Source organism: Humulus lupulus, chromosome 3, assembly GCF_963169125.1.
Source record: "Humulus lupulus chromosome 3, drHumLupu1.1, whole genome shotgun sequence".
Classification (NCBI taxonomy): Eukaryota; Viridiplantae; Streptophyta; class Magnoliopsida; order Rosales; family Cannabaceae; genus Humulus; species Humulus lupulus.
Window position 1 is genome coordinate 271,162,766 of NC_084795.1, and position 72,089 is coordinate 271,234,854.

A 72,089-nucleotide genomic window follows, 5' to 3' on the forward strand; every position below is an offset into this window, starting at 1 on the left:
TAATTTATTAATCTTATGATTACTACACTATAAATATGAGACTGTACTATTGTAATTATAGACATTTCATTTACTGAGTACTTTATAACAATAAAGCGTCCATTGATATAATCATTACATACAAATTAACCCTCTAATAATGGTTCATAATTAATCGGGAATAAAATTATCGTTTTACCATTTTAATATATCTTGTTTCCTTGAGTACCATTGACTTTACTAGTGAAGGTTAATTCATAACTAAATTATGAATTTGAGCCCAATAACCTTTCAGTCCCAAAAGTCAACCCTTAAAAGAACCATTATTCAATCTCTTACGAGAAAGTATAGATTCTATATCTGTATACCATGTCCCCAACCATTACATTAATGAGTTCCCAAAACAAAAGTTTCTAGCCTGATCATTCTGACAAACCCTAACGAGTGAATCAAAGAACTCATATAACATAAACATGAGTTCATAGTAATTTCAGGATTAAGATCTATTTGTATATGATTATCAGTTGATATATTTAATTAACACTTCAAAACGGTATTTAACTAAGTATTAATAAACATATTTGATCCAGTTCTATATATTCTATAATATATAAAACACATCCACTAAAGTAATCTGGATCTAGTGTAACACCCTCACTTATTTTAGTTAAAAACCATATTTGAGGTGTTATGTTTTAAAACTATATCATAATTTATTTCTGCGGAAGTCTGGACATTTTTTTTTTTTTTTTTAAAACTTGAAAACTTATTTCACATTATTTACATTAAACATAAAGTGTGTCTCAAACATATTATACATAAGTATTAAATAACCCAATTTATTTTCAAAACATAACTTCACACTTTATTACAAACATCTCACTGATAACTGAAATAACCCACAAAAAGGTCGATGTGTTCATATGTACAAATCAGGGTCAGGACCATGCTTCAGTTCTCCTCATATCATTCACATATTTCTTTCTCTACCTGCAACACAAGACAACTGTGAGCCTAAAGCTCAGTAAGCAAAGTAATGCATGCAATGCTAATGATTACCCAATATCAATGGACATATACAACTTCTTTTTAAATTTTGGGCCCCTTAATATTGTGCACACTGTTTGAATTGGTCAATGCCTGCAGGGCTTGTTACACATATAATACAAAATCCCATGGGTTCTCCTCCGGCTAGCCTTCACCACAGTAGGGCACATTAAAAACCTTATTCCATCGTTGCCCCGTCAGGCTCAAGAGTTAAGGCGGCCACACACTGTGGTGTCAATACATATAACAATAACTCATATGGAGGAGAAATAAAAACGGAAATATGGCAAACAATATAATTGGTTCACTAAACCTAGCCCAAATTATTGGGCAGCCACTATAAGCCTACTATAGGCCTCCGTTTACACTTATTAACACTTTCATTTGCCTTTTCAAAACAGTGGCACTGAACTTAAACTTCTTATTACAACTTTCTTTTATGTTGCACAAAACTTGCAAAGGCATCATATAATTAATCATCATAATATCATGCATGGTCTTATATCATATAATAATTTACCATATCACTATTATGCCATGCATACAAATTTATGATGAAGTGTCACTGTATGTTAATACCACTTACTCACAAAATATTCATATAATGCATACTTTCACATAACACATAATTCTTGTGTTGCAGTTGAGTACTTTACTTACCTTTTGTCCACAATATATTTCACCGTGTAACAAGTGATGTCTTAGGTATTGATGTGCTTATCCTGACAATAGCATGGATTTCTCATCATAATGATGGCAGTAATACATTGAACTCTCATTTAAAAAATACCCATAAGACTTCATATCAAATTTCATACCCAAAACATGCCTAAAATGCCTTAAACCACCTAGATCGAGCATTAGATTTATCTTAGACATTTGGGGAAATTTTGACAGAGTTTCCCCTTAATTTTAGCTATCCTCAAATATCAAAATACACCAATAATCAACATCAATTAACCTGCCATAACCATATATCCCAAATACCAACATGATTCATCATAAAGTTATCATATACCGATTTTGATAAAATTCTTATCTCCTAGATCATCACCCAAATTAAATGAGTCTCCACATATATTCAAACATTTATAAACATATATACTCTCTTATAAACTCAATCAAATAACCAAAAATCATCTTGTACTCCAAGAACCCCAAAAACCTCATAAAACACAAAATTTCACTTACCGAGCAACTTTTCGGCGAAAACAATCTCTTCAAGCTTTTCTAAACCTCAAACCACTTGGAAACCCCAAGAAATATCTTAAAAAGGATAAAACACCATATATAAGTTCTCAGAAAAATTCAAAAACATAGTTTAACTTCCAAGTACAAGAACTTACCATAAAAAGGCTAGAACTAAGCTTAATCTACTTCTTTGGCTTTGCTTTCACTTGGATCTCCTTAGAATTTCTTCAAACCAGCCAAGAAATGGTTTTTGGTTTTCTTTTCTCTCTTTTTTTCAGAATAATGGTCGTGCAAAGTGATAAGGTTTGATGAAAATTCCTTATTTTCAATGATTTAGCCTTATTGTCAAAAGTTGACACCTTTCATCTCATCATTTCACCTTTTGACTTATGAAAACCTTATCACTTCAATAATTTCGACTTAATCATCTGCTAGGCCTATTATCCTTATGTGTAAAACACTCATACCAAACCTTAGGTCCATATGACTTCATACCCAATAGTTATGCTTACCCGATCGAGCGTAGCGCACTTATGCTAAGCTCGTTTTGACTTTGCATCAATACCACTGATTATGTATACCTCCCATCAAGAATTGATCTAATGGTTCTAAAACCATTTTTACATCATCAATGAGACCTTAATCATACCTCGATTACATTTGGTAAATCCATAAATACTCAATTTTACACCGAAATACTAGTAATCGACATTGTACTATTTTCCACTACTTAACCTATTTTGCCTTCTATATCTCACTTTCAACACTTAATTCCATGCCTTGTCCATATTTTTCATACTTTCTTATATCTTGAGCACATCAAACACCCATAAAAGACAACTCAAATGCCACAAGGTTAATAATATTGAGCATACATATAGACATCACATACACAACTTTTATACTTATACATGAAAACACTTATAAGAATATGCATATGCTCAAATTATACATATTGTATGATATGTAATGCAATGCAATCATGTGATTATTGGCTATATATATCAAAATAATGTGGGTGCTACAATCCTCTACACCTTATAAAAATTTCGTCCTCGAAATTTCTCTTACCCAAATAGCTCTGGGTATTTAGATCTCATTTCATCTTCCCGTTCCCATGTCATTTCCTCAATGTTTGAACTTCTCCACAAGACCTTAACCAGTGAAATCTTCTTATTTCTCAACTCTTTCTCTTTTCTGTCAAGAATTTTCACTGGTTTTTCTTCATATGTTAGGTCTTGTTCAACTTCTATTGGCTCGTAGTTTAGCACATGTGAAGGATCTGGCACGTATTTTCTCAATAATGAGACATGAAAAACATCGTGGACATTTGACAGTGATGGCGGTAATGCCAGTCTATAGGCTACCTTTCCCACCTTTTCCAATACTTCAAAAGGTCCAATAAATCTTGGGCTTAACTTCCCTTTCTTTCCAAACCTCATTGCTCCTTTCATAGGGGCAATTTTCAGAAATACCTTGTCCCCAATGTTGAACTCCACATCTCTTCGCTTTCGATCAGCGTAACTCTTTTGCCTACTCTGAGCAGTTAACATTCTTTTTCTTATCTTCTCCACTGCTTCAGTTGTCCTTCTGACCAGATCTGGACCAAGATACTTTCTTTCTCCCATTTCATCCCAATGAATTGGTGATCTGCATTTTCTGCCATATAACATTTCATACGGTGCTACACCAATCGTTGCATGAAAGCTATTGTTATAAGAAAACTCTATCAGACACAAATACTTCTCCCATGATCCTTGAAAATCTAGTACACAAGCTCGAAGCATATCTTCAAGAGTTTGAATGGTCCTTTCAGATTGTCCATCAGATTGGGGGTGATATGCCGTAGTAAACTTCAATTTTGTGCCCAATGCTCTCTGCAAACTTTCCCAAAACAATGAAGTAAATCGAGCATCCCGGTCTGAAATTATAGATACTGGCACTCCATGAAGTCTAACAACCTCTTGAACATATAATTCAGCCCACTGATCCATAGTATAAGTCATGCGTACCGGAAGAAAGTGTGCTGATTTGGTATATCGGTCTACTATAACCCAGATAGCATCATGTTGTTTAGAAGTCTTTGGCAATCCAACTACAAAATCCATAGTAATCTCTTCCCATTTCCACTCTGGTATCCGTATTGGTTGTAGTAAACCAGCAGGTTTCTGATGTTCAGCTTTCACTTGTTGACAGGTTAAACACTTGGCTACAAACTCGACCACATCCTTTCTCATGTTGGGCCACCAGTAGTGTCTTTTCAAGTCATTAAGCATCTTGGTCGTCCCCGGATGTACTGAATACAAGGTATTGTGAGCTTCGGTAAGGATTTCTCTCTTCAACTCCTCATTATTAGGGACACAAACTCTTTCCTTGAACTTTAGCATCCCATTACATGACACACTAAACTCATTGACCTTCCCACTTTCCAATTCACCTTTTTGTTCCACCAAGTAAGGATCCTCACATTGACCTTGTTTGATTCTCTCTAACAAGGTAGACTGAATAGTCATCACTGATAATCTTCCTGTGATCACCTCAATCTCCGCTCTGCACATGTCCTCCTGAAGTGGTCTTGTCAGTTTCCTCAAAAATGACACATTACCATGAGACTTTCTACTCAGTGCGTCTGCAACTACATTTGCTTTTCCAGGATGATAAAGTATTTGACAGTCATAATCCTTCACTAGCTCCAACCATCTCCTTTGTCTCATATTTAATTCCTTCTGAGTGAAGAAATACTTGAGACTTTTATGATCGGTATATATTTCGCACTTCTCACCATACAGATAATGTCTCCAAATCTTTAGTGCAAAAACAACTGCTGCCAACTCCAGATCATGTGTTGGATACTTCTGTTCATAGTCCTTCAATTGTCTAGAAGCATAAGCTATGACTTTGCCATTCTGCATCAACACACACCCTAAACCTTGCTTTGAAGCGTCACTATAAATCACAAGTCCTCCTGATCCAGATGGAATAGTAAGTACTGGAGCAGAAACCAATCTTTGCTTCAAATCTTGAAAACTTTTCTCACAAGCTTCAGTCCATTCAAACTTATGATTCTTCCTCGTGAGTTGTGTCAATGGCATTGCTATCTTGGAAAATCCTTCAACAAATCTTCGGTAATAGCCTGCTAATCCCAGAAAACTCCTTACTTCTGAAACATTTGTTGGTCTATTCCACTTACTAACAGCTTCAATCTTTGATGGATCCACCGCAATACCATCTTTTGAGACTATATGGCCCAAAAATGCCACCTTCTCTAGCCAAAATTCACATTTCTTAAATTTGGCATAGAGTTGTTTTTCTTTTAATTTCTCCAACGTCAACCTCAAATGTTCCTCATGTTTTTCTTGGGATCGAGAATACACCAAGATATCATCAATAAACACTATTACAAACTTATCAAGATAGTCCTTAAACACCCTGTTCATCAAGTCCATGAATGCAGCTGGAGCATTAGTTAATCCAAATGGCATCACAAGGAACTCATAATGGCCATACCGAGTTCGAAATGCGGTCTTTGGTACATCCTCTTCTCTAATCTTTAATTGATGATACCCAGATCTCAAATCAATCTTTGAAAACACTCCTCTTCCTTGTAATTGATCAAAAAGATCATCAATTCTAGGAAGTGGATACTTATTCTTGATTGTCAACTTGTTCAATTCTCTATAATCAATACACATTCGCATCGTCCCATCCTTTTTCTTCACAAATAGCACCGGAGCTCCCCATGGTGAAAAACTAGGCCTGATAAACTTTTTATCCAGGAGTTCTTGCAACTGTATCTTTACTTCCTTTAGTTCTGCTGGTGCCATTCTATAAGGTGCCTTGGACACAGGGGCTGTACCAGGAAGTAGCTCAATCACAAATTCAATTTCTCTGTCTGGAGGCAATCCCGGTAAATCTTCTGGAAATACTTCTAAGAAATCTCTAACTACCGGTACATCTTCCGGTTTTAACTTTTGCTCCTTATACGTGTCAACCACACTGGCGAGATAACCCACACATCCACTTTCCAACAGTCGCCTGGCCTTCATAGCAGAAATTAATGGAATGCAACTTTTTGATGTCGCTCCAGTAAACATAAACTCATCTTCCTCTGAAGGCTTAAATATCACTGTTTTCCTTCTACAATCAATAGTGGCATTATACTTTGAAAGCCAATCCATACCCAAAATCACCTCATAATCGGCCATCTCTAACATTATTAGATCAGCATATAATTCCCTACCATCAATGCAAATAGGAACCCCCCTCAACCAATGAGTAGAATACAGAATCTCTCCAGATGGTAACATTGTACTAAAAACTTCTGACAATTTTTCACACGATCTACCCAACCTTTTTACATATGTCAATGATGCAAATGAATGCGTGGCACCTGAATCTATTAATGCATGAGTGAGAATACCAGATGCAAAAATATCACCTGACACAACAGAGTTGTTGGTATCAGCATCAGCCTGAGTAATCGTGAACACCCTAGCATTTGTCCTCTGAGGTTCATCCTTCATTTGTTGGTTCTTCATCAATGGACAATCTTTGATAAAATGATCCCCCTTGCCACATTTGAAGCAGCTCTTAGTTAGAAGCCTGCACTCCCCGAAATGATTCTTTCCACAAGTTTGACATCGTGGCATTTGTTGGAATCCAGGTTGCCTGTTTTGCTGACCTCCTTTAAATTTCTTATTCTGTCCTTGTCTAAATTGGAAATTCTGGGCCCCTCTTTTGTTGTCATTGTGAAAGCGGCTTTGTTCTTTGTTGAATGGAGTGTCTCTACGAGGCATGCTAGTAGCAGCTTTAGCTTTTGTTATTTTTTCTTCTCTGTGTTCAGCTCTCAAAGCTTTCTCCACAGCCTGAGCATAAGAAAGAGGCCCTGTACGTCCCATATCTACATCTCTAGCCAATTCTGGTTGTAGACCCTCCAGGAAGCGATTCACTCTACTAGTTTCAGTGTTAACCAAGTCTGGTGCAAACTTGGCTAACCGGTCAAATGTCCTGGCGTACTCAGCCACTGATAGATTCCCCTGTTGCAATCTAGTGAACTCACTTACTTTGGCAGTCAACACAGCTTCATTATAAAACTTCTCATTGAAGACCAGTTCAAATTCTGCCCAAGTCATCTGATTCACTTCTCTAGTCTGCTTAACCACTTCCCACCAGATCTTAGCATCCTTTTTAAGTGTATGAGCAGCACAAGAAACTTTTTCCCTGTCACTTAGTTGCATGAACTCAAAGATGTCTTCTAAAGAACTCTTCCAGTCTTGTGCGTCAAGTGGGTCAGTGCTACCTTCAAATACTGGTGGGCGTTGTTTTCGGAACCGTTCATATAATGGTTCCATGGGGTGCACTGCAGGTGGAGCTTGTGGAGGTGGAGCTTGTGGAGGTGTTGGAGTTTCAGTAGGTGGTGTTGGTGCTTGCCTTTGTCGTTGTTCTGCTAACAACTTCTCAATTTGTTCAGCCTGTCTATTCACCACCGCTCGAAGTTGAGCCATTTCTTGTTCATATTTATTGCTGCAAGAGCCTTCAGTAGCCCCCATACCATGTTCATGATCCATCTGTGTTATTATATATCTTTTAAGACAAAATGTCCATAACTTATGTCATTTAGCCAATAAAGCACATGATGCATGCAACCAGCACATAATAAATGCACACATAAAACTTACAGATGAACTGAGCATTATCCTTTCCTCAATGTGTACATATGAACGGTCTACAAGAACATTTTAACCATGGCGCTCTGATACCAGCTTGTAACACCCTCACTTATTTTAGTTAAAAACCATATTTGAGGTGTTATGTTTTAAAACTATATCATAATTTATTTCTGCGGAAGTCTGGACATTTTTTTTTTTTTTTTTTAAAACTTGAAAACTTATTTCACATTATTTACATTAAACATAAAGTGTGTCTCAAACATATTATACATAAGTATTAAATAACCCAATTTATTTTCAAAACATAACTTCACACTTTATTACAAACATCTCACTGATAACTGAAATAACCCACAAAAAGGTCGATGTGTTCATATGTACAAATCAGGGTCAGGACCATGCTTCAGTTCTCCTCATATCATTCACATATTTCTTTCTCTACCTGCAACACAAGACAACTGTGAGCCTAAAGCTCAGTAAGCAAAGTAATGCATGCAATGCTAATGATTACCCAATATCAATGGACATATACAACTTCTTTTTAAATTTTGGGCCCCTTAATATTGTGCACACTGTTTGAATTGGTCAATGCCTGCAGGGCTTGTTACACATATAATACAAAATCCCATGGGTTCTCCTCCGGCTAGCCTTCACCACAGTAGGGCACATTAAAAACCTTATTCCATCGTTGCCCCGTCAGGCTCAAGAGTTAAGGCGGCCACACACTGTGGTGTCAATACATATAACAATAACTCATATGGAGGAGAAATAAAAACGGAAATATGGCAAACAATATAATTGGTTCACTAAACCTAGCCCAAATTATTGGGCAGCCACTATAAGCCTACTATAGGCCTCCGTTTACACTTATTAACACTTTCATTTGCCTTTTCAAAACAGTGGCACTGAACTTAAACTTCTTATTACAACTTTCTTTTATGTTGCACAAAACTTGCAAAGGCATCATATAATTAATCATCATAATATCATGCATGGTCTTATATCATATAATAATTTACCATATCACTATTATGCCATGCATACAAATTTATGATGAAGTGTCACTGTATGTTAATACCACTTACTCACAAAATATTCATATAATGCATACTTTCACATAACACATAATTCTTGTGTTGCAGTTGAGTACTTTACTTACCTTTTGTCCACAATATATTTCACCGTGTAACAAGTGATGTCTTAGGTATTGATGTGCTTATCCTGACAATAGCATGGATTTCTCATCATAATGATGGCAGTAATACATTGAACTCTCATTTAAAAAATACCCATAAGACTTCATATCAAATTTCATACCCAAAACATGCCTAAAATGCCTTAAACCACCTAGATCGAGCATTAGATTTATCTTAGACATTTGGGGAAATTTTGACAGAGTTTCCCCTTAATTTTAGCTATCCTCAAATATCAAAATACACCAATAATCAACATCAATTAACCTGCCATAACCATATATCCCAAATACCAACATGATTCATCATAAAGTTATCATATACCGATTTTGATAAAATTCTTATCTCCTAGATCATCACCCAAATTAAATGAGTCTCCACATATATTCAAACATTTATAAACATATATACTCTCTTATAAACTCAATCAAATAACCAAAAATCATCTTGTACTCCAAGAACCCCAAAAACCTCATAAAACACAAAATTTCACTTACCGAGCAACTTTTCGGCGAAAACAATCTCTTCAAGCTTTTCTAAACCTCAAACCACTTGGAAACCCCAAGAAATATCTTAAAAAGGATAAAACACCATATATAAGTTCTCAGAAAAATTCAAAAACATAGTTTAACTTCCAAGTACAAGAACTTACCATAAAAAGGCTAGAACTAAGCTTAATCTACTTCTTTGGCTTTGCTTTCACTTGGATCTCCTTAGAATTTCTTCAAACCAGCCAAGAAATGGTTTTTGGTTTTCTTTTCTCTCTTTTTTTCAGAATAATGGTCGTGCAAAGTGATAAGGTTTGATGAAAATTCCTTATTTTCAATGATTTAGCCTTATTGTCAAAAGTTGACACCTTTCATCTCATCATTTCACCTTTTGACTTATGAAAACCTTATCACTTCAATAATTTCGACTTAATCATCTGCTAGGCCTATTATCCTTATGTGTAAAACACTCATACCAAACCTTAGGTCCATATGACTTCATACCCAATAGTTATGCTTACCCGATCGAGCGTAGCGCACTTATGCTAAGCTCGTTTTGACTTTGCATCAATACCACTGATTATGTATACCTCCCATCAAGAATTGATCTAATGGTTCTAAAACCATTTTTACATCATCAATGAGACCTTAATCATACCTCGATTACATTTGGTAAATCCATAAATACTCAATTTTACACCGAAATACTAGTAATCGACATTGTACTATTTTCCACTACTTAACCTATTTTGCCTTCTATATCTCACTTTCAACACTTAATTCCATGCCTTGTCCATATTTTTCATACTTTCTTATATCTTGAGCACATCAAACACCCATAAAAGACAACTCAAATGCCACAAGGTTAATAATATTGAGCATACATATAGACATCACATACACAACTTTTATACTTATACATGAAAACACTTATAAGAATATGCATATGCTCAAATTATACATATTGTATGATATGTAATGCAATGCAATCATGTGATTATTGGCTATATATATCAAAATAATGTGGGTGCTACATCTAGATCACATGTATTCATAATGCTAGTGGATCGTGCTTGCAGTAATTAATCTAAAATTTTCATAACTTTATTTTACTGCGAACTATTCAAGTTCATTTATCTTAAACACAATCCTCCTGTACCAATACGTGATTGAGATTACATATATGTACTTAGGAATTTTTTTGATATTTACTCAATATTATCACAGAATAATATAATTCATAAAATATATGCATAACAAATTTAATTTATTTATTTATTTCTTAAAACAATTTCTACAGGGATACAACTCTGATGATTATTAATGGATTCTTCAAATTCAAAGTGTGGATGGATATAGGTGCATCGATCTGCCCTGGGTTCTCTCTGCTGATTGGAGATAAACAAAAACGGTTGCCTTTCAAATATGAATGACTACCATACATGTGTTTCCATTGTGGCAAAGCGGGTCATGATCAAAAGGGGTGTCAGGAGCCCATTCTGATAATCTTAGGACCAAAGGGGGCTAGAGCCAAGGCTTATGGGGTTTGGTTAATAGCAAATATCAACATTAGTGATGGGTTTGTCGAAGAATCAAGGGAGAGGATCAAATTGGAGGGTCAAGCATCCAGCTCTGAGAAGAGTGTTGAACATAAGACTATGGTGATAGAATAGGGATGCGAAGATAATTTTTTTGAAGAATCTGATTCCCTCCCTCACGAGAAGAGTATTGGGAGACACGAGGAGAGTCCTAACCAATATTCTTACATCAAGGAACCGAGTGAATCTACACAGAAAAAATAGTAGGGCCTATAGTCGCCACAAAAGAAGATAGTTGGAATGTTACAAGACAAAACTTTCAAGGACAAGCTTTGAAGATGAAGAAGACCGACTAGAAGATAAGAACACGAGGCTTCTATTCAAGATGTTCCACCAGGTTTTTCTTCTTTTCAAATGGGAATGACCAAAGAGGGTGAAGGGGGAAAGAATGGAGGTCGAAGAACAGTTTCAGTTAAGAAGAGGAACAAATTTATGGGAAGCAAGGAGACAGTAATTGAGACAAGGAAATTGGATTCTAAATTAGCAACCAAGGATGGCTTTTTCTAAAGTAGTGGATTCAAACTTTGACACAACCTAATAACCAATACAGTTAGGTTGGTTAGTTGTTGTAGCTCATGTTAGTTTCTAACTGATTTTTGTAATTCTGTTACCAACATTCTTGTTAGTTTTCTTGCTGTAACAACTTCATTCTTTGTAATTACTCCTCTATAAATAAATCACTTAATCTCATCTTGAGGTTAAGCTTTTCGTTCTAATATTCAGTTCAAGATTTGTTATACAATCTAGTTCAAAGTACAAAGCTCTTTATGGTATCAAAGCCTTCTGAATAATGTCCATGGATTCTTCTTCATCCGATCCTCAATCAGTTCCTACTGTCAATACGCCTCTGGCAAACTCTGATCCTCCGGCTGTTGCTCAAGCTCTTGCTTCTCCGGCCAGCACCTCTTCCATGACTTCTTTGCCATGGAATCCCTTCTCCAATTCTCTTACTTCTTCTTTAACTCTTAAACTTGATAGAGTTAACTTTCTTGCTTGGAAATCTCAGGTGGTACCCACTGTTATAGGACATGATCTTGATGAAATCCTCTTCAGCAATGTTTCTCCTCCAGAGAAGCTGGTCAATGGTGATGCAAATCCTGAATACCGCCAGTGGAAGAGACGTGACCAGTTACTTCTTTCTTGGCTCAGGTCTTCTATGTCTGAAGGTATTCTTGGAACCGTCGCAGCCTACTCCACCTCCTATGATGTTTGGCGTGCTCTGGAGCAAAAGTTTTTAGGCCAATCTAAAGCTCGCTTACTCCAATTGAAGGGTCAATTGTCCAATATTCAGAAAGGTAGTTTGTCCCTCTCTGACTATGTTGACAAAATCAAATCTCTCTGTGATAGTCTTGCCATTGCTGGGTGTACCATTAGTGATCAAGATCTTGAGCTCCAATTGCTCAATGGTCTTGGACCCGAATATGACCCTGTGGTTTCTGGAATTACTTCCACTAGTGAGACAAAGACTCTTGAAGAAATTCAGGCTCTTCTCATGGCTCATGAATGTCATCTTGAGCGTCATCACTCTGTTGCTGATCTCTCCTCCAAGATGGCTGCCAATCTTACATTTGGTACTTCCAGAAACATGTCTTCTCATGGTTACAGGCCTCCTTCTACCTTCACAAGGCCATCTGCTTGACCATTTCATCGGCCTCCTCAGCAACCTACACGGCCTGTTTGTCAACTTTGTCTCAAGATTGGTCACACTGCACCCGTCTGTCACTACAGATTTGATCGTGGATTCATCACTCCGAAAAACACTACTTCTCAGGCCAAAGCTTATCTCACTGAACGTGATGATGAAGGAGTTGATATAACTGATCCTGAAGCCTATGTCTCTACTTCAGTACCTGATTTTGGAGTTGATCAAATGTGGTATGCTGACACAGGGGCCACGAATCATGTTGCTTTCGGTATGGATACTCTTGAATCGGCTACCCCTTACAATGGTTCTGAAACACTTGCTGTAGGTAATGGTAAGAAATTGTTAATTTCTCACATAGGCAAGGCTACTCTTCTATCTACTTCTGCTTCATCTTTACACTTAAATTCCATTTTACATGTTCCATCTATTACAAAAAATCTTGTGAGTGTTTCTAAGCTTACCAAAGACAATAATGTCTTCCTTGAATTTCACAAAAACTGTTGTTTTGTTAAAGACAAGGACTCGGGGATTGTCTTACTCAAGGGAAGAGTTAGAAATGGTCTATACATGCTTGGGGATGATGTCACCAGCTCCTCTCTACCAGCACTTCAGTGTCATTTAGCTACTGTTTCTAATATTTGTCCCTCTCAGTTTTCTACAAATTTACACTCTACTCACTCATCTTCTAGTTCTTCTTGTGACTATGATTGTAAACATTCTGCTTGTACTTCAACTGATATCAATAAAACTTTTACTGCTTATGTTCCTGATCCTCAACCAACTGCCTTTATTTCTAATGCTTCTACTGATGTTAATTCTTGGCATATAAAATTAGGACATCCCTCTCCAAAAGTTTTGAGCAAGATTCTATCCCAAATTTCTCACTCCGGTTCATTAAAGACTTTAAATTTCTGTGATTATTATCAAATGGGTAAAAGCCATAAGCATCATTTTCCCCTCTCTTCTAGTCGAGCTACTCAACCCTTAGAATTGATTCACACTGATGTTTGGGGTCCTTCTCACACCACATCTAAAGATGGTTTTAGATACTACATTCATTTTATTGATGATTATAGCAGGTTCACATGGGTTTTTCCTTTAACTCTCAAATATCAAGCACTCAATATATTTGTTCAGTTTAAAAGCCTTGTTGAGAAACAACTTTCTTTACCAATTAAAAGTGTTCAGGCTGACTGGGGTGGTGAGTATCGAGTGTTTACAAGTTTTTTGCAGGATCAGGGAATTAAGTTTCAACATCCATGCCCTTACACGCATGAACAACATGGCAGGGTAGAGAGAAAACATCGCCATATCACAGAAACTGGACTCACTCTTTTGGCTAATTCTAGACTTAATTTTTCCTACTGGTGGCATGCATTTTCAGTGTGGTGTTTATTCCCTCAATCGGCTTCCTACCCCTGTTCTTGAAAATCAGAGTCCATATGAGTGTTTATTCAACAAGCAACCGGATTATCATTTCATGAAACCTTTTGGTTATACATGCTTTCCTCACCTCAGGCCCTATAACAATTACAAGCTCAGTTTTCGGTCTGAACCATGCTTGTTCTTAGGATACTCTCCACAACATAAAGGCTACATTTGTGAGAATTCTACTGGAAGAATCTTCATTGCTAGAAATGTAGTCTTTAATGAGACTCATTTCTTAGCCTTAACACCTACTGTATCTACTCAGGTACCTCCTTCCATACCTCACTCTTTTCCCACTGTTCAATTTTCAACTACACCAGTTCATGATACTTCTAATTTGTGCTCTGCTACTGTGCCACCTTCGCCTGTGATGTCTCCAACACTCTCTGACTCTACATCACCATCTACAACTGCGACAAGTGTCCCACCTGAAGTTCCTCCTCCTCCTCACACTGGCGTTACACCATCACTCTCCACTGGTGTACAACCTCCTCCTACTCAGGTTCAACATATAGCTGCTGCTTCATCTTCTCTCTCTGAAAGTGTGGAATTACCTCCTCCAACTGATGTCACTCGCACTCACTCCATGACAACCCGTTCTCAGCGAGGCATCTACAAGCCTAAATCTTTTTTGGCAACCAAATACCAGCTGCCTGAATCTCTCCTCCCTACAGAACCCTCATCAGTTAAAAGTGCTCTTAAGGATCCCCGATGGTATGCTTCTATGAAGGAAGAGTTTGATGCCCTCCAAAAGCAAGGTACATGGACCTTAGTTCCTCCTACACCTGATATGAATGTCCTCACCAACGAATGGGTCTTTAGAGTCAAATTAAAAGCTGATGGGACACTTGACCGATTCAAATCCAGATTGGTAGCTAAGGGATATTTACAAACGCCTGGAATAGACTATGAAGAGACATTTAGTCCTGTTATTAAACCTGCCACTGTTCGGATGGTGCTTACACTTGCGGTTTCATTTAACTGGGATGTCAAACAGTTAGATGTAAGTAATGCATTTCTCAATGGCTCTCTTAATGAGTTGGTTTATATGCGACAACCTACTGGATTTGAAGATGCAGCTACTCCTCACTATTTGTGTAGATTAAACAAAGCCTTATATGGTCTGAAGCAGGATCCACGTGCATGGAATGAAAAGCTTAAGCAGACATTGTTTCAATGGGGATTTCATCAGTCCAAATCTGATACTTCTCTTTTCATCTATGGTTCAGGAGCTCATCTAGTTCTTTTACTAGTCTACGTTGATGATCTTTTGATTACTGGTCCAAACAAGCTCCTGGTTCAGCAGCTTATTTCTGACTTGAACTCTCAATTTTCACTCAAAGATTTAGGCTCTGTGCATTACTTTCTAGGAGTGGAGATCTATCGAAATTCTGTTGGTATGTACCTCTCACAATCCAAGTACATTACTGATCTATTATTGAAATTACATTTGGAAGGGGCTAAACCCAGCTCCAGTCCTACAAGCTCAGCTAAAAAACTTTCACTGACTGAAGGGACACCCTTTGAAGATATTTCTCTGTACAGAAGTACGCTTGGAGCTCTCCAGTACTTAACTCTCACTAGACCAGATGTTGCATTTATTATCAATAAACTGAGTCAGTTTATACATGCTCCAACAGTTGTACATTGGGAAGCTACCAAACGTCTCCTTCGATATCTCAAAGGCACTATCTCAGAGGGCCTTCTCCTTAAGCCTGCGCTCACTATGTCCTTATATGGCTATTCAGACGTTGACTGGGCAAGTTTCCCTGATGACCGTAGGTCGACTAGAGGATATGCCATGTTTTTGGGTGGTAATCTCATATCGTGGTATGCCAAGAAACAACAAGTCGTCGCACGTTCAAGTACTAAGAGTGAGTTTCGGACACTGACGAATGCTGCTTCAGAAATCAAATGGCTTACCTCACTTCTGTCTGAGCTACAAATCAAGCTTGATGATGTCCCTGTTCTATGGGTTGATAATAAAGGCGCAGCTGCTCTTGCAGCTAATCCGGTTTTCCATGCACGTTGCAAGCACATTGAGATAGATATGCATTTTGTTCGTGATCAGATCTTAGCACAGCAGCTCTCTGTTCGATATGTCCCTTCCATTGATCAAGTGGCAAATGTTCTCACCAAGTCCTTGCCGATTGATCGGTTTCACTATCTCAAAACCAAACTAAAAGTGGTGTCTACACCCTTTCATTTGAGGGAGGATAATAACCAATTCAGTTAGGTTGGTTAGTTGTTGTAGCTCATGTTAGTTTCTAACTGATTTTTGTAATTCTGTTACCAACATTCTTGTTAGTTTTCTTACTGCAACTTCATTCTTTGTAATTACTCCTCTATAAATAAATCACTTAATCTCATCTTGAAGTTAAGCTTTTCGTTCTAATATTCAGTTCAAGATTTGTTATACAATCTAGTTCAAAGTACAAAGCTCTTTACAACCAACATAACAGCGAACCTTGTGGAGCAAGGTCTCCGGGAACCATGAATATCCTATTTTGGAATGTCCAAGGAATGGGAAATTCTTGGACATTAAATTCCCTTATTTCCCATGATCGAGAACATCTGTCGGAAGTCCTTTTTCTGTCAGAAATGCATTTGAAGTCGAAGCAATTAGAATTGGTGAAGCTTCGTTTGGGCTATTATAGTTGTTTTGGAGTGGATGCAGTTGGTAATAGTAGTGGTCTAGCCCTTCTTTGGAGACAAACTATGGAGGCTTCCATTTGGTCTTTCTCTCTTGGCCATATTGACTCTCTAGTCAGCATTGGTTAGGGGCCTAAATGGAGGCTAACGGGTTTCTATGGGAATCTAGTTTCTATGGGAATCGTGGGATCTTCTTAGGCGATTACATGATCTTTATAAACTGCCTTGGGTTTGTGGAGGAGATTTCAACGAGATTGTGGATTCTAGAGAGAAGAAGGGTGGTGGGGTTAAACCAGAATATTTGATGTGCAACTTTTGAAGGGAAATTGACGATTGTTTCCTCAAAGAAATAGAGCTTGAAGGTGGCCCGTATACTTGGTGTAATGATCGACCGGATAATTTAATATTTGCGCGTCTTGATCGAGTGTTTCATAATAAGGATTTGTAGCAGCTGTTTGGGGTATCTAAAGTTCATCATTTGAGACGTTGGAACTCTGATCATCGCCCACTTCTACTAATGTTTAACACAGAGCCAAGTCCGGAAGCTAACTGTCAGCGGAAATGGAAATCAAGGTTTCACTTTGAGCAAGCTTGGACTGAGTGTGAGGCTTATCAGAAAGTTATCCAGGAGAGTTGGAATCAATCAGAGGCGATTCTTACTACAAGGGATTTGAAGCATAAAATTCGGGTTTGTGGGTCTAAGCTTCATCAATGGAATAAAAAATATCGAAAGGATTTAGATTGGAAAAGGAAATATCTTCAATCTGAAGTTGATGCTCTTTCTAATTCGGGGGATCTTGTGGACTGGCAAAGGGGTCAAATTTTTGGCAAAAGTCTTGATATTTTGCTGAGAAAAATGAGATTCTTTAGAGACAGCGGAGTCGGGCTCTCTGGTTGCAGTGTGGCGACAAAAACACCAGGTACTTTCATAATAAAGCTTTAGGAAGAAGGAAGAAAAATGAAATTCATGGTTTGTTTGATGCTAATTTGGTTTGGCAAGACTCGATAGAAGGAGGTGAAAAAATCTGTTGTGATTAATTCACTGATCTTTTCACTTCCCGTCACTCTCAAGTGGATACTCTTCAAGATTTTGCTGGTTACGTCTCTAATAGAATGTCCACGACCATGGATGCAAAACTACTCAGGCCCTTTTCAGTTGAAGACATCAAACAACTATGTTCCAAATACATTCTTTAAAGGCTCCTGGATTGGATGGAATGTCGGGCCTATTTTTTCAATCCCATTGGGATTTGGTTGGTGATTTGGTCACTCGAGTTTGCCTTGAAGTTCTCAATAACAATTCCAACTGCAACGCTATCAATGATACCCGTATTTGCTTGATTCCTAAGAAGGATGACAAGAATCATGAGGCTCCATCTAAAAACCAATTGGTGATTAGTGGAGTTACACATGTTCTTATTAATAGTTCAATATTCTTACACATATTCCATGTGGGACACCATAGTCTAATATCCCCCCTCAAGATGGTGGCGATTTTTCGCTCACCAATCTTGAATCACCTGATCACAAGTGTCCCATTTTGTCAGCTCGCTTATTTTTTTTGGATCTCAAGTGTCTTTTCACACTATGCGGATCTCGTGCGGCTTGGCTCACTCTTTTGGATTGGTGTGGATCGAATACCCACTAGGGAATTGGCTCTTGATACCAATTGATGGTGCCATCTGCATTGAATTTTGTCCTGAAAATCCACTTGTTACTGATAACAGCCATGTCTGATGAGTAGGGAACAAGACACCACGTGTTGTTCCTCATAAGAGCCTGATACTCCACTTGCATTGCCTGTCTCCACTTGGGGTTAGTAATAGCATCTTTGAAAGATGTTGGTTCAAGATCTGTTAAAAGATTAGCAACAAAAGTCCTTGGTTTAAGATTACCAGTTTTAGATCTTGTTACCATTGCATGACCCTTTTGAATTTGAGGAGGAATAGGCATAGAGATATGAATGTCTGATATTGGAATGGAAGGAGGTGAGCTATCTGTACTGGGTTCGGATTGAGAGGTATTTGAAGTATCAGTGGATAAAGAAATGGAAGGAATATCATTTGTTATATTAGGCTGAACAGGACTGTGATGTGGGGTCAATGGAATTGGTGATGGGGGCTGAGTTGGTATAGGAATGGTTGGTATCCGATATGCATTAGAATCTATGTTTGGGAAAGTAGTGGAGGTACTTGGTGACGCAGGAGTGAACAGAGATTGATATGGGAATTCTGACTCATTAAAGGTGACACTCCGAGCTATGTACACGCGGCCAGAGGGGTGAAGACACTTGTAACCTTGATGATAGGGACTATAGCCAATGAAAATGCACTTAGATGATCTGAAAGACACTTTATGTTGTTGGTAGGGTCGAAGTAAAGGAAAGCAGGAGCAGCCAAATGTTTTGAGAAGATTGTAATCGGGTTTGAGGTGATGTAAGGCTTCATAAGGTGATATGAGGTTGAGGGTTGGGGTGGGTAGTCGATTGATTAGGTAGGCTGCTGAGGAAAAAGCTTCAAACCAGAATGACAGGGGCATGTTTGATTGAGATAAAAGGGTGAGGCCAATGTCCACTACATGTCTGTGTTTTCTTTCTATGTTTCCTTGTTGCTGGTGAGTATGAGCACATGAATGTCGTCTACGGATACCTAAGGTAGTGAAGAGATCATAAAGGGGTTTATACTCTGTACTAAGGTCAGTTTGTATGCTTTTAATTTTTGTGTTAAAGTGTCTTTCAATAAAGGAGTTATAGTGCTTGAAAATGACCGAAACTTCAGATTTTTGCTGCATGGGATATATCCAAAGATAACGAGTGAAATCATCAAGAAAACTGATATAATATTTGTAGCCATGCATTTTGGGATAAAAGGAGGGACCCCAAACATCTGAGTGTATAAGATCAAAAGGAGAACTTGTATTATTAGAGGTAGTTTTGAAACTAAATTGATGTAACTTGCCAACTTGGCAAGCATCACATAAATGAATTGTATTACATTTGGTATTAGGACTTACAAAAGATAGTACTTTACTTAAGATGGGAAGAGAGGGATGTCCTAATCTACGGTGCCAAACAGAGGCAACTTGAGTTTTGTCATAGACAACATTACTGGTTGTAGTACAATTGAAAGCATGAAAAGGAGTACACGCTGAGGTGGCTGGACCAGAATTGGATGCGGATGCAGTAGTGCTAGCAGATGGTTGAACATCAAGAGTATAGAGTCCGTCACGAAGAGAACCCCGAAGAAGTACTTGGCTCGAATTCTTGTCCTTGACAAGACAAGAAGTGGAATCAAACATTAGAATGACATTATTGTCTCGAGTGAACTGGGAAATACTGATGAGATTTTTGGTTAAAGTGGGAACATGCAAGATATCTTTTAGAATTAAGGACTGATTTGCTTTTAATGTAGAAACAGAATTTGAACCAATGTGAGATAGTGAAAGAGCATTACCATTGCCTACCATAACCTTGGCCTTGCCCTTGTAATCCACTTTGTCATGAAGTTGTGTCAGCTCATTGGACATGTGATTGGTCGCCCCACTATCAAGAAACCACGAACCTGGGGAGGCATCAGAGAAGTGAGCCTCGGATAGCATTGCTTGAGGAGAGTCTGGTTGCTTTGATGAGAGTGGTTCGGTCGATGTGGGAGGGTCCGAGAAGTTGATGTCGAATCTATGATAGCACTTCTGAACTGTATGTCCAACACGGCCACAGAGCTAACAAGAAACTATATTTCCACGTCCTGAAAATCTGCCATTGTTGGGTGGCCTGTTTCCGCGAGAAGCACCACGAGGAAACCTGTGAAACTGCCTGTTTTGACCACGGAAAGAAAGACTAGAAAGATTAGCCTGGATATTATCAAGATTGGAGGCAGAGAGTTGTTGGATGCGCATCTCATGACTGTGAAGACTGAATTGAACGTCTTGAAGAGTTAGAGGATCCGATCTATTCGTCAAATGAACAATGGTTGCTTCGAATTCTTGGCCAAGTCCTCCGAGGATGTAGAGGCACAAGCTGTCGTCTGAGATTGGGTCTCCTGCTTCAGCCAAGGTATCTGTAAGTTGTTTCATCTTTAGAATGTACTCGTCGACAGAGAGAGAGCCTTTCTTGGTTGATTGCAAGAGGCCTTTGATCTGGAGTACTTAGGCTTTAGATCGAGTAGCAAACAGGCGTGAAAAAACGGTCCAGACCTCAGCCGCGGTTTGACATTGAACAACGTGACCCAGCATCGTTTCATGCACATAATTCAACAGCTAATGAAGTAGAAACTGATCAAAGCGATTCCAGAGATGATAAGCAGGGTTTGGATCGATAGTACCTGGAAGAAGTACCGGAGGTTGAGGAGTCGATCCAAGAAGGTAACCGTCAAGATCGTACGCTCGTGTGGCAGCAAGAACAAGTGCTTTCCAGTATGAGTAGTTGTTGCGATCCAAGCGAACGGTGAGAGGTAGAAGATGATTGCTAGGCAGAGCAACTGGATCTTATACCATGACAAGAATCATGAGGCTCCATCTAAAAACCAATTGGTGATTAATGGAGTTACACATGTTCTTATTAATAGTTCAATATTCTTACACATATTCCATGTGGGACACCATAGTCTAATAAAGGATAAACCAGTAAGTATAACTGATTTTCGCCCCATTAGCCTTTGTAGTGTTGTTTACAAAGTTATTTCTAAGAGCCTTGCTAATAGAATGAAGGAAAGTTTATCTCTTGTTATATCAGAAAATCAAAGTGCTTTTATAGGTGGGCGGCTAATTCAAGACAATGCTATAATTGGTTTTGAGAGCCTTCACACTATGAAAAAGGGTAGATTTGGCAAAGAAGATGGCCTTGAAATTAGATATGTCCAAGGCATATGACCAAGTGGAATGGAAGTTTGTGGAGGTAATGATGAGATGTCTTGGTTATGAGGGTGCTTGGATTAGCAAAATCATGAATTGTATTTGTTTAGTCTGTTTCTTTATTCTATTAAATGGTGAAGTTCGTGGTTCGATCATTCCTCAACGGGGTTTGAGACAAGGGGACCCTTTATCCTGCTATCTCTTCTTCCTTTGTTCTGAGGGTCTATCATGCCTTATTCAAGAAGTTAAGTGTCAAGGGACTGTTAATGGAGTTCATTGGTAAAAATGGCCTTAGAGTTTTGCATTTTTTTTTACGGATGACATCTTTATTTTCCTAAAAGCTTGTCAAATGGAGGGCAAGAAAATTAAGGCCATTCTTGAGTATGCCACTGTTTCAGGCCAGACTATCAATTTAGACAAATTTGAAGTTTGTATGGGAAAAAATATCCCTCAAGCTAAAGCAAGGAACTTAGATGATTCTCTTGGGATCAAATTGGTGGATTGTCATTCTAGATACTTGGGAATATCGACCTTTGTGGGTAGAAGAAAGAAATAAGTTTTCTCTATGCTTGAGGAAAAAATACGGAATAAACTTAAGGTTGGAAAGCTAACCTTTTCCCTCATGCGGGCAGAGAAGTCCTTATTAAAGTTTTTATACAAGTCATTCCCTGCTATATTATGATTTGCTTTCGCCTTCCTAAGAGTTTAATTAAAGAGATCCATGTCATGGCTGCTCGTTTTTGGTGGGGGTCCTCAATCAAAAAGAAAAAATATTTATTGGGCGAGTTGGGAAAAATTGTGTAAAGACAGAGAAATGAAGCTTGGGATTTCGTAACTTGGAGGATTTCAATCAAGCTCTTTTAGCTAAGCAAGGCTGGAACTTACTCAACAACCCTTCTTCCCTTTTAGAGCGCGCCATTAAAGAGTGCTATTAAGTGAATAAGGGATTTTTGGAAGCCAATAAAAGCTTTTATAGTTCGGTTATTTGGAGAAGCATTTTGTGGGGTCGGGAAGTGCTTAAACAAGGAGTTAGATGGCGAATATGTAACGGTGCCTCTGTTAGAATTAATGAGGATTGCTGGCTGCCCCGCCCTAAGTCTTTTTCTCTGCGTACTAAGGTTCTGGTTCTTCAAGGGGCAGTGGTGAGTTCACTTTTTTCTGAAAATGGAGATTTGAATATAAACCAAATGTCTCAAAGTTTTCATAAGGATGATATCCCTTGGATCTTTGGCATCGTTCCAAGTAATTCGAACTATCGTGATGATTTGTGCTGGAGTTTTACTAACGATGTGAGATATACAGTAAAGAGCGGTTACAAAGTGGCGAGAAGCTTGATGGATGAAGCTGAGAGTTCGAAGTCGAATCAAATGACAGGTTGGTGGAAAATATTTGGCACCTTGATTTACCTCCAAAAGTGACGAACTTCTGGTGTAGAGTGTGCCACAATTGGCTTTTTGTCCAAGATAACCTCAATAAAAAAGGTATGGACATTTCTAATCACTGTTTCCGCTGTCATTATAGATCTGAAACTGTTACTCATGCTATTTGGGAATGTAAGGGAGTTAAGAAACTTTGGCAATCTCCCAATCTTTATCATCACTTCCCTATTCACAGTCTCAATCCTTTTGATTTTGCTTTGAAAGTCTGGTCTAGTTGCTCTAAGCAAGACTTTATGGTCTTTTGTATCATTTCTTGGGCAGTGTGGAATAAAGGGAACAAGCTTCTTCATCATCTTGTTGTGCCTGATGATTCAGATCTTATCAACTGGAATCTTCAGTTACTCAAAGAGATAGGGAGAGATTGTCACAGTAAAAAAGTTAAGGAGACTCATAAATGGCAAGCCCCTCCTGTTGGTCTTATTTGGATAGACTGTGATGCCTCAATTGGTCAAGTTTCCACTGGCTGTGGGTTAGGAGTTGTTGCTAGAGATGATAGGGGTAAGGTGATTGCTTCTCAGGCTGCTTATAAAACCGGGCTTGTTTTCAGTTGAATTGGCTGAAAGTCTAGCTGTTCAGATGGGGTTGCAATTGGCCTCTTCACTTGGTCTGAGAAATTTCCAGCTTTCTTCTGATTGTGCTTCAGTGATCAAAGCCTTAAATTGTACAGATAAGGTTCTTACTAGCTGGTATACGGTCATAGAAGTAATGAAGGATTCTTCCATTTTTTATTTGTGTAGTTCATTCTTTTATTCTTTTAGGACAACTAACAAAGTAGCTCATGGAATTATTAAGCATGTCTGTAATAAGTTTGTAAATGATTTGTGGCTGGGTTCTTTCCCTGATTGTGCCTCTGCTTGAATAAGCAGAGTTGCCTTAGCTGATTTTGCTATTGGTTCAATAAAATTTCATTTTAAAAAAAATCTCAATGACTAAATTACTTAGTCGGCGTATATGCTAAAACCTAATAATAATAAAATCATAATCTTTTAATGTGGATTAAATTTATTATTATTAATCTTTGGAGTATTTGCAGTGAAACCTCTAAATGTTTTCATGATATAATACATAATGCTACTAATTGAAATGGACTTAATTTCATTACTATTAACTAAGTTGTCATGATATTTGTAGTGAAAACACTTACAATTTACAGTTTGATAAACTTATATCCTTATTATTTTCTCAACAGTAATAATACTAACGTTAATGAAATAATGTAGTAGTCGTAATTTTAAAGATTTTATATAAAAAATGTGTAGATAATATAAATTTTTTGTTTGAATGGTTTCGATTTATTTTGGTTAGCTTTAACATAATATTCTAATATTTAAGGAAATATACTCTTAAAATCAATTAAATATAGATACTTATTAATTATATTAATATAAATTTAAATATTATAAAATATTATTATTATAATAATATAAATTTAAATATTATAAAATATCATTATTATATAGTTGATCAAATATTTATTAGTTATATTAATATAAATTTAAATATTATAAAATATAATTATTATAATAATATATAGTTTAAGACTAGATATTTAATAATTAAATCAATATAAATTCAAATGATATAATAATTAGCAGCTAAAGTCCTTGTTATTTTACAAGTGTAGAATTTAAGTCTCTTATTTTTTTTTTTTGCAAAAGTCTCTAACGTAACACAATTGATGTATATTTTTCAAAAACTGTTATCCGTATGTTAAAATGAGGATTAAACATGAATGTAAGAGTCTATTGCCGCAAAAAAGAAAGATCGGAGACTTAAATACTTCAATTTTGAAAGAACATAGACTTTAACTGCCAATTTCTCTATATATTTTTTTTTCAAAAATATCAAATACTTTATAATAGAAATATATAAAAAAAATTATTTTTTTTAGATTTTTTAAGGGGATTATATACTACCCTAGATAAGTTGTGGTTATACTACTGTATAATCTCATATTAATTTTTTAATTACAAAATTAAGACAATAATTTTTTTACATCATGTCACGTATCAGTTTCTCAATTTTTTTATTTACATTATTTAAATATTTTTATTAATTAAAATAATAGAAAATAATAAATTTAGAGAGAAAGAAAGAAAATTGAATACATAGTTTTTTTAAAAGATGTTTTAAGGAGCTCTAAAATATTTATAAATGAAGATAAAGAAGTAATTAATGTTAATCATTTTATATTAATAATTTCCTGCTAGATTTGTAGAGCTCCTTTAAACATTTTTTTTTCTAAAGAAGGATCCCATGTGACTCTATAGTCACATAGTTTGGGCATAGGGCCTTGGTTGACTCATGGTCATCTATTTAGGGCAGCAGCCCTTGAATAATCATATGATCATTTATTTGTAATTGTATGTACGCATGAGTATGTTATTATTACTGGGCAGGCTAGATATGCATCTGGAATATGTGCTTACTGTTTATGCATATGTTTAAATTTTCTTGCTGAGCCTTGACTCACAGGTGCTATGTGGTGCAGGTAAGGGAAAATGAAAGCTTGACCAATCATGAATTAAAGAGCTTTAGTAGCAGCATGTACATATGCGGTTGCTTGACCACCACGTTCGAGGATATCTCAGAGGAACTAGGGTTGTATCCCTTATTTTCCCGCTTACGCCGGCTGGTTGTAACTTTTGACTTGTATATACTCTTTTAAACATCTCTTTGCATCATTTTGGGACCCTATGTATGTACTAAACTTTTAAACAAAAAGTCAACGTTTACTTTTGACTAAATTTTTTAACTCTAATCCTTGACAATAACATTAGTTGCACATTTATAATTAATGAACTTGATTAGTAAGTCTGACACTATTTAAAGTACACAGTGTAACAATCTTAGATTAGGAAGACATTACAAAAATAATGAAAAAATTAAAGAAAATATAAATGATCAAACAAAAAATTACAATAAAATTTTAGAAGGCACGACCACAAATATATAAATGAATAACAACAAGGCCAAATCTCAAAATAGAAAGATGATGTTAATTAAATTGTAAGTATAATATATTGTAATATTAACTGTTATCTTGTTTATTTCAAACATCACTTTTCAAGTGAGCTTTTTGCTTCATCATATTATCATTTATTAAGTGGATTTTTTTCTTTCAATGAAGTATTAACTTAGTAGACTTAAAGGATATAAAATATATATTTTAAAAAACTATATAAAATATAGTAAAATGAATATTGGTGTCACCTTCTAGTTCTCGCTTTATTGTTTAGTTTTTTTTGTTTGTTTGAATAAATGTAAACAACAATTACTATTTGTATTTATTTTGTTACTCTTTTGTCTTTTGGCTTATTGATAGACAAAAAAAGGGAATAATTTTGGGTTGGGTTTCTTATTTTGACATTTAGATGTTAAACTTTGTTAAAAGTTAATATTGTCTGAGTTATTGGTTATATGCTTGATATGTCTTTCGAAGGAGGAGTTGTTATTAAACTCTATTGATATTTTAACTAATTGTTCTACAGGAACTCTCAAACAGTTGTTAAAATGTTTTTCCCAACAAATTGCCAAATAGAGATATTGTAAAAACTTTTATTGTGTAACTTAATTTAGACAAAATATTAACGAAATTTAGTTTGGATATCTTGTTTAATGTGTGAATTAATTCTTGAAATTTGTAAAAATTCTATTGATATTGAAATCTTGAATTGGTTGTCCATGATTTGTACATCTTAATTTGAGTTAATATATTATTCTTATCATAAAATCATATCTACCACGTTTATATGGTAAATTAGACTTAATTAGAAGAATATGATATCTACCAGAAAATTATGTAATTATAGATGAGGAAAACTCATAATGAATCTGGTCAAGGAGAATGACCAAATTCGTTACAGTCTAACTCATTAAACGATTATGTTGTCTAGACAATTTCTTATTTTGCTTAGAGAGAACTCAATAAGCTGTCTAATTTTTTCCAAATTAAAATATCTTGCAAATCTTTTCTGACTAAGCACAAATCATGTGAAGTTGGCTTTGAGCGTCCTTTTATCTATGAATACTAGCCAAAGCCTTTGCAAAACTTCACCTCTCTCAATAGAATAATTTGAAAAATACTTGTGTTATTTTGGAGTTTTTTTTTTATTTTGTAAATATTGAGTTGGTCACCTTAATATTTGTTTTAGTGTTGTGTGCTTTTTGTATCTATCTTGTTCATTGTTTAACATGTGTGGTACACATTGTGAACGTGATAAGCAATTTTCGAGAGAAGTTTGTTCCAAGTCTCACTTCGGGAGTAAGAGAGCACTTACTGATCTTTGAAGGGATTTCAAGAGACTCAATATTTTATCAAAACCAGATTTGTAGAAAGAAGTACAACAAGATTGCAACAATAATTTAAGAGAGAATCCTATGTTGTTTAAATCAATAGTTTTGTACTTGTTGATTATTTACTAATTGATTTTTCTCTAAGTCTGCTCTTGTGGAGGTAAGTTATCTAAAAGAATTTCTGAACCTTGTTCATTGACAACTTATCGATTTGTGATCACATAATCATTTTCTATTCAAATAACTTAATTCCCATTCCACAAAGTTGTTCTAATTAATTACATAGTAATTATTAATAACATTTATGGTTTATCTTTTTAATTAAAGAATTAAATCAGCTTTAGATTTTTCAATTTATTTTGGTTTTTAAAAAATAAATAATATTAGTTTACATATAGAATTTAAGAAAATAATAAATATTTATTTATTCTATAATATTTTTACGTTTATTTAAATTTCAAATAACATATCAACAGAAATTAAGATATTTTTATGTAAAGGTGCACATCTGGTCTTCACTGCCATTTAATAAGCAGGAGTGAACGGCTGATTGAGACTCTGAGAGCACGTGTACAATTTGGCAAAATAATAAGGATTAAGACGCAAATATCCCAAATATTAATACTAAAGCCAAAATATACTCATCACCCAAAAAGCCCTATCTCTCTCTCTGTAATACTCATAGTCTAATACAGTGCAACCACGGCGCGAAGCAAACCCAGCCCCTCCGACCGACCGCCCGCCCAGTCAATAGCCACCACCGGTCTCCAAGCACCAAGTTTCAAGTCACCTCCCAGTACCAACGGCAACCCAAAGTCCGCGCAGCTCTAACCATCTCCAGTTCACTCAACCCAAAACTCTGAGGCGCTGATCTTCTTTCTCTGGCAAGCTTCAAAATCTAAGGTTCTGCCCTCCTCCATTCATCTATCTATCATCACTTTTCCTGCTAAAGCCAAATGCATTTCGATTTTTAAGTTTTATTTGCATAAACTAGGACGAGAAATTGGGATTGGAATGGCTCGAATATATGCATTTTTTTTGGGAGTTATTTTCTGAATATATGTGTTTTCTGATTGTTGCAATTGGGAATGGAATGGTTTGAACTCTGAATGTATATAATCTTCCTTTGATGATGATGATTTTTTTTTTTACGGTGACAAGAGAATGAATAGAATCAAGAAATCTTCTTCTTTTATGAATTTAGGGGTTTTGGGTGAGAATCATAGCAGATTGGTGGTTTGTGGCTGAGGAAGAAATTAGGTTAATAGTGAGTAAAAGGAGACTGAATTAAAAAAAAAAAAAAGTCGAAGTTTTGGGGTGTGATTTCGTGTTGATTTTCTTGGCTCTCTAACAATGTTTACTCATTCATTGATACGGTTAATCTCCCTGGACGATTATAAAACTGCATGTTTCCACCGTGTTTAAGGGTTTTGGACTTTTGGACTGATCTTATGTTCTTGTTTTCTTCTACAGTTTCTCTCGGGTTTTGCTGGGGAAAATTTCAGAAACGGGTATCACATTGTTTGAGTTGAATGGGTCCTCGTTCAGCAAAGAGAAAGGGTGTCCGATGTGAGAGTGCGGCTACTCAGGAATGTAATGACGACAACCCTGATTTGAGGCTGCAGAGGCGATTGAGGAGAAAAGGCATAGATGCTGAAATTTTTAACTCAAACTCTCACAGCAACATCCGATTAGGGGGCGCAGATAACCAGAAATGTGGTGAAGCTGACTCTGATTTGAGGTCTCAGAGGCGATTAAAGAGAGAACGCTTAAGTAACCAACTCAACCCAATATCTAGCAGCAGGGCTTCAAAGGCAATAAAAAAGAACGTAGCCGGAGAAAAATTAGAGCTTTTGGAACCTGCGAGTTTTTCAAATATTAGATGTAAGCATGGTGATTATGATTGTAATGATGTTGCTGCTCCTGCTGCTGATGAGGAGGTGGATGATCCTGGGTATATTATGTTCTTGAAAAATTTGAGGAAAAATGGAAATTCATATTCAGTTGAGTTTGTTCATGAAAATGGTATGACTGAACTAATCAACTATGATGTAGAAGAAGACAAGCGTCCTAGTATGAGATTTGGCTCTGTGCGTAATCAAGTTCAGCTTGTTGATAATCAATTTGACCATGAAGATGAATTAGATGAAGAATATAACAAGTTGTTGGCTTCTTTTCTTCCCATCACAAATGACAATTCGTATATAACACCTGACTCAAGGGACAATGAAAATGATGGAGAATATTGCAGATTTATTGATCCTCTTAGTGGTCGAACAAGTGGGCATTCTAATTTGAAACATGGTTTTGAAGCTGATTGCAATCAGGGAGATGAATATAATGAGTATCTCTCATATCTGGATCGCTGTGTTCTAGCTGATGAGAATACAATGCCTGAGATCCATGGACGCCCTAAGAAATCTGACAAGGTTGTTCTAGATGATGAGACTACAATGCCTGAGATCCATGAACGCTCTAAGAAATCTGACAAGGTTGTTCTAGATGATGAGAATACAATGCCTGAGATCCATGAAAGCCCAAAGAAATCTGACAAGGTTGAGGAGATTCAGCTTCGGGGTCAATGTGACCAGGAAGATGAATTTGAAAATATGTGCCCAGACTATCTTGCGTTTCTGGATTTCCTGGAAAAAGAAGGTGAAGAAACCATGTTTAGCTTCAATGATAGTACAGAGAAACTTGATCAGGATGAGGAGGAGGATTTGGAAATAGTTACATTGGACAAGGACCCTCACGTTGAGTCTACAAGAATAAATGTATGTTCTTGTACCTCGATCTCATTAGTTTTCTTTTAGTTATATTCTTATACAATTGTGCTTTTTATACATAAATATCTGTGTTGATAATTTCTGATTTTTGTTTTTTCATTATATAAAAAATATTTCACAAATGATTAGATAGATTTAGAGAACTTGAATTTGGCTGAAGATGGTAACAGAAGTCAATCCCAATCTCGGTTTAAGAAGGAGCTCATGGATATATTGAAAAGTCCTTATGACCCACAACAGCATAGAGTTCTTTGGCATGAAGTATCTTGTCGCAGACCCAAAGTTAAAGAAATAAATTTGCGGAGCCAAACAAAATCATGTCCATTGGAAAACAGCTTTGGAAAATCGTATCTTGATCAATATAAAGGTCAGTTGATTCCATTGTTTGTTTTTTTTTGCATCTACTTCAGCTATGTTGATTCTCAGGGACCTTGACTGCATGTTTTTGTAGTTCTAAATTCTTATGTTTTGCTCATGCTTAAGCTTGTATACATTATTATGTCATAAGTTGCTTTCTTGTGATATTTCTTTAATGTTGCAAAGTTTGCTCCTACCTGGTTGAATACTCTCGCTTCACTGTTTTTCTGGAAAAAAAAATAGCAAAGAAAGATTACGAGTTCTTCTTATATTTATGCAGATTTTGCTGAGCAGATTGAACTATTTAAATATGATGAGCTTAAATCTCTAAATCTATTACGAGGATTCTTTCACTGGTTGAAGGTGAGTTGTGCTCTTTATTTATGACGATCTAACTATGAAAGTTTTAATAAATAAATTTTTGAATACATTTAGCTTGATTGCGGATTAATGTAATTTGTAATTTTTTTTTTCAGAATTTATCCCATGATGGAGTGTTAGCCCCTTGGAAGGATCCATCATTTTTGGAATGTTGGCACGAAAATAACTGATGACATGTAATTGATCTAATTTTTAGTGATGAATTATGAAAGCATGGTTAAAGAACAAATTGATCTAATTTTGGCTAGTTTCATTCTCACATACTGTTCAGTATTAACTTGTCTGTCTTCTGCTAAAAAAGTAAATTTGTATAATTATGTGGAGTTTAACTTGTGTGAAGTTTAACTTATGAGAGAAGAACATTGGAAATGACATTCTTCAATGATAGTATTGAACTTAAATTCCTTTACGCTTTGTAACTCTAATTTTAATAGCCGATATGGTATATTTCTCATAAGTCTGCTTTTTAATACGTTGAGTGAAAGTAAATTTGGAACAATATTTGCGTTCTCTTTTTAAACAAAGAAGTAGGGCAAAACAAGATGAATAGTAAAGGGTTATGACATTGCTATAGCAATTGGAAAGAGTAAACATGTGTTTTCCACTTCTTATAATCCTAAAGAAATATTAATGAATGGGTAAAGTCTAAAAATTGGACTCCATGCATTGGAATTTCTTACCAATTCGTTTCAGCATTCCCCAATTTTGGAAGATTATTTAATTATAAAGAAATATTATTTAGTTAGGTAAACAAAAATATAAGTTTACATCACTTATTAGAAAATTATTTAACTATTTTTTATCTATATTATAAAAAATTAGATATTTTAGCTCCTATGTACTTTTAGTATACATATGTAAACACCCCAAGAGAAAAATGAATGAAAAAAAAAGTGGGCTTAATTTCTTCCTCTCCAATAATCGAGAGAAAAGTGAAGAAAAATATTTTTATACTATTTATTTAAGTAAATTTACTTAATTATCCTTACATTTAATTCAAAATTAATTAAAATAAAATTATAAGTTTTTTTACTTTTATTTCTATTTTCTTTCCACCTTACGTACCGAACGAGATAATAGCAACAATGTTCTTTTCTATCTACTCCATTTTACTGCATCCCTGCATTTTGTTGTTTTAATAGTATACCAAACCCAATCAAACTCCAAATATTACCTCATTTTGCTTAAGTGCTACATTGTCCCATCATACTCAGCAAAATCTTTTTTTTTTTTTTAATTTTTTATATTAATATTTTATAAATAAATTTTATGTATATTATTTTATTTATAAAATAAATTAATATAATAATATAGAATATGTTTTTGGTGTAAATTTTGTTGTTTTGGTTAGAATTGAAAAAAAAAAAATAGTGCCAAAATTCATTAATTTGGGCATCAAGATGGCTTTGATGGTTAGAGTTGGCCTAAGTGCCGCCATTGTCTTCACTTTCTTCAACAATCATTTCCACACGTAGCTGTTCTTTCTTTCTCAAACTCACTCAAAAACCCTTTAAACCCTTAAATTCTCTCTCTCTCTCTCTGCCGCCGCTCCATCTCTGCACGGCTATCAGGTATCTTATGTTACCCTTTGTTTTTTTATTTCTATCGATGTTTGGATTAGGATTAATTTATGTATCTTCATTTGGTATTTGAAGATACTATAGAAATCTAGTGAGTTTAGATTCTTGTTAGTGAATCATAATTGACGAGGAAGCAGCAGGTTAGAGTGGGAAGTCTAAATCCACCATGAGGAAAGCTTCACTCTCATTTCTTCCACACTTAGCTCGACACAGAGTCAAATCTCTTCCTGGTATTTTCTCAAGAGATTACATCTCTGATGCTTCCTGTACATCTTCTTCTTCGCTGGTCTCGCCGAATCATTTCAAGCCCCACTCTAAAAGTCACGGCTTATTCTATAAAAACAAGCAATTTCAAGTAAACCCATCTCGAAATATAGACACCATGGTTGAGAAGTCACCTCAAATGTCCTCGAGACAGAGAAAAGCCAAGGAAAAAACTGACCTTGAAGAAGCTTTTGAGTCTGCAAAGACCCCTGAGGAAATGCTAAATGCATTTAAGAACATGGAGTCTGCTTATAGTGAAACGGAGCTTGGGTTGGCTTCTTTGAAAATTGGCCTCAAACTTGACCAAGAAGGTGATGACCTTGAAAAGGCTCTGTCTTTTGCTGAAAGAGCCCTTAATGCTTTGGAAAAGGATGGCCGACCTTCTTTGCCGGTTGCCATGGCTTTACAATTATTGGGTTCAATTAATTATAGCTTAAAAAAGTTTAATGATAGTTTAGGGTACCTTAGTAGGGCCAATAGGATACTAGGTAAGTTAAAGGAAGAGGGTTTTGGTTTTGAGGATGTTGGACCAGTCCTTCATGCAGTCCTGCTAGCAATGGCAAATGTAAAGACAGCTATGGGAAGGAGAGAGGAGGCTCTTGCAGATCTTATGAATTGTTTGAAAATTAAGGAGATGACTTTGGGGGAAGAAAGTCTGGAACTGGGTAAATCAAACCGGGACTTGGCAGAAGCACATGTTTCAGTGTTGAATTTTAAGGAAGCATTGCCATTTTGTATGAAGGCACTGGAGATACACAGGAAAGAATTGGGACAGAATTCTGTTGAGGTTGCTCATGACAGGAGGCTTCTTGGGGTGATTTACACTGGCTTAGAGGAGCATGAGAAGGCCTTGGAGCAAAATAAACTCTCACAAAAAGTATTGAAGAATTGGGGTCTTAGTTCTGATTTGCTTCGTGCTGAGATTGATGCTGCTAATATGCAGATTGCACTAGGGAAGTATGAGGAGGCTATTAATAATTTGAGGGATGTTGTTCAGCAAACAGACAAAGAAAGTGAGATTAGGGCATTGGTATTTATTTCAATGGGAAAAGCACTTGGTAGCCAAGAGAAATCTGCTGATGCGAAGAGATGTTTGGAGATTGCTTGTGGAATCCTTGAAAAGAAAGAGCATGTTTCCCCCTTGGATGTTGCTGATGCATACTCAGAAATATCAATGCAATATGAGAGTATGAACGAGTTTGAAACTGCCGTTTCTCTGTTGAAGAGAACTTTGGCTATTCTTGAGAAGCTCCCACAAGAGCAACATACTGAAGGTAGTGTCTCTGCTAGATTAGGATGGCTACTTCTGTTGACTGGCAAGGTCCAACAAGCTATTCCCTACTTGGAGAGTGCAGCTGAGAGGTTGAAAGAGAGCTTTGGCTCCAAACACTTTGGAATTGGATATATTTACAACAACCTGGGGGCAGCTTATTTGGAACTAGACAGACCTCAGTCAGCTGCACAGATGTTCGCAGTTGCAAAGGACATAATGGATGTCTCGCTTGGTCCTCATCACGCAGATTCGATTGGGGCGTGTCATAACCTCGCAAAGGCATATGATGCCATGAAAAGGTATGTCTGAGTAAGCTCTCTTTCTTTACTTCATTGCTTGTGAATGCTGTTTGTAATTAAATCAGTATTCTAGTTCGATTGTAACTAAAATTACATTAAAATCATAAATCTTGACAACATTATTAAATCTATTTTTAATGGAAAAGTTTCCCTTTCGTTTCAGGGTTCTAATTGAAAGAAGATTTATATTATTTGCTTAAATTCTGTCCACTGATAAGAACCTAATTAGACTATGAATGCTTATAAGGTAAACAAATGAAAATCAATCAAGAGCGGTTTGATTCTCCACCTGAAAGATATCTTTGTTCACTCCTTGTTTCTCAGAAATGCATTGATATGCAAATGTCATATATGGGCTCTGCCTATTACATGAATTGATTATTTGGGTTTGTGCATTGTAGCGCTATGTTTTGTTCGATGATTTAAATCAAGTCCCTGTAAATTGAAATGGTTTTATGTTGGGATTTGCAGTTATGCATTGGCAATAGGATTCCAGAAACAGGTGGTTGATGCTTGGGAAAGCCACGGACCAAGTGCCCGAGACGAACTTAAAGAAGCCCATCGGATGCTTGAACAGTTGAATAAAAAGGCCCTTGGTGAAGATTCAAACGAGCTTCCTAGAAAGGCTTTGCCTCTGCCCCAGACTAGTGCATCTACCAGAAGGTGACAAATTAGAAATATGACCAAGTACTGTTTAGTTGATTTTGTTCACCAGTTGTGCTAGTTTTGTCATCTTTTTCGTGGTAACAAATTTTGAATAATGTTTAATACAATTGAAAGAAAACATAGAGCCAATTTTTCTAAAATACACAGCTTCACGTACATGAAAGTAATAGCAAGTAATAATTCGAATTTTGAAGATACCCTGAGTGGGACATCGACGTTGAACTTTATTGTAGGCTTAACTTTTCACGTTTGAGTTATTCTTGCTGGCTTATGTCATGAGATAGAACTACAAATAAAACTATATAAATGACATGTCACAGACCCAATACGGGTGTGTGGCTCTTGTGGGTCTACTTTTGAATGCCAAATGGATAAAAGTTTTTGCCAATTTAGCCGTGGAATAATTCGGGGAACAAAACCATGTTAATATGTCAACAAATATAAAATTTGTGAATTATTCCTATACTTAATTTTGAAATATCCTTTGTCTATTTTATAACAAATACTAATGGGCAATATACACGGCTCAATTACATTTAGAGACACTCTCAAAATCTTCATGAATAGTGAAAAATAATTTTTGCGAATGTGGGAGTCACTTGATTCTCCACATGAGAAATAAAATGGTAACAACCAACACGGTAAAAAGATAGAGAATGTTGGATATAATAATGGATTAGTACATTTGATATAAACAACCGAAATTTAAAATTAAATGAAATAAAACAATGTTCAATCATAATGGATTACAATCTCATCTGCTCCTGCCCCAGATGCAGAGACACTTTTCGGCCCCAAATCAACCATTGTTGTAGAAGAATAAGATGAAGAAACATGAGACAAAGATACACGAACCATATTGGGCCTCTTCTTTGGCAAATCCATTAGAGGTTCATTTGGATTCAATAGTATCTGGACTACTTTTCTCATATTGGGCCTAATTCCAGAATCTGGATGTAGACAAGCAAGCCCAATAACCAATAGCCTCTTTACCTCGTCCTCTACATATCTACCTTGCAAGAGTGGATCAACACCCACCAACAACTCATCCTTCCCTACTAAATTCCACACCATATCCACCAAACTACTCTCCCCCTCCATACCCCTTGACCTTCTCCCACAAACCAACTCCAACACCACCATTCCAAAGCTATACACATCCGTTTCCGGGCCTGCTTTCCCAGTAAATCCCAACTCTGGGGCCAAATACCCTGGAGTTCCGGCTAGCATGGTTGAAACGACAGCTAAAGCCTTGTCGTTTTGGATTAGTCTAGCCAAGCCAAAATCCCCCAGATGAGGGGTGTAGTTTGAATCCAACATGATGTTGTTGGGCTTAACATCTCTGTGGACCACTGGGCTTCCACACTCCTCGTGTAGGTAAAGTAGGGCTGAGGCCAGGCCTGTTAAGATTTTGTACCTTGTTTCCCAATCGAGAAAGGGTTTTCCTATGAAGCGATCTAGGCTGCCATTGGGCATGTAGTCATATACTAAGAGCAAATGTTGGTTTTCATGGCACCAACCTTGTAGTTTCAATATGTTTTTGTGTCGTAGTTGCCCTATGGTGCATATTTCTGCCAAGTATTCCTTTTCACCTGTTTCAGATTCCAATATTTTTATTATTATAATAACAATAAAGATTTAGCAAAGTAAAATCAAGTATAAAATAAGAGAATTGCTAAGGGGTACTGCTGGTGTCCAACACCACAAAGATGTATCATACTGTTATTGGTGTAATATAATATCAGGTCCCACATATTTGAATTTAATAAATATTATGGGTATCACCAACCAATTATATAGTGCCACCTTATATGTTATTGGACACCTTAAGTTGCCAAATAACAACACTCATAAAATAAATAGAAGATGAGGGCAAGACAAGGCAAACCTTGTTTGGATGTTGAGGAAATCTTTTTAACAGCAATGGTTTGACTTTGAGGTTGATGATCAAGTATTATGGTTCCCTTGTAAACGCTTCCAAACCCACCTGTGCCTAGTAGATTCTCCCTACTGAAGCCATGAGTGGCTTTCGAAAGCTCTTTATAGGTGAACATTTTGGGCACATTTGCAGCTGATCTTGACCTACTCTCTATGTCTTCTCTATTCTTCTTATTATCATTGTTCCTCTTCAAAAACAATCTCAAAACCAATACAAATACACCACTTAATACAATCGACAAGACAATTGAAACTGGAATAGTTATAACCAGTATGGTCTTAATAATACTATTCTTGTAGTCCTGGGCCACAAAAGACGTGGTCAATGGCACTGATGTGAAAACCCAATCAAGGATCTGGTGGGTTTCTGGTAATGTCCCGGTAGAAGCTGTAAAACCCACGTAAACTGATCTTGGAACTTTATCAGATATGGTGATCGAACGGTTGAAAAAGCTGACAAGTGGGTTCTCAGAGTAACCAACGTAAACGGAGAGTATTTCGTCCAAACCATCGTAGTCAATCTTAACCTTGATATCTCTTCCACTTTTGAGTTCGATTCCTGTGCTGTTTAGGCTCTTTTCGATAACAGGGTTGATTATGCTGGTTGTGACTATTCCCATGTGGTTTCCATCTATGTCGAATTCATTCATGTAAGTGTCTAGCTCTACTGCTAATTGTTGAATCACACCACCTGCTTAATTGATTATATTTGTTGATTATTGTAGCCAATAATTCACTTTTGCAAATTCGAAAAATAATGTTTATATACATATTTCACATGTTCATGGCACGTACGTATCATTTTCATTTCAATTATTATTATACATCTTCTTTTTCTGCCATTCTTATTTTTATTGTCATGTTGTGCATGTGAATTTATAGAAAAATCAAAATGAATATTACTATAACCTATTTATAATGATATATAGGAACTATCGATATGGGTTTGATACTTTTTATAAGTTTCCGATATTTGATATAGTTTCTTTTTTGTAATTTTTTTTAACAATTAAGTTCTTCAATTTTAAAATAGTAGCAATTTATTGTTTTCAAAATTTTTAGCTTTTTTTTTTAAAAATATACTTTTTGATTTCAATTTTTTTTTATGATTTTAATATTAAAAAATTTAGAGTTTTGCTACAAAAATTAATAATAAATATTTAATTAAAATTGTTTTCAAAATTAAAAAACTTAGAGGGTGTTTGATTCCTTAACTAAAAAACAGTTTTATGTTTTTAAAACCTAAAATCTGTTTTCTGAAAACGTTTGACATTATTTTCAAAAAACAATTTTTAAAAACAAAGTTACAAAAAATTGAAAAATTTTGAGAACAACAAAAAATTGTTTTTAGTTGTTGTCAAATTTTTTTTTTGTCAATTTTTTTTTCTCACATAACATTATTAATTATTATTATCTCACATCACTTTTTTTCTCTTTAATTTATCTTTTTTTAGTTTTTCTCTTATCACTTTCTCTAATATCACTTTTGATCTCATTATATTCTTTCTCATAACTTATTATCTCATTATTTTCTTTCTCATCAATTCCTCTATCCTCATTTTCTCTCTCTTTATTTTTTCTATCTCGTCATTTTCTTTCTCATTTTTTTTCTTGCATCAATTTATCTCTTCTCAATTTTTTTTCCTCAAAATTTCTCTCATTACTTTCTCTCTCCTTATTTTTCATAATTTTTTCTTTCACATTACTTTATTTCATTATTTATTACAAACTTTTATAAGATTTTTTTCTTTATAAATATATTTATTAATTTTTGATTTAATATTTAAAAAAAAAATAAAATTAAAAACTTATTTATAGAAAACATTAAACAAACACCTGTTTGTTTTTTGAAAACTACAAAACTGTTTTCTGTTGTCATTTATAAAAACACAATTTTGAAAACAAAACACAGAAAACAATATCAAACATGTCCAATTTAAGTAATATTTATAAAAATCAGTAAACATGCCCAAACTGGTTTCTGTTTTCATTTATTCTTAATTGCTAAATTTTGCAAGAATTAAGCCAGACGATAATGAAAAATTTATGTAGTATTTATAAAAATCACTAAAATAATAAATAAATCTAAGCAAAAGTCACGAACCATGTTTATCGTTTTCATAAATCTTTCACACCTACATGAATATCCTTGTTTTTTTTTTTTATAATTTGTTTTCATAAAATTAAAAAAAAAAAAACAAGCAACATGAAGCCAAAATTTGATTGATGATTCCGAGAGACTCAAAGTTTTTATTTTTGCTTACATTATGATTAGAATATTGCTAATTTGATGCTTAGTACAAAAATTTAATATCGAGTAATACATATTTTAATACATGATTAAACAGTTTGATATTAAGTGATGTTGGACACCCTATATTGTCTCATAGAAATGCTCGATTTAATAATTTTTGCAAAGTTAATTATGAGATTGGCCAATTCCAAATAAAAAAGAAAAGAAAAGAAAAGAAACAGATACCTTGAGTTGATCTATCAAGGAGTCCAAGATAGGAGCCAAAGCTACGAGGAGGAGAAGGTTTGTTATCTTGAGCGAAAACAAATGCTATTCCGTCGCCTGAAACACTAGAGTTTGGGAAGGGAGAAATCCTAACTGTGAAGGTGGTAGAGATCATTGCTGGCCATGCAACCACAGGCTGTCTATACAAGACTCGGCCAATCTTGTCCTTAGCCGTCGGATGAGTCGTCGTTGAATTGGGCGGTGGCGGCTCCGGTGTGAGGTTTAAATAATAATGGCCATAATTAGTAGTGTTGCCTATGCTCACTGAGCCCATGCAAAGAAGATCACCGTTTATGCAACTCTCCGGGTTGAAAGAAGGAAAGGAAAAGAAAGTCATCTTGGGATCATCATCATTAGTCTCAACAATGGAGCTCATGATCATAGAAGCTTGGTTGAGAATGACATAGAAGATTATTAACAGAAATATTATTAGTACCTGCATGGTAGAATGTTAACACACAAGATTACTAACGTTGTTAATGAAAATTCTACGTAGGTTTGAGCATTTTATATATTTATATACGTTGCTAGCTAGAGATCGATCTTTGTCTCAAATACTTTGGGTAGTATATTTGAAGATTATTTTGTTGTTATAGTGAAAGGGAGTTTGAAAATACATATTATAATAATGGAGTTTTGTACCGTAGTTTTGGAATATCCGAATTCTGTTTTTTGTTTGCTTTCTTTCTTCAGGAAAAAAAATGCATGTTTTTGTTAGCAAAGGGGAAAAAACAAGTGGAAGAACAAATACTTTTCTAATAATAAATTGGTATGGTGACTATTTATATATTAATATGGACCTTAGAAGTTATTAAACTTAATTAATGTATATTTAAGAATCCAGTATTACTCTCATTATTCATTCTTTCTTTTCAATCGATATACCACAAATTTTATTATTATTTTTTAAAAAGTTATTGAATATACCGTAAGATTGAAAGAAGGTAGGGGTTATATCTATTCAAAAAGCTCATGGTCTCGATAAAGGGTATACAAAGTCAAAATATGAGATACTAAAAAAACAAAGCGAATAAAATGAGATGGAGTTAAAAAAAAATTAGACAACTAAGCTTAAGAAAATACTCTGAAAAGAGTCGTCCAAGCAACTTGAATCCAAAAAAATCCCTCTAGAAAGGCACGAGTTTTCAAATGATTGACTTATAAATCACATGAGAATTAAATAGGGTTGATAAGTTAAACTCACTAAATAAAGAAATAAATAAAATGAAAAATGAAAAAACCAGCAAACTCATCTGACCGAAGGAGAATCCTTGAGGTTATTATAAGATAATTTAAACAACGAAATGATAAGAGATAATAATTACAGTTGATCTTGTAATTATTATGCATTACATATATAGCCACTGCACAAATTTTAAACAAAAACCAACTTAATAAACTGATACAAGTGCGCTTTTTATAATGAATGTATTGATAAATACTGTCACGACTCGAGCCTTAGGCTGTGACAGATTTGTAATATCCATAACTTAGGTAGTCAAATGTCAAACTTTGACTCTTGTTGGAAAATAATCTTTATAAATGATCATTTAGTTTATATTAGATAGTACTATGATTATAAGTCAAAACAATTGAATAATTCCTATAATTATATATAAAAATATTAACACTATAACAAATATTACTATTACCGGCGGGGGATCTCGCCGGTAATACATGGTGCGTCCGCCGGTATTCCATATTACCAGCAGAAGTCCGCCGGTAAAACCCCGCCAGTAATAATCGGTCGGTATTACCACAATTACCGACCGACTGACACACCCACCGGTATTGTATTATTACCGGCGGATTAATAGAGGCGGGACTCCGCCGGTGATGTGTAACGCTGTGACTCGTTTGACTCGTTTATTACTAGCGGGTTCCGCCTCTATTAATCCGCCGGTAATAAAATACTAATATTAAAATATAATAATTAATTTTATTTTATTTCTTAATAAATATACATATAATACTTATTTAAAAATAATAATATTTAACATAAATTATAATTAATAACACAATTAATATTCATCAAACAAAAATAACATTGTAATTAATCATAAAATTAACTTAATAAAATACAAATTGTCTCATTTTAATTACATATGAACTAATTATAAAATAAACATAATAAAATTTCAATTGTCTTAATATAATTAAAAAACATAATCTAATTATTATTGTTTTGATTGGGCCAACTTGGTGTAAAATATTCATTAAGATCAATATCTTGATCACTAGTATTAGGGCGTGGCAACGGTGGTGAAGCAAACTGTGGTGCTTGTGTAGAGTGCTGCTGCGAAGATGATCTAAATTGTTGAGTATGTGGTCGCGACGAGGGAGACTGATGCAACAAACTCTCAAACTGACCATACCTCTGCTGCTGCGACGAACTCACAAATTGACCATACATCTGCTATGGATGCTGTTGCTGCGATGAATCCCCGAAGTCACGACGCCTAGGATGTGACGTCTGAGATCCTGCAGGGACGTCGGGGTAATAAAAAGGAGGGGACTGGGAGGAGCATCCATACATGTTTGGATAATTCTGTTAGGTGGATACAAATGTTGTTGTTGTTGTGGCATTGACCAAGGAGGTGGACTTTGAGAAGATATACCACCTTCAGGTTGTGATGGTAAATATCGTTGGAGAAGGCTTTCAAACCGCGACTCAGTTTCTGTACTGGTATGCTGAGGATTACCAGATGGATCTTGTTGAGATTTCAACATCCGGATCTCTTCACGCATTGACTTAATTATTTCCGCCATAGTAGCCATGTCTTCCTGAGGTGTATGAGCAGGTTGGGCCTGTGACTGACTTTGACTTGTGGAGCTGGAAGCTGATTTTTTCCCTTTGCCTTTGTTGTAACCTACTCCTCTTTGAAAGTTAGACCTCTCCCCAAGTACTTTACTCATAATCTCGTACTGATCGATCGACGAGGATTCAGTAGCAGATTCAGTTTCAGATCCCTCCGTCGGTCCTTGAGACTGGCTTTGAAGTCGTGCCCTCTCAAGCTCTTCCGTCATTTTTTCCTGTTCATAAAAAGTGTTAGAAACACATCAGTAACATAGTTTAATGAAAATAATAACACAAAAGTTTAAACTTACAAAAGTTTCTCGAGCTGTGTTGTTGACAAAAACTTTTGTCGATTTTCTCAAATGGCTATCTTTCCAAGTATCAATAACATGTTCATCAGGATTTGCCTATACAAATTTAGAGATAGGAAGTTAGAATGTAAAATTTTGTTAAATTAAATTAATATTTTTACTTACAAATTGGTGACGCTTAGCTGCCATCGATTTTGTGCCTTGCGTCGATGTATACTTCATTTCTTTTCTGTTTTTCTTGTTTTGGTTGGATCGCGCGATAAATTTTGGGCTAAAAAACAACTGAACAATATCTTTTCAACTCTCCTTGGAGCAATGGTCAGGTGGGGCAACTAAAACACTCTGCAAATCTTCCGGATTAGAGTAATATTTTTTGAAGTGAGTATGTCTGATGTTCTTTCTCTCAGAATATCTTTTGCGCATCTCTGTGCAGATAGTTTTCATAACTCTCTCGGGTTCTGGATGACCATCAACATTATAAAAATACTACATTAAAAATAACATGTTAGTTTAGTTTGTAAATGATTTTAATAAAAAAATTATACCACAAGACTTGTTCTAAATTTGTACCTTCATCCTTTGTACGACTTGTTCCTTAAATTGTTGAGGTACATCAGCGAAATCCAAGTAATGTTCTGGCAACAAGAAGGTGACTTGGAGGCCTATCTCACGGACAAAAGCTTGGTCCTCCAAGCCAACCACTTTGTCCGTCCTAGGATCAAGCTGAAGATCTAGTGGTTTCCCAGCATTTCGCCTTCGAATTTCAAGTGGCTTCGAATTAGCCAGGCCACGACCCTTTCTTCTCGGCACTTCAGCTATCCACATTTTCAAGAATAACCAAAATTTGAAATATTAATATATAGTAAACATTTGTTGAGCTTGACTTTCAAGCTATGAGCAAAATTTGAAAATTATTATTAACCTGACTCGCAGGAAGAGGGTACTCTACTAGGATCTGGCGGGTCTAGACCTCCACCATCTCCGCCGTGAGAGGTGGCTATATCTGCTGACATTGTACTTAGGAACAAAAATGATTAGTTAGTATTAAATTATTAGTTAGTATCAAATATCACCAGATCGAGAAGCTCGAGCAAGAAATTCCCCCATTACAGATAGAGGCGCCTATAGCCTTGCCTCTGGCTTTTCCCCCTTATCTACTACGGGTGAATCTCTTCGATCCGGAATTAAACTATCCCTAAAAAAAAGGCTTTGCTGCTGCCGCCGCTGGGCCGACTTAAACTACTGCCATAGGTCCCTCTCTATCCGGGTCCTCACCCTCCACCGGAACTCCTGCGGGTTAGAGAGATGGAACTACTGAAGCTGCTCCCTCTGCTTCTGGAATGGGTTACGGGTTGGAGGGCAATAACTTTTAAGATCATGGATCCCTTCGGACCTGGCCAATGGAAATGAACAAAATGATTACAAGTCTCATATATTATATTTTAAACAATTGTCTTTATTACAAAAATATAAAAACTAAGTAGAATAATCACTATCACTTTCATCATTAATTAAATTAACATCAATCGGAGACACATGATTAACATCATCTTCACAAATATCAACTAGCAATTCATCTTCTTCATCGACTTCTTCTTTGCCTAAGTCGTCATTTATGAAATTTTCATCCAATTGATCAGCAGGTGAATTTTGTATAGTGCCAATATATGTTGCAGGTTCATGAGATTCCATAACCAACTGACCGAGATCCACGGTCAACACAAAATTTGATGAGTTTCTGTCATGTACAACATCAACATCTGCATCAGCTTCATCGTCCTTGATGTCCCAAATTTGACGATGATTGACATCCTCAACAATTTTCCAGTGTCGGCCTCTAAGTAGATCATCGAGATAGAATACTTGCTTAGCTTGGCTAGCAACTATATTAGGCTCATCTTTGTACCATTCGCTACTGACGTTTATACTGGTGATATTATTTTCAGTGATTGTTTTCTTCTTGCTTGGATCAGTGTTAAAGCATTTACACCTAAACAATGCAACTGAAAATGCACCAGTGAAAGATAAGACCAGTACTTCTTGAAGCATGTCATAATAGTTAAAACCTTCAGTTCCCGCAACAGACACTCCACTATTTTGTGTGGTGCGCTTTTGATCTCGGTCATAAGCGATAAATCGAACACCGTTAACTATACAACCTTCGTAGTATGTTGCCAAGTGGTCTGACTCAGATGCTAAAGCTAGCAACTCATCACCATTCTCTAAAGATCCATGTTTGTGCAAGTCATATATCTAAATAAATTAATAAACCTATATTAGAATGATAAAAATATCATTACGATAATAAATGTTTAAAAATAATCTCAATTTTACCTTCTTATGAAACCACTGGCGAAAATTTTTCTTCTGTAAAAGATTATGATCACCATCTGGGAATTTCAGTTTGATCTTTACTAGGTGTTCGCTGTAAATTTAAATGCTTTGACTACATTAGATAAAATAATTTGGAATAAACATAAATTTCACTTTAAAGGGAATAAACTTACTCTAAGTAATCCTGAATTTCGGGTGAATTGTTAATGATGAACCATTCAGCCATTTCACGAGTCGCAAGATTGAGAGGCTTGAGAGTTCCATTTGTTAGGGGACGACATTGAGATTGAAACACAGTAAGGTGTCGTGGGACATACACCTCATCTTTATTGCGATCAAGACGATTAAATTTAGTTTCAACCCCTTTGAAATACATCGAACAAAATGTCATAGCCTCATCAGCGACATAGCCTTCAGCTATTGACCCTTCAGGACGAGCTTTATTTCCCACGTAGTTCTTCAATTTTTTCATGTACCTTTCAAAAGGATACATCCATCTCATAAATACCGGTCCACCCAAAATTGCTTCTTCAGGCAAATGTAAGACCAAGTGAATCATTATATCAAAAAAAGCCGGAGGAAAGATCAACTCCATCTTGCACAATATCAGAACAAGGTCTTTTTGTGCTTCCTCCATATCTGTAACATTTATAGTCCTCGAACATAGTTGCCTGAAAAAACTACATAGTTCATAAATGGTGGTCGATATATCTTTTGGGAGAAACTTGCGAACACCCACAGACAATAATCGTTGCATTATAACATGACAATCGTGGGATTTCAACCCAATGATATTGGTACAAAATTAAGTACGGAAAAATAATACATAGAAATCATAACTAAAAGACTTAAAAACTTCATCCTCGAATCGAACGCGCAATCCACCGATTCCATCCTGCCTCAATACACATCCTCAAACTGCCAAGAATCTTTCCGCCGCCATAACTGTTTTCTGCACATATAAACATAAAGGAATGAGCCTAATGCCCAGCAAGGAAAAACTACTAAACACATAAACATACACATAAAATCATATCATAACATATGCTAAAAACATATCATAACATATACTATATAAGACTATACTAATAATGGCCATTATGACATGTGATAAACCATCTACGTCCCCTGTCTAATATTTAAGGTAGGTTAGATCACATGTAGTGTATGATAACCCATCTACGTCCCCTGTCTAATATTTGAGGTAGGGTAAATCATAACATAACATATAAAAACATAAACTTATCATAACATATTAAACATAACATAACATATCATACAAACATACAAGATCTAGCCTATTTTCCTTACCAAAATACCGGGATGATGAGAACAAGGTCAGGATTTTGGAACACTCTTAAAAACCATTAATAGAGATGTGAGTTTTCTAAAAGAAAGAGATGAAGAGGAATGAACTAAACCATCGAGAAGATACTTACCAACAAGAAATCTCAAGTTCGAAGAACTTAGATGCCTAACCAAGAATAGAGAAGATTGGGTTAGGAATTGAGTAGAGAAAAACTACAAGAACTAATGAAACAATACAGAAAAGAAACTAAGAATAGGAATACCTTTGAAATTGCTATGACCGAACTGCACCTCGAAAACGAAATACACTCTATGAACCTTACTTCCCAAGTGTCTAATAAGCTTAGAATGACAAAGCTTATAACCCCAACCCAAGTGTTTATCACTCTATAGTCTCACTAGCACCTAGAAGGCTCTGATCAATGCTTGAAGAATGAATGAAAAGGCTTGGTGCTAGGTCCTATTTATAGAGTTCTAGCAATAAAAATCTTCTAATTATAATCCAAATTTAAATTCAAATTTAAAATAGAATCCTAAGGAATAAAAATCTTCTAATTATAATCCAAATTTAAATTTAAATTTAAAATAGAATCCTAACTTCTAACTTTCTAAATCCCATAACTCTAAACTAACCTAAAGTAAAATCAACATATCTAGAGCTATAGGACTCCGATTTAGAATATATTTATACTGTTAGAAAGCTAATTAAATTATCTACAACTTTTTAGAAATACTATTTTTCGAAATTCATAACATAACTAGGTCAAAAATAGGTCGGAAGTTACAGTACCTTAAAGTTACGAAAAAAAAAAATTTAATTATCAAAATAACAACATAATCCACAAATAAATAAAATTGTGAGTCTAAATATCTAAATAAATATCATGCTCCTAACAGATTCTGGTGAATACTAAGTCTTATATTTCCCTTATTAAAATAATGATTCCTTAATAATCATGCATATGATAAGTGTCATAATCCTATTGACTCTATCTAAACCTTATGTTATAATAATCATTATATTAATAACCAGCAATATTAATCAAACCTTATGTTATAATTAATATTCTTAAACTATAGGTTAAACTTATAAAATCCATAACTATTGCTAGGAGTTTCCAACTAAATCCCGGCTTGAACCAAAATCCACAGTAATAAACATACTATAACTACTACTAGCTATTGCTATTACTAATATTATCTAACTAGCTAAGTAAAATTCTAGGACTCTACAAATAATTTAATAATAGTTAATATTATTAATTAGATAACATTAACTATTAAATTATATAATTAATAATATTAACTATTTAATTAATCATTATTAATTTTTAAGATTTGTATTAAATTAAATTAAATTATAAAATTAGATAATTTTATTTAATAAAAAATTAAATTAAATTATTTAATTAAATAATGTTGAACCAAACTTTTATTATGTAATTAATTAAAAAATTAAAAAATTAATTATTATAAGATATGTAGTAATTTTTAATTAATCATTATTAATTGTAAAAACTTTTATTAAATAAAATTTTCAATTTCTATATTCAAATAATTTATTATTAGTTAATATTAGATAATAATATTTAATAAATAAATTAAAATAATTTCTTATAATAATTTATTATTTATTTAATTAATCATTATTAATTTTAAAGACTTATTAAATTAAATTATTTAATTAAATAATGTTGATTCAAAATTTTATTATTTAATTAATTAAAAAATTAAAAAATAAATTATTATAAGATATGTAGTAATTTTTAATTAATCATTATTAATTGTAAAAACTTTTATTAAATAAAATTTTCAATTTCTATATTCAAATAATTTAATAATAGTTAATATTATTAATTATATAACATTAACTATTAAATTATATAATTAATAATATTAACTATTTAATTAATCATTATTAATTTTTAAGATTTGTATTAAATTAAATTAAATTATTCAATTAGATAATGTTATTTAATAAAAAATAAATTATTATAAGATATGTAGTAATTTTTAATTAATTATTATTAATTGTAAAAACTTTTATTAAATAAAATTTTCAATTTCTATATTCAAATAATTTAATATTAGTTAATATTAGATAATAATATTTAATAAACAAATTAAAATAATTTCTTATAATAATTTATTATTTATTTAATTAATCATTATTAATTTTAAAGACTTATTAAATTAAATTATTTAATTAAATAATGTTGAATTAAACTTTTATTATTTAATTAATTAAAAAAGATAGTAAAAGATAAACTAGCTTAATAAGCAAGTAGTAAAAGATAAACTAGTTTTATCATTCACAAACATTGATGTTAGCCTCTAATATTTCTTATACGATCATTTGAATTTCACAAAACATAAACACAAATAATACCATACTACCCCACTCAATAAATCAATAAATGAATTATTTAAATTCAACAACACAACAGTTATCAAAACTCATTTAGACATTTCATCGAATACTATACATGCATATCTTAAAACTTAAAAAATCACCCAAACCACTTTACAAACCCAATCACAGTTATAAACAAAATAGCCAAAAAGCTTGTACGATTCTTAGACCAAATCAAACAACCAAACATTATTAAATTCATTTTCACTTTAAATTAAACTTACCTGAAATGATACCTCACAAAGGCTCTTCGAAATGGACACCTTGGACGTTCAGACCACCACAATTTCAATCTACTGAGCCAATCAATGACGTCAGGGAAGAAAGTTGAGAAGACGCAATCTCTCAAGGCCTTCACTGCGTAAAGACTTAGCATTAAAAAAATATAGATCATAATTTTACAGTTCAAAATATACATTAAAAAAATAGACTGAATGTACCTAGTCGCCGTTTATGGAGCTGTCTGCAGGAGGGACAGAGGAGAGGACGCCTGAAGCTTTTGGGGTCCAAGAAAATGGCAGTCGGAGTAGCTCTGATTTGCGTGAGGGAGAAGAATGGGTCAGGGCTGGATTGCACAAGGGACATCGGGAGCAAAACATGTTAGAAGACGAAGAACAAACAGACATTATATAATATTATTACCGGCGGGTCTCCGCCGGTAATACAACATCACCGGCGGGTCCCGCCGCATTTAATCCGCCGGTAATGCACTATCACCGGCGGGTCCGCCGCTATTAACCCGCCAGTATTATACTATTACCGGCGGGTCCCGCCGCTATCACCATAACCCCACCGGTAAAATCCCCGCCGGTAATAAATTTGAAACCGGTCCCCGGGCATTGTATTAGCGGCAGACAATCCGCCTCTAATAATGGGAAAGTCCGCCGCTAATAAAAAAAATTAATTTTTTATTTTGATTTCCTCATTATTAGCGGCAGACCCAGTACTCCGCCGCTAATATACTGTACATTACCGGCGGACTAACTCCGCCGGTAATATTTCCGCCTCTAAAAACTCTTTTTCTTGTAGTGTAATGATAAAAACATGATCATTTATCATTATACATAGAACAATAATATCCCCGCAGTTATGTAGTCACCAAAGAGTTAAATTTAATAAGTCATAAAACACCCAAAATAATATTTAACATCCACCATTCCTCATTCCTAACTATTATACATAGCTAAATCAGATATACCGATCATTAGGTTCCAAATCAAATATATATATAATGCTCAAAAGATAAGACAATGATCCTAAATAGAAATAGGCTAAACACATTGGTTCCACTAATAATTCACCTTCCACATTCGCATCACCGGGTTCCTGGAATGGGAGAGACATAGGGGGTGAGCTTATAAAGCTCACTAGGAAAGCAACTAATATCATGGACCCAAAAGTTTAATAAAATCCCTGCATGGTTAGCTTTGAAAACAAAACATATATCATCATGTATAAACCAAAATAGAGATAAACCACCAATAATCATAAGAGTATAGCTACAAGTGCACATCACACCGTCCACTAGATCCCTAGTTCCCGTTACCCACCATAGAAAATCCGACATCTTAAACCCGGTAGCCGGACTTGATAACCACCACAAGGGGGAGGCTCAGAACACTTCCCGTATACAGATGTTAGGTTTTTACACCTACAAGTGAGTGGACACCTGATCTACCTATGATGACACAAAGACTAGGTTGTGAAACAACAACATGCACAAATCATGATCGCTATGGCTCTCATCGGTATAATCGAATGCATGTAAACATGAAAAGAAAGAAACATATTCCCTTTATATTTTAGAAAATTGGGCAACATAACAGCTGCATTTGAATAAAAACCCAAAAATCATAACCTGCATAAATAAGTGAACAAAAATATATTTGGCACTCAGTGCCCTCAGAAAAGATCAGAAAACATGCATATTAAGTTTTCAATTTTTCAAACATTTTATAAATATCAAAATTGGAATATGTTTAATGCAATTCAATACGAGTAAAATAAGTCCAATAGTCAAGTTAAGTCCCTACCTCCTTAGAATTTTCAATCCGAGGCCAAAGCGACACTCCTAAGCTTAACGATGATCCTAGAGTGATTTAGTCCAATTTTAATATCACGTTTTTCCTATGTGCACCAAATGAGCAAACAATTATCATCATTGCATTCCTTATTCAAAATCGTGTCCAACGACATATAATATGACCATATTTAAAATTTCAAGTTCCGGAACCTCACCCAAGTGGTGCACAGTAGCAGTTGGTGGCGGCAGTGAGCGGTGTACCAGAGACGTCGACGAATATATGCATGGCATATATCAAAACGATCCTCTCGATGAGTAAATCACGAAAGTACAACTCTTTCGCCCAAATGACCTCCGGTGTCACCGGAAAATGCTTCCGAAGGGGCGAAGATACCCAAAATCTCACTGGAGAAAAATGGTGAGTTGTCCGAACTGGTTTAGTGGGGTTTGTTCCTCTCTCCACGCTGGTTCCAAAGGTACAAATCACTCGTCGAGGGGTGGTTGGAGTTGGCTGGAAAACACAGTCAAAGTTGACGGATCAAAAATTTGACTGACTATTCCGAACAATTGACGGCGAGTTGGGCAGTGCCGCTTGGTGGTTGAGGTTGCCGGAGCAAGGTGAATCCAATGAGCCGTCGCGTGTCGAAAAATGGTGGCAGCCGGATGTTGGGTCTTTGTGGTGGTGGTGTGTTGCCGTGGAGAGAAGAGAGAAAGAAGAGAAGAGAAAGAGAAAAGGGAAGAGAAAAAGAGAGAGAGAGCAGTCGGGGAAAGAGAAAGAAAAAGAAAAAAAAAGGAGAAAGAGTCATTTGACTCTTTTCACTTAATGTGGGTCCCACCCATTAAAAAAATAAATATTATTTAATTTAATTTTTTTTCTCTGAGTCTTTACATTCTTCCCTCCTTAAAGAAATTTCACCCCGAAATTTTCAAAGTACAATCTAAAGCTGAAATTAAACAAATGAGGATACTTCTTACACATCTCCGACTCTAACTCCCAAGTAGCCTCGTCTTCTCTATGGTTCCGCCATAAGACCTTGACTACTGGAATCTCCTTGTTCCTTAGCACCTTTAACTCTCTCGCTAGGATTCTGATAGGTTGTTCTTCATATGTAACCTCTTACTCAATGATGTGCGATGGGTCTGGAGTATACTTCCTCAGCATCGATACATGGAACACATTGTGAACATGCCCCAACTATGCTGGTAAGTTCAATCGATAAGCGACCTCCCCAACCCTCTCGATAACCTCGAAAGGTCCAATATACCTCGGGGCTAGCTTACCCTTCACTCTAAATCTTATCACACCTTGCATAGGAGTAACTTTCAAGAAGACATAGTCACCAACCTCAAAATCAACTTCTTGTTGGTGGAGGTCGACATAACTATTCTGACAAATTTGAACAACCTTAAGTCTCTCTTGGATGTCTTTGATCTTCTTAGTGGTACTAGCGATAATTTGAGGTCCAATTGTGACATGCTCATTTGGTTCTTCCCAACACAAAGGTGATTTGCATGGTCTCCCATATAAGTGATGGAAATAAATTATGTGGACTAGTATAAATACATCACTTCATTGTTAAACAACCATATATGTTTAGGCCTTATAATGGTATTATTGGGGACCACAATGGGATGGTGTTATTTTTCTAAATATATAGGTGGTCTCCTTGGACACACACTACAAAAACTATGTGACCAACTCATTGGGTTTACATACACTCGTTTGATCAAAGACTCAAGGCTCAATAACCATATTAATTTATTACTCTATATTTGGTATATGTCTATATACATGATATATAGAGTAGAGAAGGGTTTCTAAAATACATAGACAATTTTTCAGATGGAGTTTTTTAGAGTGAAGTAGAGTGATGCTCCAAAAGAGACTATCTCAGCTTCATCTTCTAATTATTGTTTTTGATTATTTACAGGGTTAAGATGGAATTTGCTCAAGCTCTAAGCAGTAATGGTGGAGGTGTATATTTACTAACTCATATCTATTTTAGTATACCTAGAAAACTAAATGCATGTTGGTTTGATGAGGTTGTTTTATGTTCAATTCTCTTAAAAGGTTGTTTGTTTGCTCATCTATATTATATCAATTGGTATCAGAGGCATTGCTTTTAGTTTTTAGGTTGCCTAAACTATATATATATATATGTTGCCAATTTTTTTTTTATGAAATTCGGATTTGGGATTTTATAAAACAAAATGAAGCTTGGATGATATAATAATGGTGATTAGAAACTCATTTGTACCTTTTCTCCCAAATTTTTCATGTTTAAAAGTTTTTTTTTTTTTGGTTTTGAGTTGGTCAAGAGAGCTTCATATTTAAGTTTTTTTGTTCATGTTTTAGAGAGCATTTTGATCCAAATGAATCTCATGAATCTCTTGACAATGATTCGGGGATCATTTCTGTTTTTCTGGGTTTCAAATTGTGGCCGGACTGACATTTTTTTCGCTAGGTCACGAACCGAGTCACACGACCCAACCCACCTGAAAAACGGGTAAAGAAGAAGCTGGGGGCCGAGAAAAATGACATGTCGTTTTTGGTCTACAAGGCCCAAACAACATGTCGTTTACAGAGAAGAAAAAAAAAACGTGAATCAATATTCATATTCTGGACTCTTTTTTTTGGGCCAGTTTTGGGCCTATTACTACATGTAATCAACCTTTTTTTTCACATGTTTTATTTATTTATTTGTTTGTTTGTTTAATTATTAGTTTTTTGTTTGTTTTATATTATATAATTTAATTAATTTTTTTTTGTTTTGTTTAAAATTAATCTTTCTTGATTATTTTTATTGTGGAAATTTTGTGAGTAATAATTATCAATTAAATTTGATTTTATTATATTTCAATTTTTTTTTTGTGAGACATATAATGCTTTTTTTTTTGTAATTAATATAATTGAGTGCTTAAATTCTTGCCTCTCGTAAGGTTTAACATGTCAATTATGAATATCTTGATTGATATTAATATATTCCCACATTTCGTTAAATAAATAAATTCTAAGATTCATTTGAATAATTTAAATTATCCTGTCGATAATTCTATTGTTTGGAAGTTTGCTTAGAATGGCGAAGGAAATTTATTGAGCATTATGAATCACACAATTTTTTTTATCCTGTCGATAATAGATTGATGTATTTGATTGTAATGTATTGATAAATTGTCCTTACTTGTAAAATGTTCTATTTTTACTTATAGAAATTTAGCATATAATGATCATTTTGATTATTTATGGATCATTTAAGTTGAAGTTGGAGTACAAACAACATGATTATGTTGATCAATGTAAATTGATAATTGTTACTCTTGTCTTCCTTCAGCTTTGAGCAATCATAGACTCTCGTCTATACTGATGCTTGATGGGACTAATCATAAAGAGTGGGTTCGATCTTTGATGATGAATTTGTCAATTATGAAGATTGACACATCATTGAAGGAAGATGCTCCTCCTAAACCGACCGAGGATAGTACAACTAAACAGAAAATTTCTTATAAGGAATGGAACAATTTAAATGAAACATGTAAGTTGGTGATCTTGTATCACATGGATGATGCTATTCGTGATAGTATTCCTAAAATTGAGAATGCTAAGGAACTCCTCAAGGTCATTGCTGAAAAGTATGTGGAGTTTCCCAAGTCTGAGTGGGAGCACTACCTGGGTAAGATCCAGGATACTGTTTATGATGGGGTTAGTGGCATAAGAAACCATATAAGTCAGGTGGTGTCTTTCCACATGAAGTTGAAGGGGCTTGGCCTTGATTTAGGAGATAATTATCTAGTCTGGCATGTCATGAGGTATCTACCTCCTTCATTTGACTCAATTCGGTCTAACAACGCTCATAAAACTCCTTGGACTGTAAGTGAGATGACTTCCATTCTCTCTAAAGAGGAAGATGATATAAAAGCTAGGAAGGGGAATTCAATTTCCATGGTGACTTCCAAGGATGCCCCTAAAGAAAATCCTAACGAAAATCCCAATCAGAAGAAGAAGAAGAACTTCTATAAAAAGCCTTATGGAAAGCCACACTTCAAGAAGTCCAGTTATGATGGAAAGACTGCTGGATCTTCTAATGCACCCAAAACTGAGCGTTTCACTGGGAAATGAAACTATTGTCATAAGATGGGACACAAGAAAGACACTTGTTTTAAGTTGAAGAGAGCCTTAGAGATGAAAGGTAACAAAGTTGTGATGGTTTGTTTAGAATCAAATGTGATTGATGTGCCTTCGAATTCTTGGTGGTTAGACACTGGTGCTACAATTTAGGTTACTAGTTCTTTGCAGGCACTGACAAGAAGAAGGAATCCAACTAGCTTGAGGAACATGTGTACATAGGAGATGGTACTAAAGGCCAAGTGGTTTTTTTGGGACTGCCAGACTTCAGCTGTCAACTCGACATATTTTGGAGATAGATGATTTTTCTTACATACCTGTGATTAGGAGAAGCTTGATTTCTGTATCTATTTTGGATAAACTAGGTTATAGTCTTTCTTTTGGAACTAGAAAAGTTTGTTTGTACCATAACTCCATTTTAATAGGAAATGGATGTTTACAAGGAAATTTATACAAGCTTGATTTGAATGAAGTTTCATCTCCCTCTTCCTCTTCTCTTAATGTTGTTGTTGGTTCTAAACGTGTGAGATGCAATGCAAATTCTTCTATGTTATGACATAGACGTTTAGGTCACATTTCTAAGCAGGGAATAGAAAGATTGGCAAAGGATGGTGTTTTGCAAAATCACGATATTTCTGATTTTGATACTTGTGTTGATTGTATAAAAGGAAAGACAACTGCCAATACTAGAAAGAGTAAAATTGAAAGATGTGTAGATTAACTTGAAGTGATTCATTCAGATATTTGTGGTCCTTTTACTCCTCCTGCTATGGGTGGTTACAAATATTTCATCACTTTTATTGATGATTTTTCACGATATGGTCATGTTGAGTTGATTCGTGAAAAATCTGATTCCATAGAAGCTTTTAAAGTTTTCAAGAATAATGTGGAACTACAAAAGGATAAGAAGATCAAGTCAGCCCATTCTGATAGAGGTGGTGAGTATTATGGGAGATATGATGAGATTGGTAGAATTCCTAGGCCTTTTGCTAAGTATTTGCAGGATTGTGGTATTGTTGCAACATACACAATGCCTAGGACCCCTAAGCAAAATGGTATTGCTGAAAGAAGAAATCGCACGCTTCTTGACATGGTGCGATGTATGCTTATCCATTCTTATTTGCCATAATTTTTGTGGGATGAGGCTTTAAGGACTGCTGCTTATATTTTGAACCAAGTACCAAGCAAGTTGGTTCCAAAGACTCCGTATGAGTTATGGTCTAATAAGAGACTCAAATTTTTCCATTTTCATGTGTGGGGATGCAAGGCAGAAGTAAGGCCTTATAATTCGCAGTCTAAGAAACTTGATCCAAAAACCATTAGTGGTTTTTTTGTTGGATCAAGAGGTTCTAGATTCTATTGCCCTACTCACACTACTAGAGTGATTGAATCAGATAAAGCTTACTACTTTGAAGATGAGTTTGGTGAAAGTCAAAGGCCCAGAGAGATATTGTTTAGGGAAGAGCGAGTCTTAATCCCTATTCCTATTCCTATTGTTTCTGCTGCACTGTAGAGTCCAAGAACTTTACTTAGCTAATTGTTTAGTAGTATTATAGTATGTTTAGTGTTATCATTGTTACTTTGGATTTTTGGTTCAGACCGGGAGTTATTTGGACACTCATAGTAGTACTTATAGATTTTCTAAGTTTAACCTATAGTTTAAGAATATTAAGTATAACCTAAGGTTTGATTAATGTGTCTGATATTAAGGATTATATTATTATATTATAAGGTTTAGACATCAACCAATAGGATTTTAAGCACATGTTTTGAATGGTAATTAAGGATTAAGTATTTTTGAGGATTAAATTAAATAAGGGTAAAAGTTTGAATGTATAGGGTCAGTCAGCAGCTTTGAGCACGTTGAGGGCTTAGTCAAGGCTGTTTACTCCATTCAAACTCAGCTAAAAATGTGTAAATTCGTGTTTAAATATTCAGCGTATGCCGATATATCGCAGCTATAGGGGGCGATATATCGCAGCACGTAGATACGGAAAACACGAATCGATGCACGGTCGCCTCGGGAACAAAGGTCCAGGCGATATATCGCCTATAGGGGGCGATATATCGCCTCCACCAGCATGAATTCAAATACTTTTGAATTCCTTTCTCTTCAGCCATTCAAACTCCTTCAACAGTCCAGCATCTTCTGAACGAGTCTTCAGCCTCTGCTGAACGATTATTCAAATGATTTTCACCTAAAAAGCCATTATTTTTATTCAACTAAAATCAAGATATTTTCATTCCCAAACTCTATAAATAGGACCTTGTACCCAGCCATTATTCACCATTTGCTCTAAGTTCAGAGGCTGCTAGTGTTAAGTGAGTGTGAGAGTGTAAACACTTGGTTTGGGGAAAAACTATAAGCTTAAACATCATAAGCTTATCAAACACTTTGGGAAGTGAGTGCTATAGTATTTCGGTGGATGTTAGATTGGTCTTGCAATCTTTGAGGTAAACCCAAAACTATAGTTCTTTTCTGTATTTTTATGTTATTTCCTTTCTCAAAACCTTCTACTCAGTCCCCTAACCTTATTCTTATTTTGGTTAGGGAATCCAAGCTTTTAAGCATATAAGTCGGTAAGTATGTTTTCTATGGTTTAGTCTTTCCATCTCTTTCATTTCATCTCCTTTCTTTAGACTTACTCTTTCTTATGGTTTTAGGAGTGTTCCAACAATCCCAACTCAGTCCATAATCTCGGTAACTTTGGTAAGGAAATAGGCTAGAATCAACATGTTATGTGATTATGTTATCTATATGTTTTATGTTATTAAAAGTGTTATGATATATGTGTATGTTTGTAGGCTTGGGCATATGACCCATATGACTAACAAGACCCCAAATGGGTTATGGGCATATGACCTACTTAGCTAGTAGGACCCCACTAATCCCATGGGCATATGCTTGTTTAGTCTATGGGACCCCAAGTAATAATGGCCATTATAATAAGTGTATGTTATATGTATTATGTTAAGTCTTTATGTTTTCTTATGAAATTATGTATGTGACTTTGTGTTAGATTTTCCTTACTGGGCATTAGGCTCACTCCTTTCTGTTTATGTGCAGGAAAATAAGTTTAGAGGCGGAAAGATTCGTGACGCTTGGAGAATGTGTATCGATGATGAATGGAGTCAAGGGGCCGAGCGTTATTCGATTCGAGGATATAGTCTTCCTTTTATGTTTTTTATGGTTTTTATGTGTATTTTCCGCATTATTATGTAATGTCTTTTATTTTAAATCTTGTTTTGTTTTAAAGACAATGGGATCCCAAAATCCTTCTTAGTATTCTGTTTATTTGTAAATAACTCTTATTTTCAAGTTACTCAATAAATTATGGTATTTTCGTAAAAATGTAAGTTTTATGTATAGTTTCGATAATGGTCCAATTAGTCTAGATTAGTGGGTCATTACATGCACCTACAACTGACCAACCTCAAGTAGAAGCTCATAATGAACCACATGGTGAGGAAGTAGAAGATATTCCACCTATTGGTCCTGAAGAAGTTGTTTTAAGAAGATCTCAGAGAATGCGTAGACCTGCAATACCGAATGATTATGTGGTTTATCTTCAGGAATGTGAGTATGACATAGGAGTTGTGTTAGATCCCTCACTTATCAAGAAGCAATTACTAGTCCACAAAATGATCTATGGATGGAGGCTATGAATGATGAAGTGAATTCCATGTCCAGGAATGAAGTATGGAACTTAGTGGAATTGCCTAAAGGATATAAACCCATTGGTTGCAAATGGGTGTTTAAGACAAAGCGTGATTCAGATGGTCAAGTGGAAAGGTATAAAGCTAGACTTGTGGCAAAAGGTTACGACCAAAGAGAAGGTGTGGAGTATAAAGAAACTTTTTCACCAGTTTCCACTAAAGATTCTTTTAGGATTATCATGGCAATTGTGGCTCATTTTGATTTAGATCTTCATCAGATGGATGTGAAAACTGCTTTCTTGAATGGAGAATTGAATGAGGATGTGTATATGACTCAACCAGATGGCTTTAAGGTGTCTGGGAAAGAAAATATGGTGTGTAAGCTTCAAAAGTCCATTTATGGGTTGAAACAAGCTTCAAGACAGTGGTATTTGAAGTTTCACAGAGTTGTCACTGCTAGTGGTTTCAAGGAGAATGTTGTTGATCAATGCATATATATGAGGATGAGTGGGAGCAGTTACATTTTTCTTGTATTATATGTTGATGACATTCTGCTCACATCTAATGACACAAATATTTTGTTTGAAACAAAGAATTTATTGTTCAGCCATTTTAATATGAAGGATCTCGGAGAAGCCTCATATGTTTTAGGTATACAGATTCTTCGTGACAAGGCTAATGGTGTTCTTAGACTATCCCAAAGAGCATATATTGGCCGAGTACTGAAAAGGTTCACTATGCAATCATGTTCTCTTATGAAAGCTCCCACTGTGAAGGGTGATAATTTTTCTAGAGATTAATGTCCTTGGAACAATGAAGAAAGAACTCATATGAATGTCGTCCCATATGCATCTGTTGTAGGCAGCCTGATGTATGCTCAAGTTTGTACACACCCTGATATAGCCTTTGTAGTTGGCGTGTTGGGTAGATACTTGAGTGATCCTGGAAAAAGCCATTGGAAAGCGGATAAGAAAGTCATGAGGTATCTCCAGGGTACCAAGGATCTTATGTTGACATATCGGCGATCTAACCTTCTTAATGTGGTTGGATTTTGTGATGCCGATCATGCAGGCTGTGTGGATGATAACAAGTCTACTTCTGGTTACATTTTTATGATGGCTGAAGGAGCTATTTCGTGGAAAAGTGTCAAGAAGAAACTTATAGCTACTTCATCAATGCATGCATAAGTCATGGCATGTTATGAGGGTACTTGCATACAACTTGGCTGTGAAAATTCATTTCAGCTTTGGGAGTTGTAGACTCCATTTCTAGGTCAGTGAAGATGTATTGTGACAATGTTGTAGCTATGTCTTTTTCCATTAACACTGGGAGTACTACTCGCTCCAAGCATATGGATATCAAGTTTTATTTTGTTAAAGAACAAGTTGCGAAATCTCTCATTACCATAGAACATATGCCTTCAGCCAACATGTTAGCGGATCCACTAACTAAGGGTTTGCCTATTTTTGTGTTTCAAGAACACGTATCTCATATGGGATTGTTGAGATCTTAGACCCTTTTTTGTGTTAGTGAGAGCTAATTTTATGTTTGATTGTTTGTGATAAACATATTGGTGTTTTTTTTTTGTAAGGATTGCTTGTAATTTTACTTTATACATTACATGCACAATGTACGTATTTTGGTCACTATATTTGCCATAATGCCTTGGTTGCATTTTGGCTTGGTTAAGTGACAAATCAATGAGATATATTCTATCTTTCCATCTCTATTGTTATTAAATACATTATTTTTGTTATGGTTGTTATCTTTTGTGAATCTTGTAAGCCTAGATCGTTAAAATATTTATATCCTGTCGATATGATATTTTACGTTATTGTTTCGGCTTTGTGTTGACTGATAAAGATTCATTATACAATGTGATGTTTGCTTTGTTTTGTTTATACTGTCCAAGTGGGAGAATTGATGGAAATAAATTATGTGGATTGGTATAAATACATCACTTCATTGTTAATCAACCATATATGTTTAGGCCTTATAATGGTATTATTGGGGACCATAATGGGATGGTGTTATTTTTCTAAATATATAGGGGGTCTCCTTGGATACACACTACAAAAACTATGTGACCAGCCCATTGGGTATACATACACTCTTTTGATCAAAAACTCATGGCCCAATAATCATATTAATTTATTACTCTATATTTGGTATATGTCTATATACACGATATATAGAGTAGATAAGGGTTTCTGAAATACATAGAAATTTTTTCAGATGGAGTATTTTAGAGTGAAGTAGAGTGATGTTCCAAAAGAGACTATCTCAGCTTCATCTTCTAATTATTGTTTTTGATTATTTACAGGGTTAAGATGGAATTTGCTCAAGCTCTAAGCAGTAATGGTGGAGGTGTGTATTTACTAACTCATCTCTATTTTGGTATACCTAGAAAACTAAATGCATGTTGTTTTGATGAGGTTGTTTTATGTTCAATTCTCTTAATAGTTTGTTTGTTTTCTCGTCTATATTATATCAATAAGGTCTCATAAGGAGCTATGCCTATACTGGTCTGATAGCTATTATTATAAGTGAATTCCAGCAATGACAAGGGTTGTCGCCAGCTACCCCCAAAATCCAAAATACAAGAACGAAGCATGTCCTCCTAAGTTTGGATAGTCCTCTCAGACTGTCCATCTGTCTAAGGGTGGTGAGCGGTGCTTAAGTTAAGTTCAGTTCCTAAAGTTTTTTTTTTGCAATGCTCGCCAAAACCTTGATGTAAATCAAGGATCTCTATCAGAAACAATGCTGGAAGGCAACCCATGCAGTCGAAGTATATTACCCACATAAAGTCGAGCTAGTCTAGAAACCTTATAATCCTTCCTAACTGGAATGAAATGAGCAGATTTGTTCAAATGATCGACAATCACCCGGACAATGTCATGCTTTAAAGGTTTTAATGGTAATCCTGTCACAAGGTCCATCGTGATCTTGTCCCACTTCCAACCTGGTATAGGTAAGGTTGAAGCAACCCTGATGGTCTCAGGTGCTCAGCTTTAACCTGCTGGCAAGCCATACACTTAGTTACAAAGCTAGCCACATCTCTCTTCATACCTTCCCACCAGTAATGTCTTTTCAAGTCTTGGGTACATCTTTGTGCTTCTAGGATGTACAACAAATTTAGACCTATGAGTGTAACCCCCTAAACTCCAGGGACTATTACGGTGTGCCTTTTAAACAGTGCTAAACTCGCTAATCGAGTCATTTGGCCATAATCGTGTAACTAAGTATGATTAGCGGTTTAGGGATTAAATTTTTTGGTTAAGATATAACGTTTCACTAAAGCGTTTACTGTATACATTGGGATCCCAAAAATATAATTTAAAGGTTCATTACAAGAAAATATTTACAACCAGCCGATCTAAGCGGCAAAATAAGGTTTAACCCTAGTTCCTCTTTCAACCCTCGGCCGTGGTGGTCGAGCAGCCGCATATGTACACATCGTCACCTAAGCTCTCCAACTCAAGGATAGTCCAACTTTCTTTTTCCTTTACCTGCACCCCATAGCACCCGTGAGCCGAAGCCCAGCAAGAAAACTCAATATGCACATGAACAGTAATAACATGTCATCAAATCATAAAGTGCATGCCTAGCAATAATAGCCTTAATCACGCATGCAAATAAGTTCAGACAATGAACGAGTGACTGATCAACAAGTCACTAACAGGGGGTCTGCACCTTTAAACGAGTGACTGATCAACAAGTCACTAACAGGGGGTCTGTACCTTTAAACGAGTGAATAATCAACAAGTCACTAACAGTGGGTCTGTACCTTTAAACGAGTGGCTAATCACCAAGTCACTAACAGGGGGTCTGTACCTTTAAACGAGTGACTAATCAACAAGTCACTAACAGGGGGTCTGTACCTTTAAACGAGTGACTAATCAACAAGTCACTAACAGGGGGTTTGTACCTTTAGCCATGTGACGAAGCAGTCACCTGAGCCTTCTGGCCCTGGCTCTAAGTAACTAGTCATAGACTAGACAAGCGCTTATAATTTTCATCGAACTTAGGGTCGGTCCAACATTAATACTCCATATGAGTCATTCAATGCAGATGTCGATTAGATCTATTCTTTTATTGGCTCTGCGTTCATGACGCTTATGCTGCTTCTGACTCTTAGGTCAGTAACATGCGACCAATGCCGACTCTGACTAGTAAGTCAGTGCCACACACAAGTAAGCAATGCTACCAGGCATATATCATATGTCAAATATCCGAATACAGGGCATTCAACATGCTTACTTAACAATTGCTAGCATAATTAGGATCATGCACAAACACAGAGACTCAAGCTCTGATCAATCTCATATTTAATATTCATGGCATGCCCTAACCACATGTTTCTCGTGCATCACATGCATCACATTTAAACACTCGACATGCCTCAATAATAGTCATGCATTTCATATACAGGGTAAAGTTTTCTTACCTCTGGTTCGAGTGAGAAATAACAATTGAATGACCCTTGAGAACGATCAATCCTTTAATCCCTTAGCGGTCACCTAGTCATAACCAAATATGAGATTCCATCAATAAACTCAATAATAAAAGTTCCCGGACCAAGACCTAGCCTCCGGGACATCAAATCCCACCAAACCGGGTAGTAGGAACTATCCCGAGGCCTAAGGTTCGAGTCCCCAAGCCAAAAACTCAATTTTGGCAAAAAATGATCTTAAGGGCCACGACCCTACATCCACCATGCCGCGGCCCGCCTCCCAAACAGAGGAGCCGCCCTTAAGCTCTTGCACCCTATGCCACGACATTGTCTCCCAAGCGCCGCGACATTGCCTGGCCATCAGCCAAAAACCCTTGTTTTCTCCCATCAAAACCTCATTTTTTTCCTCTTTTAATCCTTCCAAAACTTACCCAAACATCTCCAAATCCAAAACAAGCATCCCCACAACACAATCAATATTCCCACAACAAAACCCAAGCTTCGAACCACCAAAAACTACACCAATTACTCAATTCTATAATCAAAAGTTCTAACTCAAAACTATCTTCAAAATAGAGTAAAAACCAGAGATTTCATGGCTGAAACTTACCTCAAGCTCAAGATTAAACCCCCTTCAATGGCTGAACACAAGCCTTGATTCCCACACTTGAATCCTCAAACTTAGCTTCAAAATTCAAGAAGAAAATGATGAACGAATGAAGAGGAAGAAGGTGAAGGAGATGCTCTATTTTTGCTTAACTTTCCACAACCTTCTCAATGTTATATCTATCCTTAGGGTGAAAAGACCTAAATGCCCCTAGGCTTATCCTCCTTCCTTAACAGCCCTAAGGGCAAAATTGTCATTTCCCATCTAATCCCGCTAATCATAATTAACGTCCTCCAATTCCCATTATTCCCAATATTCTCAAATGCTAATCAATCACATCCCATTACCCTTTAATTCCCGGCAATGTTCTAATCGCCAAATTACCCCGAGACTCACCCCGAGCCCCGAAACTAACCCCATTATGACTAGACTAATAACTTGCATTCAAAGATCGTCTTATGCCGAATGGCTCGAAAAAATCCACATATAATGTGGTATTATTCATAATTCACCCACATGCATGAAAATGTACAATTACGCCCTCAACGGGCCAAATTACCAAAATGCCCTTATAATTAAAAATGGACCCATATGCATGCATTTATCATCATATCATAATATAATTCACATAAACATGCATATAATCACTTAATAATATAATAAATCAATTATGGCCCTCCCGGCCTCTTAATCAAGGTCTTAAACCTTATTAGGGATTTTGGGGCATTACAATGAGCCTCGATCATAACAGACTCTAAGATCAAAGATATTTGCAACGAAAAATCTTCTCTTATGGTATAAGAATCCGTCGGCATTTACTGTCCATCCATCTAACTGCTCACTGTTTCAGATTCGATCCCAGATAAGTCTTAATTTCTCATCTTCCCACTGACATTGCTTAACTTTCTGAAGTAGCACTGGTGTAACCATTACGTTTGAAACACAAACAATCTATTTTCCTTCATAGTACTCTAATTCATAATCACCCGCTGTGATCGTTCTTTTCCAATCCTCAAGAGCCAACACAAGCCAAAGTGCCATGAGGTTTTCTACTTAATGCATCAGCGACCACATTTGCTTTTCCAAGGTGATATTGCAAAGTGAAATCGTAATCTTCCATGTACTCGACCCATCTTCTTTGCCTCAAATTCAAGTCTCTTTGAGTAAAGAGATACTTTAAACTTTTATGATCAAAATATAATTCAAACTTTGTCCATATAAGTAACATCTCCAAATTTTCAAGGCGAAAATCACTGCTGCAAGTTCCAAGTCTTGTGTAGGGTAGTTCTTCTCATGTGGCTTCAATTAGCGTGAAGCATAGGCAACAACCTTTCCTTTTGGCATGAGAACTCCACCTAAACCAGTACCAGAAGCATCAGTGAATACCGCATACGGTTCATCACTATTAGGCACAACGAGAATAGTCGCTGTAGTCAATCTTGGCTTGAGTTCTCTAAAAGCTTCTTCGCAACTGTCATCCCACATGAACTTTAAATCCTTTCTTGTTAGCATTGTCAAAGGCATAGAAATTCGAGAAAAATTCTCCACAAAGCGACGATAGTAACCTGCTAACCCAAGAACTTCTAACCCTAGTAATGCTCTTTGGTCTTTCCCACTGCAAGATATAATCTATCTTTGCAGGATCCATAATAATGCCTTCTTGAGATATTACATGCCCTAAGAATTTGACCTAGGTAATCCAGAAATCACATTTCTCTTTCTTAGCATATAATTGTTGCTCTCTCAAAGTTTGCAACACAATTGTTAAATGTTTTGCATGGTCCTCAGGTGTCTTGGCATACACCAAAATGTCATCAATATAAACAACCACAAACTTATCCAAATAGGGTCTAAAGATTCTATTCATAAGGTCCATAAATGCTACAGGTGCATTCATCAATCCCAATGACATCACCAAAAACTCAAGGTGTCCATAACATGTTCTGAAAGTATTTTTAGAAATATCCTCTTCCTTAATCCTCAATTGATGATAGCCTGACCTTAAGTCAATCTTGGAAAAACACTTTGAACCTATGAGCTGAACAAACAACTCATACATCCCTGGCAAGGGATACTTGTTCTTAATTGTAATTTTATTCAATTTCTTATAATTGACACACAATCGCAAGGATCCATCAACTTTCATGGCAAACAAAACTGGAGCTCCCCATGGGGAAGTACTATTCCTGATGTACCTTTATCTATTAGCTCACCCAATTTCTTTTTCAATTCTGCCAACTCTGCAGGTGCCATGCGATAATGTGTAATAGAAACTGGTTGAGTCTCGGGAATCAAATTAATGCAAAACTCGATCTCTCTATCAGGTGGTAGTCCTTGAAAATCCTCAGGAAACACATCTGGAAAGCCACTAACCACTGACATCCAAGGAAACTTGTCTAGAGGCCTAGACTCATCCTCAATTGCAAATAGACTCCCGTAACACTCTAAGTTTCTTTTCCCACCTAAACATGCCTTAAGAATAAGATTCTACCTTACAGCATTCATTTTGGCTCAAAATACAATGAAATCTCCACTTAGAGTTAAAAGAGTCACCCTTTTGCGTAAGAAATCTACAATGGCTTGGTACTTAGACAACCAATCCATGCCAAGAACCACATCAAATTGTCCCATAGGTAACACCATCAGGTTTCCTAATAACTTATGCCCTTTAAACACAATACAAACTGATTTTTAGATGGTTGATACTTCGCCATGCCCTCCCATAGGTACACTCAACTGCAATGTAGGACTAAAAGTTTCTCAACTTAAACCCAACGTGCTAGCATACGTTAATGATATAAAAGAATGTGATGCACCATCATCAAATAATACATGAGCCCAAGAGTGTGAGATAAGAACCATACCATCCACAACTCCTGGGCATGTTCCTCCTTGTACATCATCACCACCAAGAGCATAGGCTTGACCAAAGGCTTTTCCTTCTTCTTGGTCAAATTTCTTTTTCCAACCTTTTTCCTTGTAATTAACTTTAGTTCACAAGGCTAACATCACACACTCATTCATGTCTGTAAAGGTTAGGGTAATGGTTTCATCAAGTGTTGTAGTCCTCAATCGAGTCATGGACTTTTCAATCAAAAGAGACTGATCAACGATACCGACATAAACATAGAAGGCCAACTCTACAAACTCTATGTAGAATTCAGTCACTCACATCCATCATCATCTAGTCATTTTGTGATCTCATCAACCTATCATTGATCTCAAACAATCAAATGATCCAATCAAGTCCTCCTATGAGATGGGTGAAAATGTTTTTCTTTGAAAACCCTTCTCAAAATTTCCTCAAGTCATCCCATCAGTTCCTCTCATTCTACTTAAGGCTTCCTACCAATCTGGTGCACTCCTTTCAAACGTGGACACATTAAAATTAACATGATGCTCTTTAGGTGTTCCCATAATGTTTAAACTCTTCTTTATCTGCCTCGACCATCTTTCAGCCACCATGCAATTTTGTCCACCTTTAGACTCAAGCATTTGAATCCGGTGAAAGATCTGGAAGGGATGGCTCAGTCGGGAAATTGGATCCATCTGTTGGGCAGGAATGCCTCTTAAAGCCTCAAGAATGGCGTTCACAGGGAATGCAACAGGCGGAGAGGGAACCTCAGCCTCACGAACATCATCTGCAGGTCTTCTCCTTGTTGTCCTTCCTTTCGGAGGCATTTTCTTAGGTTAGTAAATCAAAATCTAACTAGTTAGTGAGGATTGGATGCTATCTATATACATACGCCTTTATAGATCAAAATAATTTATTTTAAAATAAATTTAATCTATTTGGTGACACACTTTGAGGTATTTAAACCCGGTGCTCTGATACTATTTTTTTGTCATGACCCGAGCCCTAGGCTGTGGCAGATTTGTAATATCCATAACTTGGGTGGTCAAATGTCAAGCTTTGACCCTTATTGGAAAATAATCTTTATAAATGATCCTTTAGTTTATATTAGATAGTATTATAATTATAAGTCAAAACAGTGGAATAATTCCTATAATTATATATAAAAATATTAGTGATAAAAGCATGATCATTTATCATTATAAATAGAACAATAATATCCCCACAATTATGTAGTCACCAAAGAGTTAAATTTAATAAGGGATAAAACACCCAAAATAATACTTAGCATCCACCATTCCTCATTCCTAACTATTACATAGCTAATTCAGATATACCGATCATTAGGTTCCAAATCAAATACATATATAATGCTCAAAAGATAAGACAATGACACTAAATAAAAATAGGCTAAACACCTTGGTTCCACTAATAATTCACCTTCCACATTCACATCACTGGGTTCCTGGAATGGGAGAGACATAGGGGGTGAGCTTATAAATCTTAGCAGGAAAGCAACTAATATCATGGACCCAAAAGTTTAATAACACCCCTGCATGGTTAGCTTTGAAAACAAAACATATATCATCATTTATAAACCAAAATAGAGACAAACCACCAATAATCATAAGATCATAGCTACAAGTGCACATCACACCGTCCACTAGATCCCTAGTTCCCATTACCCACCATAGAAAATTCGACATCCTAAACCGGGTAGCCGAACCTGATAACCACCACAAGGGGGAGGCGCAGAACACTTCCTGTATACAGATGCTAGGTCTTTACACCTACAGGTGAGTGGACACCTGATCTACCTATGATGACACAAAGACTAGGTCGTGAAACGACAACATGCACAAATCATGATCAATATGGCTCTCATCGGTATAACCGAATACAGGTAAACATGAAAAGAAAGAAACATATTCCCTTTATATTTTAGAAAATTGGGCAGCATAACAGCTGCATTTGAATAAAAGCCAAAAATCATAACGTGCATAAATAAGTGAACAAAAATATATTTGGCACTCAGTGCCCTCAGAAAAGATCAGAAAACATGCAGATTAAGTTTTTAAATTTTTCAAACATTTTATAAATATCAAAATTGGAATATGTTTAATGCAATTCAATAGCCCAACTTAATCACCACAGAGGTTCTATTATATTTTCAGCAGCAAAACCTAACAAGAAGCTAGCTTAGAACTTCATCAAATCCCAAACTAAATCTTCACCCTCAAAGACTTAATAAAAACCAAAACCCAGCTAGTAACTTACATAATTTAATGGTGAGAATCACAGTTTAAAGCTTACCTTAGCCTCTGCTTGAATCCACAAGTTGAAATTGAGCTAATCCCCAAGTTTAGAACTCCAATTCCTAGCTTATTCTTCAAAGTTTCCCTTTGGTATGGCTTAGAGAAAAAGAGAGAGAGAGAGAGAGAGAGAGAGAGAGAGAAGAGGTTTGGGTCGGTTCCATAGTTTCCGAATGCTTCCTTGGTTTTGTTTTACTTATCCTAAGTCATTTAAGTTACCTCCAAGGCTCGGGGTACCAAAAACGTCCCCGAGGGAAAAATGGTAAATTTCCCCAATATTCCCTCCTAAACGTTATAACTTCAAATATATCTCCAAATATTTATTTTCATAACCCGATAACCCAAAAAAACATCTAATGCTCAAAATACCCCTCGACTCACCCCGAGTCGAGTATTCGATCCCGCTGTGACTTTCTAGCTAAACCGCTCTCCCTAGGATTGTCTCGGATCGTGCAACACAGATATATCACCACTCACACGTGGTGCCAATCATACTATACACAAATATCACATTTATGCTCTCAGTGAGCTAAAATTACAAATATGCCCCTAATAACCAAACGAGGCCCACATGCATATTTAATTCACCTAAACATGCATTTCTAATCACATACTCAAAAAATTCACATATTAGCATAACAAATCACTTATTGCCCTCCAGGCATGCTAATCAAGGCCCTAAGCCTTATTAGAAAATTTGGGATGCTACAACTATCCCATCCTTATAGAAATTTTGTCCTCGAAATTACCTGAACAACTCGGGATACTGCTCTCGCATATCTGATTCAAGTTCCCATGTCGCCTCCTCAATCTTGCTATTCCTCCACAATACTTTCACCAAGGCTGTGGTCTTGCTCCGCAAAAATTTATCCTTCTAGTTGAGAATCTGAACCGGCTTCTCCTCATATGATAGCCTGGTCCAACTCCAAATTCTCATAACTCAGTACATACGTTGAATCTGATACATACATCCGGAGCATGGACACATGAAAAACATCATGAACCCCTGATAAGGCTGGAGACATCGCCAATCTGTAAGCTACCTCTCCAAACCGTTCCACACTACAAGAAAAAGACCCTATAGCGACGACTCCAAAGTTGTCGCTGTAGGATGTCGAAAACCACGAGAAATAATTTTGTTTAATTTATTGAAATTGTTAGGCTACAACGACGACATGTCGTTGCTATAGGGTCATCAACAAGACACGATCTGGTCTTCCAAATTACTGATGCCCTACAGCGATGACATGTCGTCGTCGTCACGGTAGGGTGTTAGGAATTTGGAGGGAACACGAGGCTGGAACTGACTATACAGCGACGACATCTCGTTGCTGTAGGGTATTCGTAAGAAAAAGAAGAGGGAAATATGTTTGTCTATAGCGACGACATGTCATCGCTGTAGAGTCCAATATATCAACTGGTTAGTTATTTTTGAACTCTACAGCGACGACATGTCGTCGCAATAGGGTCCAAAAATAAAACGTGGGAACATGAACCGCCAAAAAATTTAAGTCAAATTTCACTTCCTACAGCGACGACATGTCATCGTTGTAGAGTGCAAATATAGCACACGATAGTAATCGCGTACTATTCACTACCCTACAAAGACGATATGGGTCTCATCGTTTGAGTGAAACGGTGCGTTCAACTTTTGCGACGACATTGTATTCCCTATAGCAACGACATGTCGTCGCTATAGGTCCCAGCGATATAACCCCCCTGGCAGAGCCTTTCTTCTTCATTTCTGCTGTAATTTTCCAAAACAGAGGCTTTCTCTCTGTTTTCCTCCACCTCCCAGCGTCGCCCAGCCCCTCCCAGCGCCGCCTAGAGCCATTTTTGGACCTCTTTTGTTGAGGTTAGTATTATTAAACCTTCATGCTTTAGTTTTTTCTTTTAAATTTAGTGTTTTTATGATTTTTTTGTGTGTATTTTTTATGAGTTTGTTAAATTTTCTATTGTTTTTTTTTGTTTTCAGATTGTATTGGAGCATCTCAAGCTTTTGGTATTGTTTTTAATTTTTAATATTTTTTTGTTTTGTGATTAATAGTGTGTAGATTATTTTTAAATTAAATTAAATTCTAGTAGTTTTTAAAATAAATTTGTATGTTTTGTTAATTTTATTGTAAATTTGATATTAATTTTACTGTATAAAAAATAAACATGTTAAATTAATTTTTTGTTTTGAATTGTATATATATGTTAGGTTAAATAAAATTAGTGTTTTGAATTATATATATAAGGTTAAATAATATGTTTTGAATTTATATGTTTTTGTTGTTTATTTGTGAATAAAGATTGTATTAAATTTATGTATGTTCTGGGACTGGTTTATATGTATTTATGCAGATTTTAAATTTTGGGATAGGCCAGATTACAGCCATTATGCTGCCAAAATTTTAGTAGATTTAGAAATATTAAACATTACAAAATAATTTTAAAGTTAGTGTGATTAAATTTTTTAATTAATTTTAAAGCAACTAATAAAAATTTATAATAAAATCATAAAGTGGAAATTAAAAAAAACAATTTTACAATTATAAAACTTTATTGTTATTTTTGAAAAAAATAAAAAAGTAAAAATTAAAATAATAATTTGATAATTATCAAAGAAATTAATAACAATCATTAATAATGTTGACGCCGTTTTTCGTCAACAGTGAAAGGAGAGCACGTAAACAATAACTGATAATGGCCAATTTAAATATGACAACACAAACACACGATTTTTACGTGGTTCAGCAGTTAAATCTGCCTAGTCCACGAGTCTCTGTTATTAAACTCAAGATTATCTTTGAAAATTCTTCAGCATGAATTCTTCAGAGTTTTCTCTCAAGGTTCAGAATTTCGGTCCATTACAATGGTGCTTAACCTCTCTATTTATAGAGAAGGCTGCAGAATACTATCCCACATATCTTGGGTAGTTACTCTTTTTGTGAATAAAATTAATGGCTTTAAATGCCTATAATCAGATATAAAAGGAAACGTCCCCTGAAGACCAGGGGACGTATAACTGACCAAATAATATCCCACGATTCTAGGGGATTTACAGTAATAAATGAGGATTACATCTCGTATGGACAACACTTATAGATATTCAAGGTTTTTATCATATATCTCCAAGGCCTTAGCTTCCCAGGTTTCTCGTCATCTTTCGAACTAGACACATCTCCCAAGGTCACATGGCTTTCGAGATTGCATGTGAGTCGAGCTCGGGGACCCCTGATCCGAGGTCATCCCTGAGGATGGATGCGTCTCCGGAGCTACCTCTCGAGATCATGAATACTTCGAGGTCACCATATTCGAGGTCGTCTATGTCTTGCAGGCTCGATATTTAATCCTGGAGCATACTTTAAACCTTATGA

The 72,089-nt window shown here is 35.6% G+C and overlaps 5 protein-coding genes across 7 annotated transcripts; 2 read left to right on the forward strand and 3 right to left on the reverse strand.

Moving 5' to 3' along the window:
* Window positions 1-6,204: 6,204 nt before the first annotated feature.
* Window positions 6,205-7,784, reverse strand: LOC133825703 (uncharacterized). Its single transcript, XM_062258611.1, has 3 exons — window positions 7,109-7,784; window positions 6,408-7,030; window positions 6,205-6,252 (listed from the first exon to the last, which is right to left on the reverse strand). Exons 1-3 carry the CDS (start codon window positions 7,782-7,784, stop codon window positions 6,205-6,207), a joined length of 1,347 nt encoding a protein of 448 aa, XP_062114595.1.
* Window positions 7,785-28,092: 20,308 nt separating this feature from the next.
* LOC133824215 (uncharacterized) lies at window positions 28,093-31,401 on the forward strand. The gene is made up of 5 exons (XM_062257081.1): window positions 28,093-28,376; window positions 28,947-30,247; window positions 30,389-30,626; window positions 30,897-30,979; window positions 31,093-31,401. The coding sequence occupies exons 2-5, from the start codon at window positions 29,006-29,008 to the stop codon at window positions 31,165-31,167; spliced, it is 1,638 nt and encodes a 545-aa protein (XP_062113065.1). The 5' UTR covers window positions 28,093-28,376; window positions 28,947-29,005; the 3' UTR covers window positions 31,168-31,401.
* A 983-nt stretch (window positions 31,402-32,384) lies between these two features.
* LOC133824217 (protein KINESIN LIGHT CHAIN-RELATED 2) lies at window positions 32,385-35,355 on the forward strand. 3 transcript variants are annotated; one of them, XM_062257084.1, is made up of 3 exons: window positions 32,385-32,568; window positions 32,718-34,413; window positions 34,885-35,355. In XM_062257084.1, the coding sequence occupies exons 2-3, from the start codon at window positions 32,744-32,746 to the stop codon at window positions 35,078-35,080; spliced, it is 1,866 nt and encodes a 621-aa protein (XP_062113068.1). In that variant the 5' UTR covers window positions 32,385-32,568; window positions 32,718-32,743; the 3' UTR covers window positions 35,081-35,355. The 3 variants fall into 3 exon arrangements, with proteins under 3 accessions (XP_062113068.1, XP_062113067.1, XP_062113066.1); XM_062257083.1 differs by having other exon boundaries at window positions 32,386-32,568; window positions 32,653-34,413; XM_062257082.1 differs by having other exon boundaries at window positions 32,386-34,413.
* A 456-nt stretch (window positions 35,356-35,811) lies between these two features.
* On the reverse strand, window positions 35,812-36,737 carry LOC133825704 (probable L-type lectin-domain containing receptor kinase S.7). The gene has a single exon (XM_062258612.1). The coding sequence runs from the start codon at window positions 36,553-36,555 to the stop codon at window positions 35,812-35,814; it is 744 nt and encodes a 247-aa protein (XP_062114596.1). The 5' UTR covers window positions 36,556-36,737.
* Window positions 36,738-36,905: 168 nt separating this feature from the next.
* LOC133825705 (seed lectin subunit I-like) lies at window positions 36,906-43,219 on the reverse strand. The gene is made up of 5 exons (XM_062258613.1): window positions 43,214-43,219; window positions 42,677-42,739; window positions 42,443-42,568; window positions 39,497-39,971; window positions 36,906-37,708 (listed from the first exon to the last, which is right to left on the reverse strand). The coding sequence occupies exons 1-5, from the start codon at window positions 43,217-43,219 to the stop codon at window positions 36,906-36,908; spliced, it is 1,473 nt and encodes a 490-aa protein (XP_062114597.1).
* Between the last annotated feature and the right edge of the window lie 28,870 nt (window positions 43,220-72,089).

What these genes read in the sequence shown, in the direction of transcription:
- LOC133825705 (XM_062258613.1), bottom strand. An exon ending in AGTACGAGATTATGAGTAAA is followed by an intron (nt 39,972 to 42,442) that starts GTACTTGGGGAG and finishes TCTACCATGCAG; the next exon opens with GTACTAATAATATTTCTGTT. An exon ending in CCTTGATAGATCAACTCAAG is followed by an intron (nt 37,709 to 39,496) that starts GTATCTGTTTCT and finishes TCAATTAAGCAG; the next exon opens with GTGGTGTGATTCAACAATTA.
- LOC133824215 (XM_062257081.1), top strand. Translation starts at nt 29,006, where the DNA reads ATGGGTCCTCGTTCAGCAAAGAGAAAGGGTGTCCGATGTGAGAGTGCG. An exon ending in TTGAGTCTACAAGAATAAAT is followed by an intron (nt 30,248 to 30,388) that starts GTATGTTCTTGT and finishes ACAAATGATTAG; the next exon opens with ATAGATTTAGAGAACTTGAA. An exon ending in GATTCTTTCACTGGTTGAAG is followed by an intron (nt 30,980 to 31,092) that starts GTGAGTTGTGCT and finishes TTTTTTTTTCAG; the next exon opens with AATTTATCCCATGATGGAGT.
- LOC133825704 (XM_062258612.1), bottom strand. Translation starts at nt 36,555, where the DNA reads ATGCCCAATGGCAGCCTAGATCGCTTCATAGGAAAACCCTTTCTCGAT.
- LOC133825703 (XM_062258611.1), bottom strand. Translation starts at nt 7,784, where the DNA reads ATGGATCATGAACATGGTATGGGGGCTACTGAAGGCTCTTGCAGCAAT. An exon ending in TAGAGATGTAGATATGGGAC is followed by an intron (nt 7,031 to 7,108) that starts GTACAGGGCCTC and finishes AAATAACAAAAG; the next exon opens with CTAAAGCTGCTACTAGCATG. An exon ending in TAGAGATGGCCGATTATGAG is followed by an intron (nt 6,253 to 6,407) that starts GTGATTTTGGGT and finishes TATGAAGGCCAG; the next exon opens with GCGACTGTTGGAAAGTGGAT.
- LOC133824217 (XM_062257084.1), top strand. Translation starts at nt 32,744, where the DNA reads ATGAGGAAAGCTTCACTCTCATTTCTTCCACACTTAGCTCGACACAGA. An exon ending in GCATATGATGCCATGAAAAG is followed by an intron (nt 34,414 to 34,884) that starts GTATGTCTGAGT and finishes TGGGATTTGCAG; the next exon opens with TTATGCATTGGCAATAGGAT.